The sequence below is a fragment of the Hetaerina americana genome, unplaced genomic scaffold (genome assembly GCF_022747635.1).
Source record: "Hetaerina americana unplaced genomic scaffold, ioHetAmer1.1.p SCAF_282, whole genome shotgun sequence".
Taxonomy (NCBI): Eukaryota; Metazoa; Arthropoda; class Insecta; order Odonata; family Calopterygidae; genus Hetaerina; species Hetaerina americana.
Window position 1 is genome coordinate 26622 of NW_027286855.1, and position 72089 is coordinate 98710.

The following is a 72089-nucleotide window of genomic DNA, read 5'->3' on the forward strand; positions in this document are numbered from 1 at the left end:
AAAACTTCATTGAATAAATGTTATTTTTACAGAAAAAATGATTTCTCATCTAATTCGCTATGATTAATGAATGCAGTGACGGTATGAGCTAGTTGTTTTGGACCGCCGAACGTGCAATAATCATTTCTTCTCTTGGTATCAGCACTAAAGTGAAATTCACTCTTCAGCAAACTAATCCTTTTATGCACCGTACCCCATTACTACTTTTTCATAATCCATAGACTACAGATGTTCTGGGGATTGGTATCTTCTCACAAGAAATGACCGCAATCAGTCAAATCACTGGAACACCCATATCCAAGGCTGATATTGAATCATTTCCTTGAGCAATGATTATTTTGCTATCTCTCAGGGGCTCCTCAGGGTCTCCAGGAAATCTTGTATTTTTGTAAGCATGGGATCGTATCATATCATTGTAGAAAACGTTCAAAGAAACGCAGCAAGATATATACTCGGAAGGTACGAAAGAACAGAAAGTGTCACGGAAATGTTGGAGATACTGAAATGGGAGAGTTTGGAAAATAGAAGAAAAAGGGGTAGGTAGGTAACGATGCATAGAAACGTTAAAAATGACAAAGCGTGGGAAGATTTATGCAAAGAGATGGAAAAAAACGGCGGTTTGAGAATAAGCGTAAAGCAGCCACTGGGTGATAAACTTCATTGATCAGTGGTTGTTATGCTATCGCGATATACTATCGCGTGATTTTGAGTGGTATGTGAAATTGAAGAGTGCGTGGCTATGGAAAGTGCATCGCAATTTACGGCGCTTTGCAAGTATGGAGTGACCTAGCCTATGTGTGATGCTAAAGCTGCGGTTGGGAATCTCTAAGTGTCGTTGTATTAAAGAGCATTTTGTCTCATATCTGTTCCTCTTGTGTATGTGTGTGTATTATAAGAGTGACCGTTGGCCAGACTTGACCGTTGCCACCAGGGCAATTGCCTAATTGCTACGAGATTGATATAATAATAACATCTTACGCTGTGGAAGACTTCACTGTAATTTTGACGGAACTGGGGAGACATTTTACCAGCCCTTTAGGCCCGCACCGTTCTCTGCCTTTCACTCGGTTGATCGTTTTAAAAGCCCACATATGTGGGAGGTTAATGAAACTTGGAGCGTAACCTACTAAGGCAGGCAGGTGCTCACTCTGTGCATCATTTCCCTTGTGCTGCAAACTCCCTATTTAGTAAATGGGCACTAATTACTGTACGAACTCATTCACTGCTATTTAAGTTAGTAGATCAGTTTTAGCTTTCATAAAGAATAAGAAAAAAAATAAGTTGCGTAGATGGGTTAATTGGGATCAAACATTACCAGGATCCTTAAATGAAAGTTAAGAATTAGTCCCTCAGATCAAATAATTTCTTTTCGGATCATAAATTAGTGGGGGTCTGTATTTATATAGTTGATTTTTGAAAACTCGAAAACTGTTCACTATGAATTGATAATATTTTTAAGCCGCCGTCAATATTCTGTTTGGCTATTATGTTAATACTGTGCTGTAATAACTTTGTCTTCTGAAGCGACAGTTTTGAAGCAATTCCAACACATGAACATTGACGTACAACAGTCGCTACACTACACCAGGCGCATAGCTAGGGTTAAGACCGGTCAATCCAGTTGTAAACTTTTCGGTTCATCTGCTACTCCAATTACGATAACATTCCTGCTGAATCTATTTCCATAATTTTGGTCGTTGCTATAAGGAAACGCTACATTTTATAACCGGTTGTTACATAAATAACCAGGGAAAACCTTTTGAGGATGGGTCAGTTCAGAAGAACTGATGATTTGATTGCATTGAAAATCGTTTAGAAATAATTTTTAATAATTTATTACTGCCCGTGGTTACATTAATTTAATCTTGAATATGGATCTAGTATTTAGGGAAGAAGCGTAGAAAGATGTAATCTCTTAATTGAGCCAAATACAAAGGAAAGCCGCGCGATCCGCTAAAAAGTGGTTAGAACGAAGGAACATTCACACGATTATTCGTGAGCTTATGCTGAAACATGGAAAAAACATGGAAGACTTAACTTGATGGAAATGAAATTATCCGAATGTAACTTTCACAACAAGGGGATGTGTAACCAATTATTATACTCCATAGGCAAGATCACGATGAACAGCGTGAAATGTTCTGACGAACTAACTAACATCCAAAATAATTTTTACCCTGCATGATTGGCTGTATTAACAGTGCAAAAATAGCATGGAAAATCGGTAAAACTTCTGTGAATTCAGCTTTTACCTAATATTTCTCACAATGTTGTAATTCATACCATTCAAGAAAATGACAGCTTCACCTAAAAAGGTATTAACTATTACGTAACTAACGTATATAAAACGTATAAATACGTTTTGCCATACCCTTTCAGTTACGGTCAATATTGTTTAACGGCTAGATATTAACCAATTTTAAGCTATGTGTATCCTTAGGATTGTTTACTAGCTAGCTGATGATTGGCTAGTAGTTAGGTATAGAATTTTCTGTGATTTATCCATGGTTGTCAAGCACACGTAATAGAGTCACAGCGTTCCATATTACATACAACGGGGATTCAAAAAATAAATCCAAATTGTTAAGAGTGTGTGAGAACTTTTGTTTTACATGTCATCTCCCAGAGATCAAGTCACAAAAGTGTTATATATGTATATATATATAATATATATATATATATATATATAAATATACAAATATATACATATATATATATATATATATATATATATATATATATATATATGTATATATATATATACATATATATATGTATATATATATCCCTCCCCGGACTACAACCTTGACGTGGTGGAAGGGCTTGTGCGTTCCGATGACGCCTAGAGCTGTGCTGGCGGGAGTGATTGTAATTTCTCCTGGTAGGGTCACACATGCCAGATAGGTCGAAGGTTAGGAGCCAGACGAAAGGTAGACCACGCAGCGTCTGTTCCTCAGTGAGGCGGCTGCAATGGTGTCTGACCCCAGTGGGGCGGGCAGTAAGTGATGGTGTCACGTTAACAACACTATTGAGTAAGGCAACGGGAAACCACCTCAATTATCATTCCCAAGATTAACATGATGGACTATACAGAGATTTTGAGTCCTGGCAACTACGGGGCTCGGCCCGATCGGACGTGTGTCGTGCCCGGCAGCGGGGGAGGCAAGGGTTCCGCGGTCGTCATCCCACGAAACCCTTGCAGGGAAAAACCAGCAGCAGCAGGACAGAAGACGGAGGAGAAGAAGACTAAATTAGTTAAAATAGGAACGTGGAATGTTAGGACAATGATGAGGATAGGGAAATTGCAGAATTTAAAGCGAGAGATGGAAAGGTGAAATATAGATATTTTAGGTCTACGGGAGGTGAGATGGAAGGATAGCGGGGATTACTGGAGTGATAATTATAGAATAATATACAGCGGCTGGGACGAGAGCCAACGAGGGGTTGCCATAGCATTAAATGAAGAGGTTGGAAGAAGCGTAGTCAACATATATCAGGTGACGGATAGGATACTACCAGTAGAGATAAAAGCAGAACCGACGAACTTGGTTATTATTCAGGTATACATGCCACCGAGCAACCAAAAGGAAGAAGAGGTCGATAGGATATACGGCCAATTAGAGGACATAACCTGGTGTTCCTTCATGGAAACATTTGATAGCGATGGGATATTGGAATGCGACGGTAGGCGAAGGAAGAGATGGTGATGAGGTCGGGGACTACGGTTTAGGCACGAGGAATGACCGCAGGGAGAAAGCAGTTGAGTTCTGCAGGAGACAGGGGTTAGTCCACACGCCCCCCCGCCACACGCCCTTGCGGCGGCTTGCGGGGTATTATGTAGATGTATTATGCAGATGTAGTCATCACCAACACTTGGTGTAGACACCACAAAAGACGCAGGTAAACATGGAAAATGCCAGGTGACTCAGAAAGGTATCAGCTAGGTTATATCCTGGTTAGACACAGGTTTAGGAACAGTGTGATAAATTCGCACAGCTAAGGAAACGATAGCTCAAGTGGTTAAGAGCATCCGCCCGGCAAGTGGAAAGATCCGAGGTTCGAGTCCCGGTCAAGGAAATATTTTTACTCTTGTGATCCGTTCGATTCCGCCTTCCCCACCTTTATTGTGTTCGTCCTTTATATGTGTTCCTATCCCTTTTCCTTATATCTGTTTCTGTATATATGAGTATTTGTTCGCCGTTTGGCGGGATTTTGTGTTTGAATGTGTGTGTATATATATATATATATATATATATATATATATATATATATATATATATATATATATATATATAATATTATTAATATTTGCCTTAGTGGAAAACCGCATACCCTTCGTTTTGTTTAGATTTGTTCACATCCCATATCTATTGTATATATATATATATATCCTTGAGCTTCAAAATCTTATTTCCAATTCTGTTAATTTATCCGTTTAAACAATAAAACTCATAGTCGCGCATGCGTGTGCGTTTGAATGTTATTTTTTTAAAGAGAAAAAGAATGTGAAGGTCACGGAAGGTGAACGCTTTGGTGTTTGGAGGCGGTGCGTTTGTCAGTAGAAGAGGAATGACTGAAAACGTACAGCAAACCTTCATACGACTGGAAAATTAGCAATATGCATTTCACAGCTTCCACAAAATGAGGTTGGAAACCATAAAGTTTATTATTTTTTCACATATTACTGTTCACTTAATCAAATAGTTGCCTTTAGCAATGTCTGTGTTTTACTTCAAATCGCTAAGGGTACGTAGCCGACGTCCTGTTGACATTTTCATCATCCGTCCTCTAATCTAATTCATTCATTTCTTTTATTTATTTGGTGAATTTATTTGCCATACTTCTGTTTTTGATCTTCAATATCCTTATTTGACTTTGTGTTTTTTGAAAAACGACTCGGTTGGTTTTTAACCCTATTTGGAATAAACAACTAAGAGAAAGAGCGTTTGATTATATAAACTCAAAGTGAAGAATGACAGGGGTAAGAATTTACAAAGAAAAGTCAACTGACGAGATAATTCAAAAGTAATCCATTTAGTATTAGAGTTTATTTATGGGGTGAGGTATTAGATTATATTAGATTTAAGTGAGGTATTAGAATTTATGCATGGGCGGAATGTGGGGCCAGTTTCGTTGACGATTCAGACCTACAAAAAATCGCATATGAGGCCCGAATAACGGAGTCGCATTAAAAAAAGGAATCTAGTTTCAAAATCAATGACGCTGGTTGTGTATATCAATTTTGCATACCACAATAGGTTGTGAAGTGAGCATCCTTCTGGAGAACACGAAAACAGCGAAGTTTTTACAGGGTTCGTCCGGAAAATAAGTGTACTGATTTTTTTCCCGCCGCTACAGGCGCGCCCAGCACCGCTCTGACGGGCTGCGATTGGAGGGGGGTATGTTGGCAAGCGACGCTGAAAAAGGCAGTCGGCTCTGAGCTGTGGTGTAGTGAGGAGCTCTGTTACCGCGAACCTCCACGCTCGACCCACGTCACGGAACGCGATGCCGAAGTTTTTGGAGCAGCGTTATTCCATCAAATTTGCGGTAAAGCTTGGGAAATCGTCTACCGAAACTGTCAGTATGATTAACCAGGCTTACGGGGAGTCAGCCATGTCCAGAAACATGATCTTTCGGTGGCACAAGATGTTCGTGGAGGGCAGAGAAGAGGTCGACGACGAACCACGGCCTGGACGCCCATCAACGACACTCACCGACGAAAATGTGCGAAAAGTTCGCGATGTACTGAACTCTGATCGTCGTCTTAGTGTTCGGATGATAGCAGAGCAGTTTAATGTGCCAAAAACAATAGTGCACGAGATTATTAGGGAGCAATTACAGATGCGAAAAATTTGTGCAAAGTTGGTGCCGAAAAGGCTCAGTGATGATCAAAGACTCAATCGTTTGGAAATCGCGACACAACTTGCGGATCACTGCAAAAATGATCCACATTTTTTAGAGAACTGTTCTGTTCCCGAAGATAAAGAGGAGTTTGAAAGGAACGCGATACGGGACTTTGGACGCCGTCAAAGAGGCCGTGACGACGTGTCTTCGAGAGGTTCCCGATGATGCCTTCGCGGGAGCGTTCCAGGAATGGGAACGCCGCTGGAACAAGTGTATCGACTCACAAGGGTCGTATTTTGAGGAATATTAGCTTAAGATATGTAAAAGTGCAATAAATATTTTTTCCTGAGCTCAGTACACTTATTTTCCGGACGAACCCTGTATGAACTTCTGACCGACCCATCGGTTTTCTGTTGGAGATTCAGAAAATATATGCATGGATTTATAGTTTCTCACACAGCTCTGACATGAATAAATTCTAATATTCGTGACGCAATATGAACTTTACCTCAAAGAAATTCAATAAATGGTAATCATTATTTTAATTAAATCATTTAATGCTGAGAGATTAAATAATAATTTGAAACTTGCTGCATCCATAGGGATGTTCCGATGACGGGAAATATTCATTAACTTCCATGTCCTTTATGAACAGATTTCTGCAAATAGTACTCATTGTACGAATTCTGTCAGTTTTTGATTCAAATTGCTCTCCATTACTTATGATATTAACAATATAAAGAATAAGAAGAGAGTAAAGTTTCAGGCTTAACTTTGTGGAATTTCTTCATGATGAGGGTAAAAATAACAGAAACTTTACTATTCCACACCCTTTAATGACCTACGATCATGGCTTTGATGCTGCGCATCATCATCAGGTACAGTGTAACGATTTTTCAACTTATAGACTGTACATGTTGAAAAATTTCGTTATGTTGTACCTGATGATGATGGCAGCACCGGAACCATGGTCGAGGGGCATTAAAAGTGTGTGGAAGTGTAAAGTTTCTATTATTTTTTACCCTCATCATAAGAAGAGAGGTTTTGAGGGAGCATTCCCCGTTGGCTTTGGCTAAGGCTCAGGATTTGACATGTGCTAACACTGAGCCAGAGCACGGAGCAAGCCATGACCAGTGGATCGAACATAGGTATGATTTCTACATTCAGTGGTCTCTGAAAATTTGGCTTTATTTGTGCTCGCTTTTCTTTCGTAATGGCTAATTTACACAAAGTTGGATTCCATTCCGAAGAACTGCCTATATTTTTTCTGCTTTCGGAATTTGCGACAAATGTCGGAAAACAACTCGGGTTGATCGGAAATGTCCGGGTAGACAGCGCGCTATCGCATACGAATTTGTTTTGCCGAATAAATTTTTTGTGATTGATGCATTAATTAATTGTTAATGAAAATGTATAATGTAGTTAAGGAATTTTTTTAAGAAACTGCCAAAATGCATCACCAGCTGTATTCAATCAGAATGATTTATCCTCTGACATTTGATGCCTCTATCAATGGCTAGCAATTAAGAAGTAATACCTTCAGCAACCTATATTTTGGTACATATTTTCTCAATTATATTAAGTTCATTTTATGCTCGTGATTGGCCAATGTAAACTATAAAATGTGATGTGAATCAAGATAAATTCGCTCGTGGTGATTGTGTACTCGTTTCCATCGCCAAATCGTGCGTTGTTGGGCGGCACAACTTCAATCGGTTTTGAAGTACCTAGTCCTCAACAACTCAGCTTGTGCTCAAGATGCTCATTAAGTGACTTTTGGTTGACTTTTTAATTAAAAATCGATTGGACACTAAGCGCTTTGCTCAGAACTCCTTCGTATACACTAGGCAAAACAGCTCAAGCCGTATTTTGAATAGTGAACCAAAAGAAAGATGTGGGCGACATGACTCGGTCGTAACCATGAATGTGACGTAACGGCAGGCGGCGTCGACCAAACGTCATCGCCGAGTGCAGCCGAATCGGGAAGCGCGGTGGCCATTTATCCGCCTCCCATTACTCGATTCCGGTCACTGCGTTGAGCACTCAACCTACTTATGCATAAAGTAACGATTGTGTCAGACAATAAAATGATGCAATTATCAGTTCGCGTCCAATTGGCTTACTCATTCAAATTTCGCGAGATTTATTAATACTATTACTAAAAGATACAACGACCGAGATTCGTCGAAACACAAAGATGGATGGATGTACATGCGTGGCATTCGGCTGATTTGGCGAGCATCCGAGTATCTCACCACCTCTCTCTCTCTCATCCATCCCCTTTTCTATTCTCCCAGCAGAATGGGGGGCCTCTTGGTTTCCTTCCATTTGGTTCGTTGACTTGAAGACCCAATTGCCTCGTCCTCATGTGTTTTGAAAATTTTATCCCATTGACCATAAGGAAAGCTCATGTTCCAATATTATATCCGGTAGGTGTGCTCATGCACATTTATGATCGCCTTAATATAAGTTGGTGTCTTATCATCTCTGAATGTGTGTGCATTAAAATTGGTTTTCAAAGTATTTCCTACTTTCTCATTCTTTTCATGAGGAACCCGGTTAACGTAATTGATATTTATCCGAACGTGAAAATTTTAGCATGAAAATATTTATCCAAGCATAAGGCGTAATTTCCAAGCATAAGCGTGATGAATAATACTAAAGTATAAATAGGTTCTCACGGAGCGCATTCCTGCACTACGGATTAAATTCTACAGAATGAGGAGACTCATGTGAGAGGAGAACGGTATCTCTTGAAATATTTTAACCGCAGGTGCTCAGGGGTTTATAAATGGGACACATTTATTGGCATTTTAGATTTAGGGCATAGACTATATATAGCATAAGTATTTCTGTAAAATACTATTAGATTTATTTATTAAAAACCCATTCTAAATGACCACGTGGACATTATTTCATTGAAGTATACTTCTCTGTAAACAATAATGTGAAAACTTGTGTTTTATAAAATTCTCTATATTCTAATGCTTAATGATTTGATAAAGTTGTTAGTCAATTGCGCAGAATATATTCTTGTTAAATCAAAATTTATTAAATAATTAGTAGGGCATTGCGATATTTTTCCATGTCTAAGTATGCTGTGGAGTATGACATGCATGTTGGAACTAATCATTCGGGGTAAAAATCATTTTACCAAAAAAAGAGTTTTTTTAAACACTTTTTCAACTCTAAAATGCACATTCTAACTTGGCGGATATAATTACTACTCATTGCTTGTCAAATGCGCAATCTTTCTTGAAAAAAACTGCAAAAAAACAAGCAAGGATGGAAGTGAACAATATTACGTGTAAGTTCATGATCATCGTGGTCTCTTTCAACGAAATCCCAAATCCTTCTTTCTAGTATATATATATATATATATATATATATATATATATATATATATATATATATATATATATGTACAATACACAGTAACACATAATATAGAAACACAAAAAAAGAGAACACACACGTATTTTCTTGATATTTCGACGGAAACAATCCGTCTTCCTCTGAAGATATAGAAGTAATCGTTACTTCTATATCTTCAGAGGAAGACGGATTGTTTCCGTCGAAATATCAAGAAAATACGTGTGAGTGTTCTCTTTTTTTGTGTTTCTATATTATGTGTTACTGTGTATTGTACTATTCGGCACTTCCGTGTTACGTCTATGAAAGCATATATATATATATATATATATATATATATATATATATATATATATATATATATATATATATATGTATATATATATTTATATATATGTGTATATATGTATATATATACATATATATGTATATATATATATATATATATATATATATATATATATATGCAAAACTGATATATTGCAGAAAATAGGAATAGATTGGAGGGAAAGGAGGCTAATCCACAACCTGTACATGTCTAAGACTGCACAGGTGCGGGGTTGGGAATGGGGGAGTCCGGATGGGCAGTGTTAGGAAGAGGTGTAAGGCAGGGTTGCCCATTATCACCGTTGCTGTTCAGCCTGTATGCAGAGGAAATGATTAAAGAGGCATGGGAAGAACTGGAGGTAGAAATGAAAGTGGGCGGGGAATTCGTAAAATCAGTTAGGTTTGCTGATGACCAAGCTTTAGTTTGTCAGTCAGCCAAGGGGCTGCAAGCACTGCTGACTGAATTGGAAATTTAGTGCGACAAGTATGGGATGAAAATCAATATTAATAAAACAAAGGTTATGCGATTTTCTAGAAAGAAAAAGGCTAAGCTAAACATTAAAATAGGAGGGCAAAAACTAGAGCAGGTAGAACAGTTTACGTATCTCGGAAGTGTTTTGGACCAACACGGTCAAAGTAGTTGGGACGTAAGGAGAAGAGTTGCGCTAGGCAAAGAGGCTTTCACAAGGAGGAGGGAGTTGATGACGGGGACGTTGAGTAAGGATGTTAAGAAAAGACTCGTAAAAACTTTGATATGGAGCGTAGCTATGTACGGCGCGGAAACGTGGTCATTGAAGCAGGAGGATAGACGTAGACTGGAGGCTTTTGAAATGTGGGTGGGGAGAAGAATGGAGAAGGTGAAATGGACAGAGAAGAAAACAAATTAGGAAATACTAGGCATGATGGGGGCGAAGACAGGGGTTTGTTGGGAGAAGTCCTATGGAGGCAGGAAAAGTGAATGAAGGGGGTATTGATCGGCGTTGAGATGTTGAAGATGGTAATGAAGGGGAGAATTTAGGCAAACGAGGAAAGGGAAGGAACAAGATAGGGCTGTTGGACAGGATGAAGGGAGGAAGAAAGTACTCAGAGATGAAGGGATACCTGATGTAGAGTAGTGTGTTTTGTTAGGAGTCACAAAGTATTTATTTAGTAGCTGTGTCCATCCAAAAACCTACCTTAACCAGTAGATTACCTAATAATAATAATAATATATATATATATATATATCTATATTGGGACGGCACAATATTATACTGCTCTTGTGAGTTTTTCCGTATAATCGATATAGATATATATATATATATATATATATATATATATATATATATATATATATATATATATATATATATATATATATACACACACACACACGAGGGTTCACTTCCTCGGCTATCTCGCTAACAGTTGAACGGCGATTTGCCCGCACCAAATCGTTCCCCAATTAGACACGGTTGTGGTCTGTCGATGAGGAAGGCCGCCCCGTTCAGGAATCTTTATCTGTCGAGATTCTGCCCGATTGAAAACGACTGTACCACTCAAAACACTGGCTTCATTAACAAAGGCATGCTGAATCAATCCAAATGTCTCCGAAGTACTCTTGCCAAGTTTGAAAAATAATTTCACGCCCCCCCTCTTATCCTCTAGCTCCTTCATTGCTACCGTTGCACGCGGCGACGAACGGGTTAAGATACGTACCGCTGCTGCTGCGTAACGACACCACGTAAACAAACGCAACACATCTTGTTTTAGTAGTCAGATGTGTTCCACTGTCTCTCGTTTCGATCCGTTGAACGGTTTGCTTAGAATAAAATCAGTCCGGTATTTTTTTGACCACACCTTGAGTTCTTTCCTCTAAGTTTTCATATGGGTTAATTTCCTGATTATATGTTTATTTCTTGTAATTAAGGTTATGCAGCTGAATGTCATAACCCCCTTTCTTTTCTCCGAGGTGTTGTTTTCTCAATTTCGTCTTTTGCGTACATTTTTCAATGCATATACACATTAAGTGCCGAATACAAAAAGGCGATATTTACTCCGTAGTTTGTGATCATGACGTACATTCTTAATTTTTTTCTTCATTTCCTTTGTTATCTCACATCAATTTCAACTAATTGATGGTCATCAATTATCACTTAAATAAATCACATTTCCTGCGCTATAAGGGCACTAACGAGACTATTCATAAAGTCATATTGAAAAACTCAAGCATCATCATTTTACAAATTAAGTAGCTTCAGGCGTCATGTGGTGGGAGTCAAACATAATGAATAACTATATGTAATGAATGAATAAAATGATGTACGAGGGTCATCCGGAAAGTAGTACCCGTTCGTGAAATAAAGACACAAAAGTAAATATTAACAAACATAAAAAATTTTATTTGAAAGAGGATACTTTAAACTACTTCTCAACATAATCTCCAAGCAAATTAAGGCATTTGTCATAACGTGTGACAAGTTTCTGTATTCCTGCTGCATAGTCCTTCGCCGCCAGCTCATTGAGATACGCGAGGGACCCATCTTACACAAATTTTTGCATTCTTTAAGAATCGGGGCGCTTGGCGACATATTAGACCCACGGATCTCAGGGTAAATTGACTATCCTCGATAGCTCAAGTGGTTAAGAGCATCCGCCCGGCAAGTGGAAAGATCCGGTGTTCGAGTCCCGGTTGAGGAAATATTTTTACTCTTGTGATCCGTTCGATTCCGCCTTCCCCACCTCTATTGTGTTCGTCCTTTATATGTGTTCCTATCCCTTTTCCTTATATCTGTTTCTGTATATATGAGTATTTATTCGCCGTTTGGCGGGATTTCGTGTTTGAATGTATATATATATATATATATATATATTTATACATATATATATATATCTCGTGGAATGCAGGAAGATTTTATAGTGATTACAGTTTTTATAGTGACAGACAGACGTAAAGGGGCGTATAATCAAGGATCAAATCCATCCATATCAAAACTTACCATTCTACATGAGATAATTTCAAATACCTAATTGTGTTAAACCATTACTCATTAGCAAAATTCGATAGCTACGCGATTGAACGAAAAACGAAACTTAGTAAAGTTGTTAGACACTTCGTCTTTGTTAACCAACAGGTCACTAATTTTACCCCTTCTATCTGATAATTTTTGTTGATGGCGACTGACTAAAGAGCTAGATGTTATCATCTGAATCTTGAGAGAAGAAGAAAGATCCAGCACGAGGCAGAAACGGTGCAATTGAAATTCAGAGAATCAATGCGTTAGAGATGGAGTAGAAGAGGACAAGTCGAAATGGTACCATACTGCGAATGGCTCTTCATCGTAATTCTAGGTACCGTCGAGGGGCCGCTCTATCTAAAACTTAGGGCTCAGCTTTTACGAAAGGAATGACGGATGCTGTGCACACGAGGGTCTGTTCCGCAACCCGCTTGGGTCGCCTTAAATGGAATATCAGCGGGAGGAGAAGAATGGTAAGGAGGTAGGGGGTGTAGGGGAGCCATTGGGATGCCTCCCTATTAGTTAAGACTCCCGCATCCACGAGACTCAGCCACCGTACACCCAGAAGACAAATGTTGTCGACGGCAGCTGGAGTAACGGGTGATGCCTCATCCCTTGCGGACTTCCACCTCCTGCTCGCCCCTCTCGATCCTACGCCGACCTCCCCACATCTCCCTCGTCCATCCTTCTCTCCCTCCTCCACGACCAGTTCACCGCACCAGACCCCCTTCCTGTACCCCCGCCCCGACGAGCTTGTTCTCGGCATTATTCGGCCCCACTCCTTTCCCAAAAGGATCCCCTCCTCTCCAAAGCCTTAAAACTCGCCTCACGCTCTTCTCTTCCAATGTCCCATCCCCGCTTGTTTTTTCTTAATGGTTGATTATGACAATTCAACTCGATCGTGATCTTTTGCTACCGCTTTTCTTCCCTACCATTCTTATCCATAACTCATTGCAATTCCGTTCAGGACAATTTAAATCACCCAGAAATTGCGGCATTTTTGGTCAGTTAGGCCCTTCTTAAATATTTTTGGGGCGGGTCATCTTTTCGAATTTTATTACAAATTTGACCTACTGCGATGAATAATCGACTGATTCATCGCAGGCAGAAAGTGCTGGAGGTAGGAATGAAAGAGGGCTGGGAATCCGTAAAATCAGTTAGGTTGGCTGATGACCAAGCTTTAGTTTGTCAGTCAGCCAAGGGGTTGCAAGCTTTGCTGAGTGAATTGGAAATTCAGTCCGAAAGGTATGGGATGAGAATCAATATTAATAAAACAAAGGTTATGCGATTTTCCAGGAAGAAAAAGGCTAAGCTAAACATTAAAATAGGAAGGCAAAAACTAGCGCAGGCAGAACAATTTACTTATCTCGGTAGTGTTTTGGACCAACACTGTCAAAGTAGTAGGGACGTAAGGAGAAGAATTGCGCTAGGCAAAGAGGCTTTCACAAGGAGGAGGGAGTTGATTGACAGGGACGTTGAGTAAGGATGTTAAGAAAAGACTCGTAAAATGTTTGATTTGAAGCGTAGCTATGTACGGCGCGGAAACGTGGTCATTGAAGCAGGAGGATAGACGTGGGCTGGAGGCTTTTGAAATGTGGGTTTGGAGAAGGTGAAATGGACTGAGAGGAAAACAAATGAGGAAGTTCTTTGTATGGTGCGTGAAGACAGGGGTTTGTTGGGAGGAATCCTATGGAGGCAGAAGAAGCGGCTGAAGGGGGTATTGACCGGCAATGGGATGTTAATGACCGGCAATGGGATGTTAATACTGTAATAGAGGGGTGAATTCTAGACAAACGAGGAAAGGGAAGGAACAGGCTAGGGATGTTGGACGGGATGAAGGGTGGAAGAAAGAACTCAGAGATGAAGCGGGACCTGATGTAGAGTGTGTTTTGTTAGGAGTCACAAAATGTTTATTTAATAGCTGTGTCCATCAAAAACCTGCCTGAACCAGTAGATTACCTAATAATAATAATATATATGCACTTTTGTGAAAGTTTCACGGACGTGAATAATAATTTTTATGAAGTTAGCACTGGTGGACAAAGACAAAAACACAGAAACACAAAAAAAGAAACTCAATGCGTTTCAGTTCTGCCCTTCTCTTCCTTGGGAAAGGAAGAACATATATGTATATATATATATATATATACATATATATATATATATATGTATATATATATATATACATATGTATATATATATATATATATATATATATATATATATATATACACACTCACACATATGTGTATATACTTACGCATTCAAAATCTTACGAATCAAGTTCTGATCAAGGAAATATTTTTGCGCTAGTGATCTGCTCGATCCTGCCTTTCCCCACCTCTCCTGTGTTTGTCTTTTATGTGTGTTCCTTTGCCTTTTCCGTGTATATGTGTGTGTATATATATATATATAATATATGTATAATTTTTATTCTTTCCTTCCCTTTGACCTGCTATCGTGATTAGTTCCCATATCGCATTATATATATATATATATATATATATATATATATATATATATATATATATATATATATATATATATATATATAAGGGGCTGACACAATATAACACAAATAGAATAGAAAAGCAACATTTAAAAAGACACTCACACGGTAAATTGTTCGATCTTTCGGCCCTCTTCAAGTGAGACTGAAAATATGCTGTTGCTGTGGAGAGGGGAAAGAGGTATGGGCGGGGAGGGGAGGTGTGGAGGGAATGCTGGGAGGGAAATTAAAGATGGCGGTTAAGGGTGGGAATTTTGAAAGAACGGAAAGCTAATATGTAGGCGGATTCACGAGTTCTCACCTCTGTATTGGTGGCTGAATCAGATCGGGATTCTAGGATGCTGAGAGCAAAACACTGGTCGAATGAAAGGTTGTGGGAATTGGCGTGTGAAGGGATAGGAAGAGAAGAGAGTGAGGCAGAATTGCCGGAGTACCGGTGATTATTCATTCGGATGGATAAGGGGGTAATGCATTCGCCTATGTAAAAGGAAGTGCAATGTTTGCATGACAAAAGATAAATAATGTTTTTTGAGAGGCAATTAGCGTGGGAACGAGGTGAGGGGGCTATGAGTGGATGTGGGGAGAGGGGAGTAGGCATAATAAGAAGACAGGTTTTACATCGGGGGCGGTTGCAAGTAGGGGAAATATTAGGAAATTTGTCACGGGGGGGGGGCGCCAAAGGGTTGGTGGATCTCAGAAGGTTTTTGAGATTGGCGGGTCGTCTGTATGCGAGAGATGGGCATTGGGGTAGTCAGGATGAGGTCACGTCATTGTCATGTAAATTAGGAAACAGTTCTTTAAGGAGGGTTTTCAGTCTGTGTGATCCGGGGAAATAGGTGGTGCAAAGGTTGAGTCCTGCGTCAGATGCATCACCTTTCTTGACACAGACATCTCACTTCAAAACAACAAATTCACTACTTCAGTACAGATCAAAGCCACTAACCATCAGCAATACCTACACCACACTAGCTGTCATCCTCAACACACCAAACGCTCGATTCCTAACTCTCTCTCTATCCGCGGACACCGAATTTGCAACACCACAGCCACTCTCAACAAATACCTTGACAATCTACATCTTGCACTCCTCAAACGCGGTTACCCAGAAAAGTTCCTACAAAATAAAATCCACCGCTCCACCCGACCACACACACCACACAAAAACAAGCCCACATCTGACGCAGGACTCAACCTTTGCACCACCTATTGTGTTGCTATGTTGCTATTCTATTCTATTTGTGTTATATTCTGTCAGCCCATTATTGTGCCGCTCGTATGAGTTTTTCCCTATAATCGTTATATATATATATATATATATATATATATATATATATATATATATATATATATATATATATATATATATATATATATATATATATATATATATATATATAAGTGTGTGTGTGTGCATCACCGTCTAGGGAAAGTAGGCACTGTTCGCTGGGTGTATCTCGCTTCCTCGTTTAAATTATTATTCACTTCCTTGAGAATTTCCTACAAGACATGCACAACACTCAAACACACACCAAACATCGTGGGCATAGTTTTAAAAACAGTAACTGTAGGAATATTGATTGAAAAATAAACTGTACTTTGCCCGGAGACTTGATTAGTTGAATTCAACCATAATAAGCAACCTACCATAGTAAGCAACCCGACTGTTGGTTTGATAGCTGAGTCAAACTAAAGCTCATCGAGTGCGAAATTCTCTCATGCGGCTTATGGCGCCAGTTCCTTCCTTTATGCTGCCTGTGCTTGCACACGAAGACCTGATGCCCAGAAGATCACACGGCTTGTTTTAAGATGAGGGTGCCCAGAAGCGTCACCCAGAATCTAACCCTACGGTCAGTAGCCCAACAGATCTGACACATTTCCCCGGTATTGGATGACACAAAATATAAATTCGTGAATTAAATGGCATTTTACATTAAATAGTTATCAGATGCAATACGTATATTTTCCCAATATTCCATTGGGAAAAATGTTGGTATGTTGGTTAAGTATCGATGGCCAACTGTCGATTAATGAAATGATGATTTTGCACGAAACCGTCATTAAATTATATTCTATTCAAACACCTTCAAATAATCAGAGCTTTACTATTGCCAGTTGTTTCCAAAATGACTGGGGAATCGGTCAAGTCGTAGGAATTTTCACCGCATTCCTGTTACATTTATTTTTTACGTATTTAAAGGACCTCCTTTACCCATTACCCTCTTTGCCGTCAGCCATGAATTTCTGATCCTTGGATATGCTTTCTCGCAAGAACAATGAACCTCGTTTTTTACTCTTGAATCATCCGTGATAGCACTGCCTTCGTGAATTAAAGGCAGCATACATACGAAATGTTCCTTCGAAAATTCTGTTCAAGAAATTACACAATTCGAAGCTCTTAAGAATTCGAGCAAAAGCCATGCGTGAAATTCGGGGGAAAGTGACATTTGCTAATAAATAATTCATATCATGGTACTTTCCTGTCGGTTCAATTGAAATGGGCAGTGAAGTCTGGGGTTCTAAACATAGTTAGTTATATCTGATGAACGACTCTTGCTCTTTTTCGATGTAAACATTTCACTTACTGGCTAAAATAAATGGCATTTTATTTTCCCCATGGGATATCTGCGTTGGACACCTATTCCAATTTTCTCCTTGTCATTTTATGAAATGTCCTCTTCGTTGAATTTCAGTTTAATATAATACGTCTGTACGAAAACTTTTCTTAAAAATCTAAATTACAGCACATTTAATAATTACGCTTCGACATTCAACAATGTCAATTTTGTCAAAAATGTCATTATGACATTTTTTTGGCCGACAGAAATCGTGTTCTAATATTGCAAAGGTTCAATTATTTTATTTATAGCCGAACACGTAACACGAAGTTAACATTTTACTAATACTTAATCAGAATTTTAAACAATCTAGAATAATAGTCCTTATGCGGTCGATTGAAGTAACTATGCTATTTTTTTGAAAATAAATTAAACTATGGTAAAATTATAAGCATGAAATTTAGTATAGTTTTCCCATTATCAAGATTTATAAACATTAAAATGACTCAAATTAGAAGAGAAAGAAATTTAATTCCCCAGGAACTGCTGGTAAATTATTTCAAAGCACTTTTTTTCCAAATGATGAATACCAGCTCCTTTGTAAAAGCTTTTTCATAATGGTTCTATTTTAATTCGCTTAGCTCTTTATCCCAAATAATTATCTTCTCAACTTACAATAAACTATTTTCAAAAGACAATGCTTGTAGGATAGAGTGATTCCCTTCAGTGTGTGCATGGAGAGCTGTTAGAACAGTTGCATTTGTTTGAACTCTTGGTATGCCTCATCTCTCAGATAATGGGCAGAAAACATTGTACTGGGCGTAACTATGATATATTTAATTTTAGGCACAATTTCGTATTTAAATGCTACATTTCATTAAAATTTGACTATTTCTGACCCAAACTAATGCCATTTTTATTACTGGTTATTACTGGAATGGCGTATCGCGGAATATGCGAATTAGCAGGGGAGACATCATGGCTAAAGTTCGGAATATTAAAATATTATTTCATGATTTATCTATATACTCGAGTTTAATATCAGTAGATACTCAGTAGTTATATTTTTACGAAACTAGTAATAAAAGAATGTCTAGGTAAATAACCACTTACGGATTCTGGTATTATAGGGAAAATGCAATTTCGACTGAATTTTGTAACAAGTACAACCGTGAAAATTTACCAATCAAGGGATAAAATTAGCTTTCTTAATCGGTAATGAAAATCGAAGCATTGTTATTTTAAGGTTTGATATTAATAATTTATGTTCCAGCTAAGAATCAACATCGCAAAAACCCGTTGCACAAGTGCCCTCTTGGATTATTTAAATGAAGTTTCCAGCCCAAATTATTGTAATTTCCGAATTATTTTTCAAAAAGTTATTGCTGTGGAAGCATTATTAATACATTATCATGAATCATTAATCCTACTTGTACGCCTTTAAATTAGTCAGCGTTAAAGTGTTCATTCTTAATTCGAATTTTTATTGTTTTTACTGCAATAATGCGATCTACTTTCCTCTTTAAAACTAATAGATTTGAAATATGTAGCGGGAGGAAATTGATGTATTTTATCTGGAATGCACTCCTTATATATTTCTCTAATTTAAGGCTGATAACACTCAAGGCAAACTTCTGAAGCTAATAAAAGCCAAATTTTAGCCGAGCCTCTTACGAAATGAACAATTGTATTTTGTGTAACAGAAGTAATAGCAGCCATTTTTTGCCTATTTAATCATTCGTACGTTATAAGGTAATCATTTGAAATAGATATACTGGTGAATTATGGGTGAAAAATATTGAATTTGACAACAGCATGAAAAATGCCATCTAAACTTGTCAATTTGTCCCAATGATGATTTCCAATTATCCTTATTCAACCCAATACCTCCAGCATGAAACAAATCCCAGTAATAATATTGCAGTGAAATATAAGAAAATAATCAATTCAAACTGCACTAGTGAATTCAGTAATTTCGAAACTTTTGTCTAGCTTTAAGTTTGAACAACGTCATTTTGATCTATTTTTTGTCATTCATAATTTTAATACCATTGCGTTTATTTAATTTCTTCCAAGATTATTGATGTAAATGCTGTGATCAGAATGGGAAAATAATCGACCATGGGTCACATGAATACGGGTTCTGTATTTTTATTAACACAGTAAGTAACATTCAAATTATATCGAAGTCATAGACATCATTTAGGCCATAGCGATGCTCGAAGCTTAGGGACAATGTTAGAAACGTTTAACTCTTTTATTGAAATATTGGCAGGTTGTAGGTATGTGATATCATAACTGATATTAAATTATGAATTGCCGTGCCTATGTCAAATATTGGAGTTAAACATTTTTACGTATTCTGGAAGCTTGAGAGAAGTATCAAAACTAATTATATGACGAATACAAATTTTCATCAAAAGTATCGGTGTTTTTTTTTAGAAACATGGAGTGTACTAACAGACAAATCTTGGATACGCATGATATTTATTTTGTTCCGGGTGACTCTCAACTGGAATACCATTATTTATAACGAGGGTTATAAATAAATTCATGCAAACGTAAGCATGAGCAAAAGTTATTCTTGTGCTGGAGAAATTATATCTCAGTTTAGAATGCGTTTAGGAATGCTTCTAAGTGACGACTCGTTACTCTCTTTAAATGGTTATTTTTTAACCATTTGTTGTTTTGTGGAAAGGGGGTGTACGATATCATTAAGATGTTTGAATTAAGGATGGCCTAGCGCAGTGTTCAACTAATAATATTTACTAATATTTTATCGTTCCTTGTTTGTTCAGGTGGAGCTATGTGCATTTGCTATTGATTGTTGTCAGTAGTAATATTATTATATAACATTATAAAAAAATTTAAAAGTAAGATTTAAAAAGGGTCGGAAATATTTTGGCAGATAATATTCCATGTCCATTTTCATTCGCTTTTATTTCAATAGCCTCGTCTTTTATAAAAATAATATGCATGTTTTGAATATTTAGCAATCTTCGGTCTCGAGTATCTCATTTTATTACCCGGACTCATAGTTCCAGTCGTCCTTAAAACATTTATATGAATACACAATATATTGAAGCCGAGTAATTATTCTATAATATTTCGGTAAAATGCTCCCCCAATCTCGGTGTGTATCCATTCCATTTGAAAGGGAAGAAGTTGGTTAGTTGATTTTGGGGCGATGTTCCCCTTTCACGCATGACTTTTCATTGTACTCACCGGGTTCGGCGAATGTTATGATTTCGGATGTTCTGCCATAAAAGTCGTCTTCGGGCTCCGGAGGCCTAGTGGGGTCCATGAAGCCTCGAGTTTCCTCCGCTCGGTAGAGTGTCTCCAAGACGACAGAGCGTGGAATGGGGGAGGTCACGTTGGGTTTGCTCTTGAGGCCCAATTTGCTCAGGATTTGATGCTTGATGGCCTCTAATCGGATGTTGTCGGCGTCGACCGCACCGCCTCCCGTGCCATCGCCGCCCGCCTCTTCCCCCGCCGGCTCACTTCTCTTCTGCGGCTGCGCCGGGTGGGTCTGCTGCTGGGGCTGTTGGTGTGAGCCCATGCAGTTGGGACAGGGAGGGTGGGGCGGCGGCTGCTGGTGCTGCTGTTGCTGCTGTTGTTGTGGTTGTTGTTGATGCTCCTGCTGCTGCTGCTGATGGGGTGAAGGGTGCTGTCCGTGGTGGTGGTGGTGGTGATGGTGGTGGTGCTGGTGGTGTTGGGCGGGAGGCAGATCGAGGGCCGGGAGTAGGAAGAGAGGCCACGCTGACACTGCGAGCACGGTGCCCAGTAGCCATGCGGATGGCCGGGCCATCGCGTCAGTGGATGGCTAGGCGCCGGCGAGGGCACGCTCTCTCGCCGGTCCCTCGTCTCCGCCCGGCCGGCGTACCGACTGATCGTGGCCACTCCTCGTTTAGACCTGGCACCACCCACGCCTCCTCCTCCTTTCTCCCGGGATGACCACAGAGACCTGGGCTCGGAAACAATTAAAGATCGCTATCCTTTGACTTTTCGGCTCCGGAGGAACCTTTGAATTATCCTCCTCGAAGGATTGACCGAGGGTCAAGGGTGAGATCTCGGGGGGAGGGCAATCAGCTGGGACCAAATCCGGGGAAGTAGATCTTCGGCTCTTCTTTTTTAATCGGAAATGTGTCGGGCGACCTCCGAGCCAAGAGTATGGTATATGACGACGGCTTCCTCTAAACTACGGTACTGAGGAAAGAGAGCGACTCATGCGTGGGGACGGGAGTGGTGCGTGCGGCGCCGGCCGGGGGATAAACTCAGCACCCTCTGCTACCTGTAATTACGTTCCGTGGCGGCGTCGACGCATATGACGTCGTTCGCGATCGTGGCTCCGGCCTCAACGTCCATCTCTCTCCTCTTCTTCTAGAGCGAAAGAAGGGGTGGACCACCGATGCTGCGACCTCTTTCCCGGAGGGGTTGCCTCCTCCCCTCCGCCCTCAGCCCCATCACTCCCCGCGCAAACTCCCTGCTCGTCCTCTCTCTATGTCTCTCTCTCTCTACCTCTTATCCTTTACCCCTCACCGTCTCTCTCGCACCCTCCCCTCTACGCCTCCACACCGTCTGGAATCCGAGACCTGCCTCCTCCCCGAGTGTCCTGTCACCTACTCAGGCTATCTTGATGGTCGGAGAGGCGCGAATTCAATCGCCTCGCTGGATCGAGCACCCTTGGCTCCCTCGCGCTCTTTCGACAGTCCTTCGCTCTGTGAAAGGATGACGTGGTTGACTCCGCGCCCAAGTCGGCGGGGAAGCCCGCTCGGGAATCCACAGTGGGGCGGCAGACGACGCTGAAATCCCCTCCTCCTTCAAGTGTTGTGACGGTCACTATTGACAATCAGCAGCGGGAGAACTCTTTGCCTCCAACCGATTACCCTCGCGCTTCGGCCGGCATCGACGAGAGTTCGTCTCCTCCCACCTCTATCGCTCGAAAAAAAACCAGTCCCTAACGGCATCCCACGACGTACCAAAAAAAACACCCGGACGACGGCCGTTGTAGTTACGAATTACAAAAATAAATGCATCCCTCTCTTCCGCCTCCTCGGAGATTCGAAACTGTGGGTCGGCGTCGGCAGCACGGGCATCGTCTTCATCTCCCGCAACTTCTTTCACGTCCCTCTCTCTGACGGGTGCGAACTTTACGAGCACGCGGCGGGGAACGAAAGCGCGGCGGCGCCTCGCACGTGACCTCGTGTGTGTAAATCCCTCTCTTCCACGCTCGTGACACTTTTCCTCACTGCCGTCGCTTCCATTCGTGAACGAGGACGGTTCCCTCCGGCGCGTGCGGGCCACCCTCTCTCTCCTGCGGGCCGTTAAACTTCCCGCACTCCCTCCCCCGTCGCGCTCTCAAGAGGACCACCAGCCAGCAGCGAATCCTCCGCACTCGGCCGTCCGCTTCGCCGCCCTGGAAGCACTTCACGCCGCACACGTGTCTTCCCTTTCCTCGTTTCTCCCCCACAGCCACTCCTCCTCTCTACCTCTGCGTGTGTGCGGTGGCTCTCTCTCTCTCTCTCCTATTACTCCAGTCTCCTCCAGCGGATTCCCTCTCTCTCCCCCCCCTTTCACTGCGGGGATTCCCGAAGGGCCCGAATCTTTGTCGCTCGCTTGGCGCGGGGGGTCACAAAACTCCTTGCCCGCCGACCTGTTCCTTCACTCGGGCGGATTTATTTTTCCGGGGCGAGAGCGGAATGGAGGTGGCGCGTGCGTGCGGGGGAGCGGGAGGAGAAGAGCCGACGGCGTGCGATCTCTCCAGATTCCTTCCTCTGTTTGCGAGGAGCGAGCGCGCGCCGTCTCTTTCCCACTATCAAGCTCCCCTCTCCTCTCGCTACCGTTCTTTTCTCTCCCTTTCCCTCTCTCTCTCTCTCTTTCTCACTCTCTCTCTCACTGGCCGTCGTGGCAGGGTGTTGTCTCGCTCAGCCAGAGCGGCCGACTACTGGCCAGGACGGGGAAAGGGCGCACGGATATGTAGGGCGCCTCTCTTCTTTCCGCCCCCTCCCTTCTTCTCTCCCTCCCCGCCTCCGCCACCGCCACCTCTTCCCACCGTGCCTTCCGCTCGACACCCGCCACAGCAAATCCCCTACCACCCTCCCGTTTTCAACCCTCTGCCTCTCCCTCCCTCTCCTCTCTCTCTCTCTCTCTCCAACTTAACCCTTCTCCCTCCTCACCCCCCCCCCTTCCCGCACAACCTCTAGCCCAATGACACCCACCACCTTCTCTCAAACACCACCGCCACGCTGCTGACGTTTACCTCTGTCCACTCGACCCACTGATGGGCGTTTCATTTCGAGAGGGCGAACTTGGCTTCGCGAGGGCCCACCTTGAGTTTCGGGGCCCGTTCCACCCTCGAGCCCATCGCCGCTGCAATTTTTCTGCCGAAAATCAACTCTACCAGCGACGATGTTTTCTCCCTGTTTTCTAAAAAAAATATCCGAGTTTCGGAAAGTTGGCGTGGAGGAAAAATAAAATACCTCGTTGCTTTCATCGATTTATGAAAATAGTGTTCGAAGATTCGTGAAACTGGCGTTTCCTTGGTTCCCATTTTTCGCATTAAGAGGAGTTAGTACTTCGTAGCATTTTCTGATGGGCAACTCGTCTTGATAATCGTATCGGTTAGTGTGTGCGAGTCCGGTCATGTTGTAATCTAGTCTTTGGTTTATTTTCCAACCACATGGTCGTATCATCTACCAGGGCCTCACTCTAATTTCAGGTATATCGACATGAAATCCGAACCCCCGACCAACGTCAACCCCAGCTTACTCTCGCCAGACCAGGGATCATTATTGCCAGCACGCAGCCCGATGGTTACCGCACGAGACTGTGACCCCCGTCTCGTCATGGCTCACCAACCTTCCCCAATTGGGAGCGTTCTTATGAAATTACATGCAACAGACTCACGACAAGGTAGGAGATCAAAATATTTAACCATCTCACCTTTCGTTGCATATGAATGGCTGTCAAGCAGGGCAATTAATCTCAATGTACATTTAATATCATCTCTAGTAGGTAATATTGGCAAGCTGTCGCTTTAGTGCTTGGTTCTTCGTACTTCAATGCCCTCGAATGCGGGCCATTTGAGCGTAGTGTGTATTTACGAGTTCGTAATCACGTGCTATGATTGAAATTCACCATTTCTGTATTTGAACAATAGGTGAAACGATTAGTTGATCCGACCGAGTGTAAAGGAATAGCATAGCTATCTGATTGTTCGGCGAAATATTAGGTCGAAGGCAAATAGCATAAATGACATAAATAAATAACATAAATGGGAAATTCTCTTCATTTATTGGGGTCTTAATTCTACAAAAAAGTAAATTCTATCACGTCCATTTGTGCGAAAATAACATTTAACGCACAGATAGAAAAAGTCGGAGAGAACTGCACACGGATTAGTCGAAAAATATTTCACTTCTGAAAAGGCATTGTTAATTATAAAAATAGGATTATTTGTTAATTTTTTATGGTATTTGTGCTTTAATATGATGTTTGGTTTTTAAACCAGATTCACAAAGTAGGAATTAAAATTTCCTTGGTTTTGATATTATAATACGCATCAAATGCTTTGCGTTGTTTTGATTAATTGCCGAATTAGGGTAGCTACAACAATTTAAGTTATTACAAAAAAGGTAATTTAGGTAGGTAGCAATTTCATCCAAATGAGACACATTCTATCACAACTAAAGCGATTGAAGACATTCGCATTTTAATTATGCTTTTGAAAAATATTCATATAAAATAGTTTGAGTATCCTTGAAAGTATTGTAATAAAAAATTCTTAACTATTCTAGTTGTCATTATTTCATTCAATCTGAAGAATGGTTTACTGTAGACCTCAATTTATCCGAATCCAGTAAAAATTTGTTTTCTCCCTCATTGTTGTCATGCCTCTCTGCCCGGTCTAAATACTCAATCCTTTCTGTTTAATCTGCGATTTTCCCCTTCCATTCTCCCCAGTGTTCCCTCCATTTTAATTTTAACTGATCATGAAATATCCAGCGTCATGATCCTTTTCTGGAAGGGTGTTCTTTTCCAACGGTCCTTGTCTTTAACGGCGGTTGCCGCGATACTCGTTAATTTTGTGATGCACATTTAACCTTGTTTGTAACCGAATCTCCTTAAATAGCTTGAGGATTTTAAAAATGATTATCAGATAACTAAATGATAATGAAAGTCAAAATCTGTCGCTAACATTCGTGAGCAAAAACTTTTAATGACCATTAGGTTGATCACATTAGCTTAGCAAAATCAATAAAAACAATCTCGAGATGCACAAAAATGAATGTAGAATTAAATCTTGGAAAGATGCGGAAATACTAACATGAAAAGACAAGTAAGGTTCTGCGAGATTAGCAAGGGACAAATTAGAATCTAAATTGCCGCGGGTGGCTCAAAGCCGAGAAAACGCCATTACTTCGTTAGTATTCGAAGACTAGTATCAGGGCTTAATAGGTTCATTCAAAGGTATTTTAAGTTACACTACTAACTTTAAAATTGCCATATACAATCCTATGTGATGTAAAGTTATGTGTACATATTCTATGTGATGTAAAGTTATGTGGTTATATATATTTAAAAATCCCCTTGCCGTGAAGGGAAGTTTCAAGATCCTCCTTTGATGCAGTCGAATGTTTTAGCATTATTTTTCAGTAGAGTAATACATTATAATGTAAAGAATTTGTATTTTTATTCGCTAAAATTTAACTCAAAATAAACTTGAGCGCTTATTTTGGACTATTTAGGTGTTGATAACCCATTTTGGCATGGCAATCAACTTTATACGATGCCGAAATATTCAATATGTAGATTAGAGTGGAACTGGAGATCCTAATATTTTCGCGCCCTTACCTATACATCCCTTCAGTATGTGTTAATTTATGTTATATATTTCGTAAATATATGCTATAGTAATTAGTATTTCAACTTGGCATCAAGAACTGTGTTCAATATATTTCACTATTGTCCGGCGATACAAAAATATTGAAGTCATTTGTCAATTAAAGTAATTAAGGTTTCACGTATTACACGTATCTCTTTTGGACGCACTGACGAAAGATGCGCTTTGCCTTTAATGAATTATTGCACAGGAATGAGAGTGCCATCCAATTAAATGCCTTAGGAGGTTTTCATGATGGGATCACTCTTGGTCAAGTGATTATGTCTTTGGTAAAGAATGTTAGTTTTTTCTTGGTGCGTCACTTACAGGTTTTGCTCTGCCTTTGTTTTTCTCTCCTTTAATCACGCCAATTAAGTTAATCATATTAGTTACTTAAAATTATCTACCTCCCTAATATAGCACCAAAAGTGGGAATAAACTTAAAACCATTGAAAATATGTATGAATAAACAATAGGGCTGTTCACTTTTCTCCGCGCAATGCACATAATAAGTTATATGGTTCACTTTCCCAAGAAAATTCCAAGTTCAAGTGAGTGTCATGCATTATATTATCAAAAACACACTCTTGCCCAGACACACAGGCTTTCCGAGGGACTTTCCGAGCTAGAAATGTTGAGAAGACAAAGACGACGTTGCCTAAATACTTATTCGACTATGATGACAGCCGAGCATGGGTCGTGGCTACCCCGTCATGGCGAGGGAATCAGATGGTAGGTGAATGGGAGGGGAAAAGGAAAGGGAAGAGGGGGATTAATCCTCATTCGGTAAAAATGAGACTCTCATTCCAAACCAAAAGATAGAGAATAATGGAGATCATAATGGGCGAAGATCGGGGAGAAAAAGAAATAGAATTTGCGGAGGCAAACGCTGTGCATAGAATATGAACCATATTTCAAAGTGAAACGACGGACGTGTGGATTATTGCGGCCGTCTCCTTAGTTTCTTACTTGAAAAATACATCAAACTAATAAAGTATACCAGTCGAGGGTTTAAAGGAACATAAAAAGTCAAGTACCATATATGGAAATGAGTTATCAAATAATATTGTTGTAGATAATCTCTAATTAGTTAGATGAAATTAATGTTAATTAATTAATTAAAAATAGCAATTTTCCACAAAAATAAAGTTCAATGCGACCGGTTTCAATGTTACTACAGTTGATGATGTAGTAACATTGAAACCGGTCGCATTGAACTTTATTTTTGTGGAAAATTGCTATTTTTAATTAATCATGATGTTCCACCATATCACGCCTGAAACGTCTCTTTTTATGAAATAAATGTGTTCAAAATGCGGGCATCAATTATCGTAGAATGATATTATAGTATACATTTTCATGTCCGGAACCGTTTAAAAATTATTCAGCAAAAAATTTAGCTTAATCTCTCACTACAAAATTACTTCATTATATTTTCCCGTGCTTAAGATTCTTCTTGGCATAATGGAAAAGTAACCTTAAAACTTTGGGAACATTTCGTTCGAGTTTGCCGATTTATTTGCAACCCGGCTGGCAAATATCCTCTCGGAAGACTCTCTCAGTATGGGGAATGAGCTACGAGAACCTTCTCCTTAGTTTTCGATCTCCCTCCTCCGTTTGAGAGAGCCTTAAATTCTCACGCGGGTGCCAACTAGCCGACACGCGCATGATCAAAGGCGCCTTCGTTTGATTTTTTCTCTTCGCCCTGCGCCCCGGCTACATTTTCCCACTTGATGCCATATTCGTCTTTTCCACCACCGGCAACTACCTCAACACAATGACCTTTTTAACACTACGTCAAGTGGTCGTGTCACGCCGATAGAGCACGCACAATGCGACTGCTTTGACAAACGCGTCCGAAGAAAGTGAAGCAGTGTGCTGTCGGCGTCGCCTCGACAGGGAAGCGATGCGAGAGTGGATTGTATGTACATGCATACTTGAGGGAATGGCGTGTGCAGGTCGCGGGGGTGGCCGGAGAAGAGGGGGGGGAGAGAGAGAGTAAGAGTGAGGTGGGGAGGAGGGAGGAGTTTACTACGTGTAGGAAAGATATCGGCTTGCGTGCGCGCATGCTTTTAAAGCGTCGAAGGGTCGGGAAGAGCTGGGTGGGGAGAAGGTTTGGGGGCGCACTGTAGGTATAGTGGGGGACGAAGAGGAGAATAATTGCTGTCGAGGGGGGAGAGAGATGTAGAGGGGAATAGATGGGGGGAGATGTGTGTGGGGGAGGGATAGGGAGGGGTCGGGAGAGGGAAATGAAGCTGTGAAGGATTGACTGCGGTCGAGATAGGCAATTGCAGTGAGTGGCGCGGTGGACGGGGAGAGAGGGGCGAGCGGGTTTGGGAGGGGAGGGGTGGAAAGATGGCGTGGGGAGTGACTGAGTCGTATCCCAGCGTGGAGCTCGTTTTAGAGGAAGGAGCGGTGTGTGTGTGGGGGGGGGGACGGAGTGAGAGATGGGTGGGATAAGGGTTTGTCGGCGTCGAAGGAGGAGGAGAAATAGAGGGAGGGAGAGGATGTGGGCAGGGCGAAGCGGAGGAGCAGGAAGCGAGGGAAATCTGTTGAGATTGAGTGACGTATGGACTCGTGGGTGTTTCTAGTTAAGCGGCTGCAATTTTACACCATGGCAAATCCCAATTCCCTTGCTCACATTTCTGTGATCTCAAGTCTGCTTGTTGTGGCTCCGGATTTGTGATACCTTTTGCATCCGGAATTCCTGTTAACATTCTCAGAGCATTTATTACACTCTAAGGTTGGTTTCAATACTGAATTCGACAAAAATCAAAGCTCCGAAAATAAGTTCATTATATATAATACCTATCTATACCTATGAAATAATGTCAGGCTCAACCTTGTAAAATTGCATTCTGAGGAATTTGAAAAACCTGAAAATTTCACCTAACCTTTTTGCAACACGATCGGTTTCACGTACGTGTGACATATTCAGGCACCTAAATATGCAGAGGATGTGGCGAAACCGATCCTACCCAAACACTGTTCGGTGAAACGTACAAAGTTATTCAAATAACTCGTACTTTTGTGTATATAATCGGTTGGAGGTTTTATTTTAGGCTCAGAAAAAACAAATTCACATTCACACAGAAGCATTAATGCGTAAATTACTTTGAAAAAGGCAAATCGTAGAGAATTCGTCATGAGCTTCTAGCTAAGACTCAATAAAATTGTTTCTGCATTTCTTTGATGCACATATTTGAATTATTGTGGTTCCACAAATCCTCACCTAAAATGAACGCGTGAGCACGTGGCTCTTTCTTGATTGAATTACGCAATTAATAAGTTAGAGTTGAGTTAATGAGTTCAAATAAAGAGTTTCATAAATTTGTAGGAATTTACTCTGGAGACATATCGTACTTGTTTCCATATTTATTTGATATATGCACATAAACTTATGTTCGTGAATTCTCATAATATCTTGTATGCAGGGTGAGAATTACGTCGAAAAAAGAATTAGTGAAACAGCTGATTTACCAGTGATAGTGTTTCAAAATTCTAATTGTCCACGCAACTTAATGTATGCAATTATCTTATGATGGAACTTGGTTAGTTAAATCACATCTTAAAATCGTCTCAAGCACTTGTTTGGAATCTTAGAAGTAAATGTTTCAGCGACGATTAAATTCTATGCATATGAAATACCGTCAACGAGTCTACCAGTATCTTCACACGATTTTCCCTCGCACAAGTTCTTCGTGGTAAATAATATCAAAGAGTCTTTGATTAAGCGGTTCAGTGTCTTTTCTGGTGGATGAATCGGTGAAATGTTTTAATCAACGTGCCTCTCGTTAATTGATACAGAGCGTAAACCTGCGCTTTGGCATCAAAACTTTCTTACGCATTTAGGAATTTCGATATATTCGATGAGGTTTTGTGAGCTGAGAAGAGAACTACAGTGATCTACCATGGTACGGTAAAAACCAACTTGGAACAACATCTTGAGGGTGTCTACTCGGTCGAGCAATCGGGCATAAGTCTTAAATCTCTCAATTTCTTTGAAGATTCGGGAAGAAATGGGGTAAAATACGAATTTTGTGTGAAAACTCGGGAATTTTATATTTATGTTTATCGTGGCTGTGAGATCAGTTCGTGTCAGCAATCACACGTGTGGGGCTCTGGAAAAAACCTTGACTACAAACAGGACTAAATTCTGTAGTACCAGTGGAATGCGCAGCGCGGAGGGATAATCCACGTAAAAAATAAATCACTTCTTTGGCTCCAGACTTTCCGGAAAAATCGGGAGAAAGAACAGGATGTTAGTCGTTAAATTGAGAAACTTTCAATAATGCGAATTAAGATCATGATCCGCTGCATTTCTTTTTTAATTCTACAGATTGTAATTTAGTACTTTCTGTATGTTCCCTTCCACATTTGAACACCTCAGTATTTTCCTTTAAGCAAGTCATCGTATGAAGGCACCTTTCAGAGGCTACGAGGGAAACTATCTAAGTTCCATGCAATGCGATAGTTAAATTTATAATCAGCGATTGAAATTAAAGTGCATGTCACTGGTATTGAGAAAAAACAGGCTTATGTAATGTTCCTTTTTATTTTGAAAAATTCATCAAATTCTGTTGAGTTGTCAGGAATACATATTTTATAGCATGAACATTTAACAGTTTTTATAATAAAATAAATAATCTTAGCCCACGCAGCGACAATGGTGATGCTTTGGCTTAATCCAGGTGCAACTTGTATGACGACTCCACTTCTCAGAGATCGTATATGGACTCAATAGTTTATCCAATTTATTACCGGAGACCGTTCAAGAAATATACATCATTGTCACGACACAATTGATTCATATACTTTCCGGAAACTTTTTATCTATAGCACTCCCGCGTGCTAGAAATAAATTTTTCGAAATAAAATCAATGTTATTAGCGAGGCCATTTATTGTTGGTAAATTTGACGGGTGGCTCTTATATCCGCTATTAAGGAAGGTAAAGTTTTGTTGAACTAAATGTTGAGCTAATATTAGTTTGTTATTTTAAATGAACTAAATTTCAACAATTTTTTAATAAACTTTACCTGATGATGTTATACCATAACGAAACCTAGGTCGTAATAAAAGTGGTTTATGTGGAAAGGCGAAGTATTTTAAATTTAATTTCAATTTGTTATTTTATGTTCATACTTTATCATGACTAGAAAATTGAAGAAACGACAGAAAATTTTAACTGTGTTAGTCATTTTATTAAACAATAAATTAATTTTCCTTTTATATTAAAATTATTTTAATACATTTATCGGTCGATTTCTGGAAAACAATTTAACAAATTGATGAAAAAGTAAAAATCTATTTTCTTACTACAATATTTTTGATAGCAACGCTGACGTTCCATTCATTCTGAAATTGGAAGGAATAGTACTACCAAGCAACATTATTTTATTTGCGATTATTCAAGGATACAAATTATAGACCAAACGTCATAATTGTAGCAAAAATTTACATTGTCTTTGCCTGATACTTTAGGCATGTGACTTTGCAAGATCAGAAGCAAAGTAAGCATGCATTATGGCTTCCATTGATAATGGAAGTCGTAATTAAATATTAGAAAGGAATTAAGTCTGATTATTAAATCAGATAATTCAAATATGAGGCCGGGAAAGAAATAAAATTAGAGGAATATTGAAATGCATTTTAATATCATAAAATCAACGCATGGGAACCAGCTACCACTTAGTAGTATGCTGTTTAATCGAAAACTGCATCATGAAAATTGTGATTTAGAGAGCTCTTACTTGGCTATTCCTTTAGACAGGCCTCTTCGTCGCTTCCCAATGAAATTGTTTTCATAGCATTCAAATGTTATATATTTTGTATTTTCATTACTGCAAGCAAATGTGCCCCACGTCAGTGGGCCCACTATACGGCAAACGTTGTTCATATTGCGCCATTGTCATCGATCAGGCATGCCGTGCAAGAGAAATTAGGTCATGGAATATTTTCATCACTTCATATAAATTTTCAGATAGTATTGCATCAAACATTATTGTACGAGGTCTGTTCAAAAAGTATCGCGAAGTTTGTGTTTTTTCCAGTTTCCAGTTTCCAAAAAATAATAAACTTTATGGTTTCCAACTTCATTTCGTGGAAGCTGTAAAATGTATATTGCTAATTTTCCAGTCGTATGAAGGTTTGCTGTTCGTTTTCAGTCATTCCTCTTCTACTGACAAACGCACAGCCTCCAAACACCGAAGCGTTCACCTTCCGTGACCTTCACATTCTTTTTCTCTTTAAAAAAATAACATTCATACGCACAGGCATGCTCGGCTATGAGTTTTATTGTTTAAACGGATAAATTAACAGAATTGGAAATAAGATTTTGTAGCTCAAGGATATATATATATATATATATATATATATAGATATAGATGTATATTATATATATATATATTATATATACACATACACACACACACACACACACACACATATATATATATATATATATATATATATATATATATATATATATATATATATATATATATATATATATATATATATATACATACATACACACACACATATATACGGGGTCTGTTCAAAAAGTATCGCGACGTTTGTGCTTTTTCAAAGACTATTTATTTATTCATGAATATCTATTTTGTCCCCTTCAAAGTGATCCGCATTAGGTGTTGTACACTTGTGCCAATATTTGGAATACTCGAAGCACATCAAAAAATCATCGTTTGTGATCTTGTTCAGCTCCTCCTTCGATGCAGTCTTTATATTAAATCGTAGCGTAGCGTCGTCTTTTCATGGGCCGCTTCAGTTTCGGGAACAAGGAAAAGTCACTGGGGAATACGGTGGCTGTGGCATTATTGGTGTGTTATTATTGGCCAAAAATTCGCGCACAAGCAACGATGTGTGAGTACGGGCGTTGTCATGGTGCAAAAACCAATTTTTGTTCTTCCACAAATCCGGGCGTTTGTGGCGGATTACTTCGCGCGAATTGCGCATAACTTGCAGGTAATATTCCTTATTTACCGTTATACCCTGTGGCAAGAACTCATGATGCACCCTGCAATCAAAGAAAACTGAAAGCAAAACTTTCACTCTCGACCGAACTTGGCGCAGTTTTTACGGTCTTGGCTCGTGCTGCAGCTTCCATTGGGATGATTGAGCTATAGTTTCCACGTCATAACCATTAACCCATGATTTGTCGCCAGTTGTGATCCTTTGGAGAAAATTTGGGTCGTCGCGAAGAGTCCAACACATTACCAATATTATTGCGTCGCTGTTTTTGGACGAAATTGAGCAATTTTGGTACGAATTTCGCGGCGACTCGTGTCATTGGTAAAAATCGATTGGTACGAGCCAATCGATATGTTCAGGTCCTCAGAAACTTCTCTAATGGTGACTAGACGGTTGGCCAATGCCTTCTCCCCATCAATGCTTTCGTTTGTTGTTGACGTGCTCGGGCGTCCGGCACGCTGTTCGTCGTTCGGCCCTCTGAGAACATTTTTTACCACCGATAAAAGTTGCTTCGGTCCAAGGTAGCCTCTCCACATGCCACAGTCAACTTTGGAATGCGTCCGTGCACTTTATTTCGTTTTTCATACAAAATTTGATACAGATTCTTTGATCCACGTTTTGGAACAGGCAAAAATCGCAGACAAGCCGAAACACGTCCAAGCAAAACAGCTGTCAACAATTGACTGAAACCTAAAAATGGCCGAACCTTCTTGGCATGAGTGAGGACCATCACTACTAACATAACGCCACCAAAAAATCGAAAATGAAATATACGTAACCCGCGAAAATTTAAAAATCGTGATACTTTTTGAACAGAGCTCGTATCTGTCCAGTTCTAAAAAATTACGAGATGTTATCAGAGATACTATGTTACGAGGCCACTCACGACAGATTGTATGGATGTGTCATTTGAACCGGTGATCAGATGCGATCCTGATGAAATTTTTGTCTCGCGTCGGATTTCAGGAGATTGACCTAATTTATCGTAGATTTCTTAGGATTCATTTAAGCATCTCAACGTCTTTGCCGTAGAGCTACTGAGGACAAACATTAGTGGCGTTTGATTTTTCAATACATCTGCCGGCTGAGGTCATTTGTCACCATAATTTCTACGCATACGCGGCCTTTTCATGGCAGTCAACATCGACGCCAGAGCCGAGATTCGAACTTGCTTCTATCGTGTTATCTAGTGAACGTGTTCACACGCAGCTATTCAGGTTGACTGGACGTATTATTCATGAAGATATACCGCTATTCAATCAGTTGTTGATGCTCGAGTTTGCCACATATGGATTAACTCGTGAGTGCTAATCAGCAATTCAATGCACCTAGGCTAATCCTTAGTTTTAGTATTGCTGTGGGTATTTTCATGTGTTGCAAACGAGCAACCAGTGCATCAAGGGTGTATACACACTGGGCCCGGGGGAGACTCTGTGCTTTTTATTGACGGGAAATATAGCGTATAGGATGGCAACAATTAATACTACGACAGAACAATCTTAAAAATAAAAAATATTATTTTCTCACCCAGTTCACCTTCCACCTGCAATAGGTTTTATCGTACGTGTAATTCAATCTTTAGTTTTCTCTAAATTTCTGTGTGTATATATATATATATATATATATATATATATATATATATATATATTGTATATATAATATATAATATATGTAATATATTATATATTATATTGTATATGTAATATATAATATATATATATATTGTTTGCCATTATTTTACTTGCTTATGGCCAATAACTGAAATATCAATTATATTTCTAAACATATCTTAGAAAGTTCGTAAATTTAGGCATTTTAAATATTCATGTCATAAGAAATAACTCATTTAGCAGTATTTACACCTTTTTCCAAGTGTTGTCGCTTTTCAGTCTTGTCTATCTTGGAAATAATTATTACATTCCGTGAGCAATAGGTGCACTTCGGATAATTTTCACTGACTGAATTTTGCTTTGCATGCAAAATACCCTTTTTCCAGCATCAAAAACAGTGCTTTCCCTGCAGAAAATAGGCAATTTGCAGGGCGTTTTGAAGGGCATTGCATTTGGTGTGACGCTCCGTGAAATGACGTTTCCCCCATTTAAGCTTTCACTTAATTACAATGAACCTGGAATGTCATTCACTGGCCGGCCGGGATGACCTGGTTGGCAGGCACACGCTTTTGTTGAGGCCACGACTTCGACTCACACAGAAAAATTGGGTGTTATGCGAAATAATTCGGTAAATTAAACTATAGATTTCCTATCAAATATTAATGTGATTAATAATATTAAGTTACTGTTATGGCATCCATCATAGGAATTTTATTTTTCTCGTTCATTATTTACCGCTATTAAAATGTTATTCGCCAAATCATTATCTTAATGTAATTATCCACAAATATTCTTTGATAATTTTTTTCTACCTCTTCCCATAATATAGTTTGGAAAAATATGTGATACAAATAGAATAACTCATTTGAAGACACTGACTAATTTTTGAAACATTTCCACAGTAAATTGACCTGAATTCATTTTTAGAACAACAAAACCTCCAATTGAATTCTGGTTTAGGAACGGCTTATTGAGTCTGCGTAGCTACTATACATTTTACGCATTCAATAAGGTATAAGTATTCTGACCGGCCCTTTAAGAATGGCATCACACCTTCAACAAATAACTTCTCCGAAAGAAACGTAGCCTTGGCAACTGCTAATCATTTTCTCTGAGGCGCAGCGTTTTGACAGTGCGACTACGAATTTGGCTTTCAAAACGATTCGATTGAGCATCTCAGGGACAAAGGAGCCGAATTTGCATTGATCTTTCACGCCCCTTCCCCTCTCCCTAGAGAGGTTGAATCTTAATAAGCCCTTGACACAGGACATCCGTTAAACCGGTCCATTCCCCATCACAAGATCGATCTTGACTAATAGGGTCACGGATCACAGACTTTTGTGTTTCTTTTTGCTAGTACATATCAAATTCGTCGCTTCAGAAGCTTGCATCATTAAAACGCAGGACAGTTTTCCTGCAAAGGTATTGCTTACATTTGAACATACTTACTTCCTACGTACGGATCATGTATTATAAACAGACCTTCATCTGGCTCTAACTGGAGTTTTCCATGTGAGTCTTCTCCATAGTTCGCACTGATTGGCATTTCGCTGGGTTTCAAATTTCAATGTAGTCATTCCGTCAGGGAAATGTCTTTTCTCACGCATATTAATTATACTCCTCAGTGAATTATGACATTTTTTGAATGACATTTAGATACCGGGGTCTGAGTGTTTGAGGAAATTGTGTTGTAGTGGAAATTCGAAAGTAATTATTTCTAGGCACATGCTAAAAGAATATAAAAAAAGTCTCAGATAAAAGTTCTTTTTCAGAGGTACCAGAGACCGGGAACGACTTGCCTACCAGGGGGCAGCAATATTACCGGTAGGTTATGCGGAACTGTAACTGAGGGATAGGGTCTATAATAGGGCTTAAATCAATTTGAGAAGTTTATTACTTTAAATTAGGCTCCATGGTGAAATTTTCAATATTTTTCCGAAATTTGCTGAGTAAAGACCGGCACAGCTATAGCGGGTGGGAAAAATTGCAGAATTCGTTTGCGTATCTTAATTACGGTAATCTAAGTGTGAATGGATGCACTAATTTTCCGTAGGCGTAATCAGTGATAAAATGTGAAAATTAATGAATGTTTATTTTTAAGGAGGACATAATTTGTCGGGTACTCTTCCAATGTGCGTTTATTTTTCACGCACCTATCTCTTACCACCACTCTTGGTTACAGTGACAAGAAAAAGCGTAAGACTCCATGGCAGTTGGTTTTCTATCGCTTGATAAATTACTGAGGAAATTTATTCAAATTTGCCTTGATTAACTGATTTGGCTTTTTTAAATTTCTTAAAGAGATTATTCATTGGAATGGAAAGGAGTGACAGCGGAGAAATTGTGTTTCACAGAATAGGAGGAGCATACGTTTCCGAATCGAATTCCCCTGGGAATCCTCTTTGTATAAGGTACACCTCCAAAGGAGATGTCGGTAATGAGCACTAACTGCGCCGGAGGTAATCATTGGGTATTGTCACTTCCTTGTTTCAAAGGGTAAAGAAATGAAAAAAGGAGGTTGCCTGGCGCCGTCTCTCGGTCACGACGGCGCTGTATACGCAGGAGGGCACCCCCTATTACGCAGCTCTACCCTCGTTAGTCTCTTTCCCTCCTGAAGGTCAAACCGTAGACCAACGGCATGAGTCACGCATGCAGCTGGTGGTGCAACCCGCTCGAAGACGGCGCATGCTTGACGTGGAAGCATACTAGCTCGGAAGCATACTGGTAGTGAAACATGTCAGTGGTTACTCATCCCAGGGAAGTAGAACAATATCATTGGGTTAAATATGATCATTACTAAAAATAGTTATGAGTGCCTGTGCATGAACAAGGAGCTAATTCAACTTCTATCTTCAGTTGGGTAAACTTTGATTTCCCGTCCATGTATTCGGTCCATAGTCAAATGAAAACAAAATCAAATGAGAAAAATGGTGGGATACACCAGGGTCAGTCAACATTACTTTTGGCGAGTGTGTGATTATTTCAGGTAAAGATTTACATTATTTTTATCCATGTCACTTAGTTTGAGCATGCATTTCAGCACAGCTCTTTAACGGGGGTTAGGTGAAGTGAATGTGTCCATAGAAATGATTTCCGAGGGTTCGACAAATTTACTCTTATTCTCACAATTATGAACTTTATAATCACATTGATGAGTATAGTTTGTGAGCGAGGGTGTAAGTGTACTTATTTTTTCTTTTTTTTGTATTAATATGCATGTACACGCACAAGTATACATTCTTTTGACGTTATTAATTGTTTAATTACGTCAAAAAGAGTTCAAGAATGGAATTTGAATGGCAATGTTTTAACGACAGCAGTAAATATATTCTTTGCATCATAAAAGAAAAATTTACTGCTGAAAAGAAATATGATAGGTTTTTGATTGAAATTTCAATTCCAAGGACGAATTTTCACGTTGACCAATTCGTGTTGCAGTCGAGCGAAAATGAGATAAAGCATAGGATAGCGGATGAAATCGATTCAATCGTGTATATGTAAAATTCGTATTTGGAGTGAAGTTATAAAGTTATGTGGTATTTACATACTCTCCTCAGTGTTAAGGTCGGGGTCCTGTTTGGATGGCCACCAATGGACAATTTTTTTAATATAGTGTTCAAAAAGGGAAACTGGTCGGTGACCGAGGGAGAGGAACTTTCCCATTTACATCGATGACCATGAATTTCACTCGTTTTAGGGCTTATTACGGGGAGTTGAAATCTATACTCATCTGTTCTAGGTGGGTTGATAACTCTAATCATGATTGTGTTAAAGTTACAGAAGTTATAAAGTTGGATGCAAACATGAAGAGTTTTTGAAAATATTAATATAAGTCAGATTTATATTTTCCATTCACCATATTTTGCGCAGGTCTCTTCCTCGCTGTGTTTGTATTACATGCGCCGCGGGGATCGAGATGGTGCGGGGGCTAACGTACTGGCTTCCCACCATGAGGGCGCGGGTTCAAATCCCGGCGGTGTTGAATATTTTTCAGAGGTATCTCGATCCCTACTTGAGGTGCTTTGTGGAGGGCACTTTGAGTGAGTACGCCGCCCGTCGGATGGGACGTTAAACTGCGGACCCCTTGGCGCCTTTCGTAAAGAGTAGGCTAATGCCGACGCCGGGTTTCTCTCCACCCTTCATCCTTTCCTATCCATCCCCTATGGCGCAAATGACCTTAGCTGTCGGTCGCCTCCCCTCAAAACTACTACTACTACATGCGCCGCTCAGCTTATTGTGATACTTGACCTCCTGTTGATTCGAATTTTTTGTTGGTTTATGATTTGAATTTTAAAATATTCAGGTACCTATCACGTGTATTTCTCCATAATCAATCCAATAGATTGGAACATAAACGGAACTTTAATTTTTCCTATTTCTTAAATATTTACAACGTTGATCAATCTCTTTAGAGCAATAGAAACTTTGAAATACAAATTAATTCTTTTGGTTTTGTCAATTCTTTTCACATTTCATTCTCATCCCAATTTTATTGGTTGTTTTTATTTTCTAAATTTGATAATCTTGAAGTAAATGATAAATATTTAACAGCGAAAAATAATAACTTGAGGTAAGTGTTTAAAGTGCCATACTAAAAAATTCCACCGTCTGAATCTTCGAGATAGAGTGTTCTGTCGGCATTGGAATTCCTTAACCATGAACTTGAACCACAATATCAAAATGATTCTTACGCTAAGCAATCCAAGATTGCAGTACTTTACCAAAGTTTCTGCAAATTAACATTTAGCGTTAAAAGTGATTTTTAAAGATGCAAGAGTAACTGGTCCGCGGAGCATTGGCAGTTTATAGTGCAGGCAGTCCACAATAGTTGTTCTTTAAAATTGAGCACATTGTCCATGCATGTGCATGTGTTCATGTACACTTTACGTGTCCAAATTTTGTTTACATTGCGAGTTGGAATGTATCACTTTATCAGGTTTTCAAGGTAATATTTCCATGTCATTCATACTGTCTCTGATTGTTTTCATTATTTCGTCGCAGATAACGTTTTATATGCCTCGTGCGAAATAAAAATTATTAGATCCTAATTTGGAAAGTGCTCGGGCGAAATATATTTCTTGAGCTCCGGCAACACAATAATACCTTTGAATGAAGGGCAGCGATGAACTCCGGACACTCCGGTAATCATTACGTCCACTCCACCGCAATCACAATATCTCTTGTATCTTGGGACAGCAGATAGAGAAAAAGCACCTCGCCCCCACCCTCCCAACCTCATCCCGTGGGTTCGTTGACCTTTTAGGGTGGGATCAGGTTCGAATGCAGGTCGACATGGGGTAAGGCTGGCAGTGGCGGCGAGGCGGGCTCGTTCGGGAGGGGTTGACTCGTGTGAGGGTAGAGAAGACGGCGGTGGGGGCGGGAGGGATACGTAGGGTGGTCTCTCGGGTGTGGTTGCCCCGTCGAGGTGGCGCGAGTACTCTCTCGGGGGAGGACAAAGGGGGGGGAGGGAAGAGGTGGAGGGTGGTTTGCGGGGAGGAGATCAGACACGAGGTATCCGAAGGAGGCGGGCCGGACCTCCCGCGGTGTCGAAAATTTTATGGAATTCTATAGTGCATGCATACACACACACACACACGTTTCCCGCCAGCGGAGAGAGAGGTAAAGCGGAATTTATTTCCTCGTCGTCGTCTGCCCCATCCCTCCATCCATCCCGTCGCCTTCTCACCTCCCCGCCCGTCCCACCTTGTCATGCCCCTTGCGCTCGTCCCACGCCCAAGTCTCCGTCCTTGCCTCTACCCACCCCGCCCTCCCGCCCGCCTCCCATCGCCCTCGTCTCCCCGGGCCCTCCATCCACTTCCCTCTCTCTCCGGAGCAGTTGCTTACCTCCCCGCCCTCCTCTCCCTCGCTCACATCTATCTCCTTCCATCCGCCAACACATCTATGTGCTATTTATGAACTTGGTGCAACTACGTTATTACGTCTTTAGAGAGGCGTTTCGAGCGGGGCAAAAGTCATCACGCAAATGCTGTAACTTAAGCTCTTTTTTCGTCGTCCCTTTTTATTAATTCCGTATGTAAACAGCCAAGTAGCCCTCTAATGTTAACTTTAGACTATTTTTATTCAATGAGACGGTTCTCTTTCTATTCGTGGTAAGCGTGTGTTTTTTTGATGATCATGCTAAAGCAATATATAATATAAACTAAATATTGTTTGAATCTGGTGATCTTTAAAAATTTGGTAAGTGGTGAATATATTATGGGTTGGTATTAGTATTTAGTCTCTGAATACCTTTTTCAAACGTATAACAGGCAAAAGAGCTTAGCAATAATCGTGGACGAGTGTATTCAAGGGGAATGGAATGAAATTGAAAATATTTGAAAGCTCTCATCCTCATTATTATCATTCTAATGATGATATTAATGAATATAATGAATGAAGGATGGGCACAAGCGATTGAATTTGTGATGAATATGTGAAAGAGTCCATTTCTTTTCATTATAGTTGCCGGTTCGATTCTCGCTGGGGGTATTGCAGCCCCGTATTGAGGCTCTTCCGCGATAATAATGTTGAGCCTCCCTCCCTGGGGTCTTTTTTGCAAGCAAATGAACACTCCCAAATAGGGTATAGCTACTTTACCCTTCCTTATCTTTCTAATTTATCCCTCTATGTAATAGTCCGCTCACATCTGAATTGATAACACTGAAAACCTAAGCTTAGGCATTCCACAGCATTTTACATGTATTTAGGTACGTTCCGGGTTTCGACGTTCAACTTCATCTTACGGTTATCTGACGATGACGTTGGACATCGAAACACAGGTCTCGTGTAAATGAAATTCTGTGTGTCTACAAATTTAAAGGTTTTCATTATAAAATGAATAGGTTCCAAGAAGTAGCTCCTTTAACAGCCAATTACTAAAACTGCAATGAAATTGCTATACTAAAGAGGCAAAAGTTTCCCAAAATAATCCGTGTAACACTCACATTGATTTTTTAATAACTTGCCCCAGGGAACTAATACCCATAAATACATCGAATTATTGTTAAAATTATGGTCATATGCAAAGTCAACCATATGAAAATTAGTTAGTTACAGATTTTTAACCCGTTCATATTATAAATAACCTTATTTCCTAACCACCAGTCCTCAAACGAATCTTTGTCTTCCCAGATAATTATTCTATCCATTGTTTCCATTGGTGTTTTTTCTACATATCCAATTTTGCCCGTATTTTGAGTGAAAATAAAATCGAAGGGAGTAATAGTAAAGAAACTTAATAGCACATAGCAGGGGCGAAGCCGACCGACAAAACTGGCCGCTGCTCTTCCAAGCAACCCGACCAAACGCACCGTGCCTGTCTCATGGCATTTATCTTAGTGCCATTTAGAACTCCATTTTTAGCGATAAAACAAGAAGAACAACACTAACAAGAGAAAATGTTGTACTGTTAAGCGAAGCAATGCGTACGTAATATACAAATTTTCGTAACTTTCCTTTGCCAAAGACTTTTGAAAATAGCATCTCGCATTGCCTAAACCACAGAGAAAATTCTTCTTGAGTGAATTGGTTTGATGGTAAAATTGACAAGGTTATCTGATGGGCAGTGGAGATGAATAGATTCATAACCCCGCTCAATTCAAAAGATTTTATCAATGCGTATTCCTTTGCGTATTAATCTATTCCTACTCAGTCCCTCTGATGTGATCAAGACATTATTTTCCATTACTGCCAATCAATTTCCATTGCTCCACCTGTGCAGATTCATTATGAGCTCTGAGCATTTGAAACGGCTGTCTCAGGATCAATAGTTGATAAACAATCTCAGCAAAAATGTAGAAAACTACTGTGCGACTGCCGTTAAAAATATCAAATGGGAGTTAAACTCAGAGATGTATGGAAGGAATTATATTTGTGATGCTTGTTTTGACGAGATAACGGATCCAAAATTTCTAATTCTCATTTTATCATTAGTTTTCTCACTGCATTAACTTTCGGGATTGTAACTTCCTACATCTAAATTGGCACAACATCCCGTAAGGTGGTGCAAGGCGGCGTGGCGGGGGTATTACAAGTCACTTACGAGTAGGTTCCCACAAAACTCTAACCTGTTCTATTATTTATCCGTTCTCACGTCAAACGAGAAATAGAGGCATGTGCATGCGAACTTTTTGGTTGAAAACAGGGGTTTGAATTTCGACGCGGCCCTTCTCAACAAATGCTCCCAGTAGGCACTTGACGAGAAGCGCTGCGATTCATCGGACTACGATCGACATGGATCCCGTTGTTGAATTAATGCCAACTTTCACTTGGAATTATAGTGATTCTAACTCGTGGTCTCAATTTCGCCCGAATAAAGACGTTTATCTATCTTTCTAACTCATATCATTGCCTATTGGTTCTCATATTACTCTTAGGCACAGAATCCGTCCACATCAGGTCTAAATAAGGAAGAATTCACAGGAATCGCAAATATATTAGCGTATTGGCAAATTTATTTTCAGTCTTATCGAAGGTAGCGAAAGAGACCTCTTCGTTTCAGGGTTCATATTAGCGTGGAGGTAATGTGGGCGAAATTTTCAGTTGATTACTTGAGTAAAGAAGTGAAATTTCACTTTCGGTGCAGTATGCCATTCTGTAACTTACGTAAATTGCGGTGAATGGCCGAGAGAAGTATGAATCAGCCAACAACTAGGTCTAGTATGTTAAGGTCGCAGCTTAGTCTCAGCCGACTCTTCTATGCAATCAGCACTATGACCCAAAAAACTATTCATCCTCTTTCGGCAATTCTACCTTCTTCGAACATTAGTCTACTTCATTCTCGCGCTTGTATCTTCAAATACATTGTAAACGTAAAACGAACGTGCCTGTGGCCGTGATGCTATGGAAAAACGAAATAACCAAGGCCGTAAACTTGATCGGCACTGGGTTCATTTTAAGGGCGGTGGGTAAATTATTTTGGTGAGTTATTTCGCTAAGTGGGTCATTTAGTTTTTCTATTTTAATACATCAAAGAATTTTTTATAATCTTCTAACGAATTTTGAGATTTCCAGCCGATTTTTTCAGATTTTGCATTATTTCTTAATCCATTCCTAATCTAATTCCTCACTTATAGATTAATACCCATGGCCGAATGTTTCTTATCAAATAATTAAGCAGAGCTTAAAGGTTTACTGTATTGATAAAAAATATTACATTTGTAACAGTATCGTCAGGTACTGACGATATAAGACGATATATATATCTCCATTCCACGATTTAACCGAGAGAGCTCTTCTTCATTACACTTCATCATTAAACATCACAAGATCACTAGTTATAAGTTAATAAAATATTAAAAAGTTCGTGAGTATCTTTCAGCGCATGCGCAAACACATTCTCTAACTCTTGTTGAAGAGTGCTGCCGTCTTCATGACGAGGTCATAAATTTTCTGACAACCATCTTACTTTTGAAATGCGTATGGCGATGGTAAAAGCGATAAGTTTACATCACATTTTCGCATTCATAGAAAGTTATACACGAATAAACAATAAGATACCAAATTTTGAATATTTGGGCCATTCAACAGCAATGTTGAGGACAATTAATTTATATTGGTTTTTTAAAAATCATTCTCGGAAATTTGGATATTTTGGACCATCTTAAACGCAGTCATAAATGCTTCTAATGCATTATGTAGATTTTCATCAAGGGTAGACACTTTTCTAAGCATGTCCTCACCTTTATTACGGACAGGAAGTGTTGGTATAAAAATCTGCACTATGGTGCATGATAAGTACACTTTGCAATTGCAGTATTGTCTCAAATGGGCCGTGATGTCACTGCTCCATATTTTGCGTCCCCACTTATGAATAATGACATCCCTAAGGTATAGCCATGGGAATTTCAATGTGCATGAAGTAGCTATTGCTATGGGGACAATTCATAAGACCAGGATAATGTTTATTAATAATATTCTCAATTATTTCATTTTGGACAGTTTATTCAGAAGAAATCACAAAGAGAAACTACTATTTTCATTTTAAAGATGCCAAAGAACAGGATTGTATTCAATTTCTGACTTCCATTGGAATTCAGAAATTTAAGGCTTGATTGCAAGCGGGCCTCTGCAGTATTTGAAACATAGTGAGCCTGAAAATACAAAATTGGGAGTTAAAAAAAATAGTATTCCACGTTTACTACGTATGATCTTATTCTCATTTATCAATATATGGCTTCCATGTGGATGATTGGGAAAGTAGTTTACCTCATCACGAGAAATTTCCCTGTTCAATTATAACACAATGTGATCCCTCCGTGCACAGAGTTCCCTACCACAAGCTAGTCCGTCCTACTTAGCATATTTCTAAAATTCATACCGTTAGTCTTTTAATTTATTCGTCGATGCATCATTCAGAAGGACTTATAAACATCAAATCAAGAAAGCAAAGTGTATCAATGAGTCGATAATCGACGGCATCAACATTTCTCCGCAAAATTTGCTCTTTGGAACTTCTTTCACGAAAACTGTGCACAGGTAATTCACCGATTGGAAGTTTACTTGCTGGCAATCTGAAAGGTCACCGATTTGGATGCCGTCCAAGCTCACCCTCGTTACATAGTTTCTTGGAGTCGACATTTATGTCTCATGCTTGCATCTTGAATGATATTCTAAGTAATGAAGCATATGCAATCAATTTTCTACTTTTGTGTAATCTACCCATAATAGGCAATTATCACTGCTATCAGTGGAAAGATCAAAATGCTTCGGCAAGTGTATCCCTTTGACGGAAATATTGAAATTTATTAAACGATGTGATTTCGGCTGTAATGAGTAAGAGATTGATGCCAGCGATATCGTCTTCCATAAAAAGGATTGGGAAGTTAAATCCATCTCTGAAGGTCATGCTAAATACCACGAGGAAATAAATTTCATATAAATCCTCGGCAATCGCGAGTCTAGCTTAAACGAATTCAACAAAACAAAATCTTTTCTTTTGCGAAATCACATTAAAATGTAACATTCATTGAAAATTCCAAATGCCAAATACTTAGCTACTTCAACTATTGATCTTTAAGTAATATAAATTAGGTAACTGGAATGGATTAATTTGGAATAACTGACGTATTATTGGGAAGTCGTGCATCTGAAAATGGGAGCAACGAAAACACTAAAAATGATATTTTATAAAACTGGGATGAACAACATTCATAAAATGACTCCGACTGGGGATGGTCAAGAAAACTAGTATGCGTCTACTATTCCTATTGTCTGTCTGTTCTGTATCTGTATTGTTCTGTAGTCCTTACATGATGCAGACTTTACCTTTTTGGATATAGGAACCAATACTGATCTCAGAAAGTCTACCGGCCAGATTCCTTCCTCTTAGGTATTACGAATCAGTCGACATAGACTTTTCCTCCCACATTTTCCTAAACCTGTCAGCAGCTCCGCTTGAATGTCGTCTACCCCCACGGCCATATTTGATTTCATCTCCCTTAATGGCCTTTCTATCTTATTGTAGAGTATGCCTGGACCTGAGATACCATCTTTTATTTCATTTTTAGTACCCTGCTAGCTACAGATACGGTGTGTGGCAGGGGGTGAATGCACACCAGACTAATGTTTTCCCGCATCTGGCCCTACAGCAGTCGGAAAATGTTATTCTGATCCCATATCGTTCGTGGAAAAAATTATTCTTTAATCTATATGTTCTACAATAAATCTCTCCAATTTTATTGACATCATCTTAACTTCCGTATTACTATGGGGTAATAATAAATTTTCAGCATCACTGCTATAGTGACAACCTTCCAATTTAGGCAAGAGATTTAATCTGTAGTTTAACCTCCGCTCCGTGAGTGACTGCCGACCTAGCTACTCTAATATTTTGAATACGCATAAAGTTTCCTAGCATACAAATCATAACAGCGCTCTACAAATGGAGCTCTTCTACGCTACTCGCGATCCAATTTGGCAATTAATCCAACTTCGTGAGGATCCCATGTACTTGCAGCATATTCTAAATGGGGCCTAAACAACGGCAGAAAACGTTTCTCTTTGACATTTTAAACATATTTACCAAGTACTCTTCCAATAAATCCCAATTTTGTGTGCGCTGGTCCACATATTCCCCGTATGTGTTACACCCAGGAGAGGTCGTGAGTGAGGGTAACGCCTGGGTATTTAATTGTGTCTACGTATTCAATTTCGGTGTTCCCAATGCAGTAGGCGTTTGGGTGGGAATAGCTCTTTTTTCAAAAAAGTATGACCATGCCCTTTTTAAAGTTTATTTCTAATTGGCAGGTGTCGCACCAGCGTTGTATAGTATTAAGACCATCTGACAAAGCTGCTGTGTCCTCAGGATCACGGATATCACGGTTAACCACTGCATCGTCGACAAATAAACGTATCTTACTAGTGACTACGGAGTCAGTTTCGTTAACGAAATCTAGAAATAAAAGAGACTCGATGACACCTCCCTAGGGAACACCTGAAATATCTTCTACTGCATTTGAGCTAACTCCATCTATCACTACTCTTTGAACCCGACCATTTAAAAAGTTGCAGGCCCATCGCCGGGAAGATTCAGATTTGAACAGCTTACTTCTAAAAACGATTTTTTTGATTTTCTGACGAATTTGTTCATCACTGAACTATTTCGTTGATATTTACACTTTGAAAACATCTTTACGTTGTGAACTAAACCATTTAATTTTCAGATGCTGCTTCACCGTTCTACGCATTATCAATGCCATAGTATAAAACGAAAATACGGCGCAGTTCTCACCTGCTTTATTTCTCATGATAAAAGCATAATTGGCCGCGACATTTATTGATATTACGTGTATTACTTAACGGGGAAAGGATAAAAGTAGATTTTTCATCATTACGGATGAAAAGCCTGAATTTGCCTCCGACCTGCGTATCTATGTGTAGCCTATCTATGTGGCCTCGGGTAATAGTTGCTTGGGCGGGTCACAGCGATCACATGTGGAAAAACGTCTTGTGGCTGAGCAGTGAGGAAAGAAAGTAAGGTGGGGGGAAGGACGGGGGAGAGGCAGAAGTGAAGGAAAGGTGATTGAGTGAATGCGTGAGTTAGTTCGCTCCGGAGCCTCCGCCCTAGAGTTGGCGCCACACGACTCATCTCCTTTTCAAGACTACGCCGTTCTTCTACCGTCTCCTTTACCATCATCTTCTCCCCCCCCCCTTTTCCACTTCCTCGCGGTCCCCCCCGAGCCGTCATTTCCTCCTGCACTTCCTTCCCCCTGGTTCGACATCTCAGACCCTTTACCCGAATGTGCCGACGCTAAGCTCAGGATGAGCAAGGTGGGAATGAAGGAGAGAGGCGAATCGGGGGCAGACTCGGCGCTTAGGTGAACGCCCAAAAGAGAGCCCAATTTCGAATCGACGACACCCCTTCCATTCTCCGTCCCCTCCTCCCTCCTCTTACTCGCCTCTCCCCCCCTTTCTCTCTTCCCCCACTCACCACCCTTCCTTCTTCGCCCCCCGCATTTCCAACTCACTCACTCCCTTTTCCCTTGCCCCTTCCGCACGGACTCCCTCCTCTCGCCTTCTCTCTCTCTCCTTCGCTCCCCCCCCCCGCCATCCCGTTCCTCCTCCCCAACAGCCTCCTAAGATGGTCACAGTTGTTTATTTTTGAATCCCCCTCACCGATTACCTTTTTATAATACCTCGTAATCAATTACATTGGCGTATTAGAGTTTTGAAATGCCCATCGTCTCTTTTTTATTCCTTAGCTGTTCCTAAAATCTACGATACTTCCAGAAATAACTGCATGGGACTTAACAACCTGGGGTTATATCTGAAAAGTATTTCGGAAGCATTTTTCCGTACATTTTATCTTTGATCGCTCCTTTTCTTCCTCCACACACACACTCTCTCTCTCTCTCTCTTCTTTTGCGCTTTACCGTACGTTTTTATATCTCCTTAAACCGTCTTCATCATATTCTCAACTCCCGTTTTTCTTCTCGGCTTCATCCCTCTTCTCTTCTGCGCAAAAGTATCCCATGCCCTAATTAGTTTTTTCAATGCGAGCTGTGTTCCACTTTTTTTATCTTTACCTACTTTTATTCCAGTAATTGAATTTGAAAAATTTATTTAACTTATGCTTTCAATATTATTTATTTATTAAAACATTATTGACTTATACATTTCTTCTCCTACGACGTAGGTTATTAGTGCTAACCCAGACTGGAATTTTAGGTTTTCTGCTGCTATTTTTTGGGAACGCACCTTCATGCCGTATTTTCACCCAACTATTTTCAGCTTTCTCTCAAGCTACGCCTCAAGGAAACGCCCTGGTGGCGCACTGTACTGCGTCCTAGTTCATGCTTTTACACATCATTAAAGTGTTTGGTGTTTTTCATTGGAACGAAACCAAAAAAAGATTTTTCGCAGTCCAAAACTCTCCTGATTCATATCCACAGCAATCCCCAATCCCCTCCCTGTCGAAGAATTAGGCGACAGACCACTTTCTTTGCTAAATTAAGTTCTCGCTGTCCCGAAGTGATGATGTCAATATAGAGCCTACTGACTAATCAGCGATGCTATGACCAGTGCCAAATTTATTTCGCAGGGAATAATGCGACAATATCAACCAAGGAGGTCCAGTTACTCTAATAGGTTGAATTCCCCTTTAGGACCAAATTTTATTGTGGTAGAGAAGGTTTAAACATTCTTTTTATTCAACCCAATTACTCTCGTTGTTTTATGATGATCCAGCATGTACTTTTAAAAAATTAACCCAACTTCACCGTGCTGTAATTAATGTTGGTTTTTAATGAAAGAGAGCTTAATGAAACCTTCTTAATGAAAAGATGAATTCTAAGACAATTTTCTTCAAATCAAATGTCAATTAGGTATATAAATGAAATATGTTTATCGCGCTCTTCGTTTGATATTTTCATCTGCATAATTAAGCACTTGACTGAGAGGCCAATAATTACCCTGAAATTGACCGCTTTCAAAGCTCCATTATGATTTTGGTGGAAGATTACAAATTGTCAATCAGTCGCAGCGTGATTTCAAGCATATAGCTGGAATAGCATTGATTTATCCATTAGGTTTAATCGAATTCCGTTTCATACTTCATTTAGGGAGGGCCTTGTCCCATGACGGTGTTTATAAGGGCGGGTGGATTCAAATTTGTTTTCGACGTACATCCCAATGGAGAGAGGTCCGAAAGACGAGAGGAGTATTGGATAAAGGAGACTACGATGAGGTGCGAGGGAATGGAGAGAGGGAGAAGGAAAGCTGGGCAAGAAGAGGGAAAGAGAAGTAAATGGCTGGTGGGCTGGAAGGTGGCTAGCAAGCGGGGGGAAGTGTGCAAGGGAGCGGGGGATGAGAAAGGGAAGAGAGATAGCATGGCTATATGTATAGTGTGTTACGAGGGCTGGAATAAGAGAGAGAGAAAAAAAAACCTGGAGGTGGATGGTAGGGAGGTGGTGAAATACGCTTGGAATGCCTGGCTCGCAGAGTGCCTTTGGCTGTATGGTGATGTAGTGTTTGATCGTGAGAGGGGATTATGGGGAGAGGTGAGTGAGGTGGGGAGCGTGGTAGGCGATGGAAAGGACGTTTGCCACCTTATATGTTAGTTGGCTGCTCACCTTTCCCCCTCCCCCGTGGCTCTCTCTCTCTCTCTCTTGACCGCCAGCCCCTCTCCACAAATCTACTTCGGGATCCCAATCTCCCTCCAATACTCTATCACCTTCAGAATTCTCCCATTCTGGACTACTCTCGTCTGCAGTACCTGCTTCGTTCGAATGTTTTTCCCGTGCCGTTAATCAGGGTGATCGTATCGCTGTGCTTTAATTAGAACTATGTACAAGAAGCGTCGCTCACATTGTGATGGTGAATAGATTTTTAGGCATGAGATTTCAGCGCCGGATTACCATTTAAAAGTTAGGTGCGGAATCAATATATTTTTATGGTTAGACAGGTCAGGTAGTGGAAAAGAAATTTTTTTTTTTTTTGCATTCTCAAAATTGAAGTGCATGTATACGTTACGTCAAAAAGATCATGCTGAATGTGGCCACAAAAGTTGTTAAAAAATGATACTGCATTACTAAGCCCGTGTCATCTGTATCTCTATGTCTGTTCTTATTTATTTTGTAGCTGATTATAATCTCTTTCCATTGTATTAGCATGTCTTACTTTGGATGTATTTTGGTTTCTTAGTGTTTACCATTTTATATTGTCCACAGTCTTTCACAAAAAGAATTCTCAATGTAAATCTCCCTCATTTTTCTTTAAATTTAATTTGTTTAATATTTTACTTTCTGTGAAAAATCTGCTATACATTTAAAGAATTATGCTCATATGAATCTAAACCATATCATCTTGTGAACATGGTCATTGTCTTTATGAGACCGTAAAGTGTAGCTACTGCAAGAAATACATATATCCTCAATTTTTTGGCCTTTTGAGTATATAAGGAAGGCTAAGGATTTCATACTGAATATGGGGGTTAATATTCAATCTTAGCTCGGAATATGGGCATGCCAACAGTTTTCAATTCTTTCTAAACAAATTGTACGTGGCATACATTTTAAACTCCATATTTCCATAAAGGTAAAAGAAGATAAATAATGTTTTCGTACCGTAGCAGGACATTCTTTCATCCTAATCTCAAATGTGATTACTCAAGTCCCACTATAATAACCTTTCATAAAATTGTTTGCCAATTAATCAGGACCAAAAGTGATTGTTTTTAGATTAAGGTAATATTTAAATTGACTTCTTATTGACTAAAAGTTAGTATACAGTTCTAATTTATCGCGTCGAGAAGGCCTAACCTACATAAGCTACGACAATTCTACCCAAATTGCCAAAACTTAATTTTCCATACAGGTTTTTGATTGATTATCAGAAAATTTAATTTGAGCATATTTTAAAATATAGAGACTGAAATTGATGAAATATTATGCGTTATTACTCTTCGGTGATTCGTTAATCCCGCTAGATTTCTCAATTAATTCATTACGTTAGAGGCTGATCAGAAGGAATGGAGCATATGCGTGAATTGTAAAAGAGAGGAATAATGGTGAGGATGGAAAAATCTCCATGAATACAATCTTGGTTGTCATGCGTTGAAAAGTGATCGTTCCCACACTTTCTCTCGTCGGTTTTCCCTCCTCACCGGCCCCTCTCCCTCGTCATTTCTCCCCGTCCTTCTGTATTCCTGCCCTCGCCCCAGTCCGTCCTCCCGGCCCTCCCCTAGCATCGCTACGCGACTCCTCCCCTCCCTATAGCTCCTCCGTTGCTCTCTTCCGAGATAACCACGCCCACCAAGCCTTCCTCCTATCCGTCCCATTGGAGTACAGAAATATCTCTCTCAGTCTCACGCATTCTTTTGCCCTTTCACTCCCCCGCAAAAACATAACATCCATTCTAAACCCTACTCCTCCCACTTGGACGGAGACCTAAAATAAAGCGTCCTTCATCTGTGCTTCATCTGTGGCATAGACACGCATGTATCGATACTGCTGAGATGACATTGTTCGAGTTGAATAGTTGGCGATAATTCCCCGTGTGCTCACATCGTATTAGCCCTCCGAGTAACATGCTCTTTGGAATAATTATAACCATATCTAGAAAATAATGTTTTATACTCTCGGCTTGAATCTAAACTTACGGTTGTATCGTTAATTGAAAATGGATTAGTGAATTGCACAACACCTACTCACACAATTTCGTAATATTTATGAAAGAGATGGTACCTATGGATGCCTTGACAATGACATCATTGCATTCAATGAATAAATTGTTGTCATTAAAATGTATTCAGAACCCTGAGATGTTTATACATGTCGGTTGACGGCACAAGCAAAAAGGCAATTAGAAGGCGGCAGAAAGTGTATAATATGGTAGCACCCGATATTATAATTTCCTTCATCATTGCACCCTTATCTCTTCTTTTTCCTTCGTTACCGTGAAAACTATCCCGTGAGATTGATATGCATACTCTCTGGGAGTCAATCTTATCACTCGACAAATGAACTAAAAATGATGATCATCAACTAAAATTGCAAACATTTGCCTAAATACATTTTTCGGCGTTATAATACAGTGTTTTGCATAATTTTGCATATCCTTCTAAGCGATTTACCCTTGCTGCTACCGCAAACAATACCCATATGAACCCCCAAAAAGACCTCCTTTTACGATAGAAGCCAATTGCTCTGATTGAATATGCATCCATATTCATCTGCATACTACCCTGCAAGCCAAAAGAGGGTGTGGTGGACTGTTAACGGTAATGTTAGCGCGAAAAGAAAGCGATAAAAAAGGGCCCAAATGAGGGATGATTGCCATGCATTATGCTAAGCATACGAGAGTATTCGGATAAATATATGCTATTTCTATGAAAGTGAAATTTAGCTCAGTTTTGTATTTGTTTTATTTGACTGCATCCATAGCACCCAATGACTTTTAGATACCTTCTGATTTATTCGTCAAATGTATAAAAGTGTTTCTAAGCTATAATTATTAAATAACTTTGGTTTACGTTTCTTCATTTTATACTATTCCGTATTCTGTGGAATAATAGTTATCAAATAAAAAAAATGTGTCTTAGGTTTTCTATTATGATGTAACAAATGTCGTTGTAGCTTTTTTCGTTCTGGCTTGATTGGAATTTGATTCTGGAGTTTAAAAATTTCAAACTGGATAACGCTGTGCCAATGGAATGGTATTTAAGTGTATCTTAAGTTATGACAATAGCATGCCAAAAATCCTGCTCATTCCCGTGATTTACTCTGATGGTTTATGTAATCAAACAGAGCATTTCACTTGTAATCATATTAACACAGCCTTAACCTATCATGGACTTACGGATTAACGTAGTTTTTCTCAATAATATTATGTTTCCACTGAATGACCTTAAAAAACTGAACAATGTTCCGAGTGAAAGACGTTGCGAAGTATCAAGTGATCTATGTCGTACGCAGAAGGTGCGCTTTTCGGTGGAAAGTGGAAGCATTTTAAGGAAACTGATGTTTCCTTTCGGAGAACCGAAGATATTTCAGGATTTAAAGCAGGAAGCAAGTTGCCACCAGCTTCTTTGGCGTTATTCAGTCTATGTTCATCTAGTATAGGATTAAAAAAATGGCAGGTTTTGCAGATTACACGTTTTCGTGTGGCACTTTATCTGGAGTTGCCCTGCAATATCGCTCGATTAAGAATAAATATTGAGGTTCTAATAGTATAATTAAAGATGTTGACAATACCCTAGAGGCATTGAAACTCCGAAGCATCGAAATATCAAGTCCTCATATCAACCATTTCCGGCGTGATGTGATGGGACTTCGTGTTGTGAATTAAGAACATATTTTTGGTATTCTAGGATTTAAAATTATTTACAACGACGCTTGTGCGTCATCATCAGGTAAACCTCAAGTAATATCTCCCTTTACTAGTAGATACACGTATTCGGGCATTGAGCTGGAGCTCAGTTGGAAATGACTCCAAAGCATTAAAACGTGTGTGGTATATCATATTCGATAAATGGGCAGTATAGCGCTTTATTCAACTATAGCTTGGCTTAAAGCTTACCTTCATCCAATACTATGACTCCCATTTTATCCTTTTGTTTTGTCTCAATTTTTGTTCCGTTAGAACGTGGTTCGTCACTCACACTATTATAAGGCAGTCAGTAACTTCGCTGGGTTCACTGGAATGCCATTTGTTGCCCACACGCATTAAGTTACTGCTGACGAAGGTAATTTCAACGGTGGAGTTTGTAATTTCGATCTTTACATGAAGCCTTGGTGGTTGGAGAGCTTCTAAGAGAGCGTATCCCTTCCTATTAATCTTCACACGGCTCCAATTCACTTCTCAGGCGTTGAAGTCCCCAATGATGAAGATAGGTCTGCGCCCTGTACCTTCATTAGCCAATGACTCAATAACATTCTCAATCACATTAAATTTTGCATTCTTTGGGGCATACGTATCATCAATGTCACGATTTATTTGGTTCTAAGTGAAGGAAATGGATTCCTAGAATTATTTTGAAAATATAGTAATTAGGCTATGAAATATACTTTTCCGTGTGCAATGAACTCGGTAGCTACATCAGTGGTATATCGATGTTCATTTGGCCATGTGGTACGAAACTTTGATCATGGTTAAACGTGCTCATTAATTAGAATACATGCTAATGAATACTGTGTGAGATTGATAAATAGATATTCAGAAATTCACTCGAATTCTAATATCTTTTCATATTTTAACGTGCAACTAGAACTTCATAATTTGTAGTCTCAAGAGATAAACATCAGACGAAATTTTGATTTTCCCAGTTTGTGGTTTTGTTTGAATAGGTATATAGGGTGATTGAGCTCCAGTTAAGAAATAACCAAAGGTTTGAGATTTTAGTTAAAAATGATAATTTCATTCAGATGAATTGAATAAATACCTTGATTGATTAGTTATATCGATGAATTTTGGTGAAAAATGAGACAGAATGTTTTTAGTGTTCAAACTGTTTGATCGGCAAACAGATGGATATACGTGTATTTTACTAAATGTGTGGCTTAATCTTCATCTGCATTACTTTGTTGGAATGCGGGATTGTACCAGATTGCGCTTTATTAATCACTATAATGGTGTAAAACAAAAAAAATATTTTCAAAAAATAAATTTAAAACTACCTGATAGAAAGAGTGAAATATATCCCGCGATTCCACTTCAATAATTATTTTATTCATTCAATCGCTACAAAAATATTTTTCAGCTGCGGGGGAATTACAGGGTCTAATCTTCAAAGTAAGGGTGGTCCCGAGCCCACATTACAGCAATTAGAAATTAGAGATGTACAGTCTCGTACAATACGCTAAAATCTGCTCTCCCCACTGATTCTCACCAAGTAGCTAGTTTGAGCTATGCTACCGATAAATGCAAATGATGATAGGCAATATCTTATTGCTTGACACCAACGTCATATTTAAAGTTTTCGGATTACAACTGTTATAGCCCACCCATACGTCCATGTACACAGACAGATGATCTACTTAGACAAAGTAATAACATTCTTTGAGAAATTAAGGATAAGGCTGATTAACGGTGGCAGTTACCGTTTAGGAATGATAAACTTCTATCAAGTTTAGCGAACAAAGGAAAGAAGTTTTGGCAGTACAATAGTGATGCAATGGGGTCCGAGGAAATATAGAGGAACTTCATCCTGGAAAAATGAGTTTGTAGAATCATAATTATCCCCAAAAATATACCTCACAGGACGGTGGACGCTCTTTAACTAGATTTTAACAAATATCTGCTTAAACACAGTGCGTGGAGAATGAATTATTTCTCTAAAATCGTAGTGCTGATGATGTTGCTATGCGTAAGCCACGAGTTAATCCATTTATTTACATTAACATCTCTTTACTTACTCAACAACATCATTAAGATTACATTATTTAATTACTTTGACATTGTATCAAGACAATGAGGTTCATCTTAAAGTTTAAGCATTTGTAAAACCGTAAGAATATAGCTCTTGGGACTCTGCTTGTTTGGATTCATTTAAATCTTGAATTTTAGAATGGCCATTTGTCTTGGGTCAATATGTACTTGGCACCCTTGAAAAAAAAAGCTAAAATATTTGTGGAGGGGCTCTTTGGTGTTACCATCAGGGTCATGTAATTCCTGATAAAATAATGCTTCATTTCCTCCTCCTTCGAAAAAAAATTGGCGATATTAAAGCGCCTGCAAAGATAGCTACCACATTTTATGGCATCCTTGATTGTAACCCTTAGTGGTAATCTTCATTTATTTACTGCCCAAACACAACTGTCACTTAGTATGTGATCATATTTTCTTTTAGCAGGTAACCACGTACTTTGTAGACGAATGCTTAGCACTACTTTGGTAATATTAGGCGCGCATCCTCTATGGTTAAAACACATTATTGCTCTAGAAATATTAATCACAACACTGCATGCAATTAAGCAGCATAAAATATGAAGTCCAAGAAAAATATACCCATCATTGCATCAAATATCGTTCTCGATGCATTTTTTGAATACCAATTGTGATTATCATAATATACTCTTGGAATTGATTCCGTTTTTTCTTGGTTGTATACTTGATAGATAATGCGTGACGAATAGGAATGGACTCTTGTAGGAATACCAATGAGGCTGAGTCTTTATGAGTATTATAACCACCTCTCGCATCCCATTTTCTCCTCATAATTTGAAGCCCCATTTCTGCCGTCCAAAAATGGTTAGTCTTCATCTCTCCTCATTCCCTTCAATCTCGCTTGCTCACTTTTATCATTCATTTCAATAACCAATCATAATATATAAAAAATACTTAGTAATTTATTTAAAGTATTCTGGGCTGCGACCTTGGCATGCTGCAAGTGCAGGAGGATATTTAGCGAGGTATTATTGGAGTTCTAGGACTGTACTTGCAGGAGCGATGATTACTGATCCTTGTAGGGTCGCTCGTGGCATCTAGATCGTGGGGTACGAAACGACTGAAAGATCTACGCAGCATCTGTACCCAGGTGGCGCACAAAAAAAAGCCAGTATAACGGTCAGTCATTTAGTTGATTATATCTCTTTAAAAGATGTTTTGAGGAAGGCAGCGGTATATTATCTCAATGGTAAATATGGCTGGGGTGAATCTTGGAAAACAAAGACAGCTATGTTATCAGATCGGGAAATAAGGGCTAACAAGGCAATCAGATTTTATTTAATGCCGAATAAATTACCCTAGGATTATGCAAACCTGAAAGGGAGGGTTTGTTTGAGCCTTGCGAGGGCAGTTATGAATTAGCTCTATTTTCTAATTTTGCTGTTGTTAGTGTAACTCGTTACTTTAGATTAGTATATAGTCTATGCCCAAGAAGAGAAAAGCAGCGGCGTGCGAAGACTATAGAACGCGCTTTTAATTTCGGACGAATCACTATTAATGGTAAGACTAATCGACGGACGATCTGATAAACCACTCCTCCTTACCGGCTTCGTGGAGAATCGAAATGGATGGTGATAGGCATTGTGGGAAGACGCCAGGGACCATTATCGCCCGCACCTTTCAACACGCATGACAACGAAAAATGGGAGACTTGGAAAAGATGCGAATAAAAAAAAGAAGGAGAAGGGTGTGGCAGGAGTCGAGACATACTAGCCAACCCTTTCTTGTTTAATCCAGTGGCAATATACATAGCAATAAAACACTGCTATATGTTGATTGAAGGGATACCTGCTCACGGTCAAATTCCCCTTTTTGTCTTAAAATCACCTAAGTTATCCGATATGAGCTTGTTAAATAGTTATTTACACAAGCCCTCAAGTATCAAGAGATACATAATAATACATTTGAAATTACACACTTAATCATTTACAAAATTGACGGAATATTAGAATTTAGGTACTTAAAGTACAATTAGCACATATTTTCACAGTATTCAGGACAAGAACAGAAACATGCAACACGTAATACATACAGATACAAATAGTTTGTATCGTGCACGTATGATATATTTTGGTTTTGCACCTCGTTGCACGTTAAATAGGAGAATGCACACTGTGAATAAATTGTGCTAGATGTGTCTGCTTACATTACTTAATTACCACTTATAACGCGAATAACAGTGAAAACTGGAAAATCAGTTTGCAGATTATTGTGCTACAGTAAGCCAATCAAGCAAGGATTGCAGTTCCTCTTAGGCTCATTTCTGAGCCAAATGGGAAGGATGGAGGCACATTATTGGAAGACAAGAGCAATGGGAAGATGACTAGCTTAAATGTTCTATTAGGGAGACATGGTAGAGAAATTGCAGTAATTCACGCTTTTGCATGGTATTTATTTGAACGGAAATGGGCACGGTGGTGATGGCAAGGAATGCATTGGCAACTGAGGTCTTTAAAATGCGAGGAGAAGTGATAAGGGTCATAAATGTCAGGAAAATTGATAAGCGGAAAGTAGAGTCTGTGGCAATTGAGAAGGATGGCGGACATTTGGTCGATGAAGTTGAAGATAAATTAACAAAACTTGTTTTTTTTTTAGGGTTTGGCATAATAAGAGATGCTAGAAAGTTGTGAGAAGCTCGGAAAAAAAGAATAAAATTAACGCAGGCGATTTTGGGAGAATACTGAAAGCTTTGGAAGGAGGAAGATTATTAGATCAGTATTTTAACGTTTGTGTTGTTTCTTCTCCTTGAAGAGTTCAATAGAATTAAGATAAGGTAAATATTAGGTTATTTAAAGGAAACATTTTAACCTTTAAAACGTTCTTAAGAATGCAGAAACTACAGATATTCTGTAGTGTAGGCGCAATAATAATTTTTTACGAGATTTAAGAAACTGAGTACGGCGGTGTTTAGAAATTCGAATTCGAAGTCTTCCATTGGAGCCCACATTTTTCTCCACGACCCATTTTTTCATCGCAGGGCCGAACACCTGTTATCACGGCCCTGCACCTCGGCGGCTCTTCGCAGAGAGAGAGAGAGCTCCCTGGGCACGAGAGCAATTTCGCGTGGGCCCGAGGACGGAGATGGGAACGAATGGGAAGTGGCTGAGGTGCGGATGTACTTATATATTTCATGAAGCCATTTACCTATTCAGATTTGACGTCCATGAGGCAGTTTATGAGGCAGCCAATCGCGTTTGGGGCATGCGCCCGCATCCCACCCCTTCGCCCTTCCTTCTTGTTACCTTCTCCTTCGTCTTCCCACCCTTTCCCCTCCCCTCCTCCATGGCTACTTGTCACCCCCCTCCAACACCCTAGGGCCATCCCTTTCCAGGACGCCGCTCATAATTACGGCGGTTCTTGCCGCTCTCGTACGTGTGCGTGCGTGTGAGCACACGGCGCCCTGTCTGAATACCCATTTCCCTCGTCATGAGTTATGGCTAAGGTCTTCGACGCGCCACGCATTATGCCACCCTCTCCTTCCCCCCGCTTCACCTCCCGTTACATCTTTTTTCCCTCTTTTTTTAAATATTTTACTTTTTTTCAAAATAACATTGGTGTTCCTTTACTCAACCGTTTATCTTAAAGCCCCCGCTCACTCTTCCGCTCGTGTGCGAACTGCTGCACGGCGAGACTTCAAAGGCGCCCCGTGGAAAGGCTGCCGCCAGTAATGAATCCAACAAATGGAAAGTGTGTTGCGCGTCACGTTGTTTCTCCACTGGAGGGGGGGGGGGTGAAAGTAGGATGACTGGGGTAAATGGAGTTGAGGTTGAAAAGATTGGGGGGGGAGAGAGAGAAGGGGAAGGAGCGAGCGTGGTGGGCTAGAAGGATGAGAAAGGGATGACTGGGGGTGCGGGAGAGTGGTTAATTAGCGGGGTGGTAGTCCTAAAGAGGGAGACAACAAGATGGGAATGTGAGAAGGATTCGAGGGAAGGGGACGTTGCTTGTGTGAAAGGCATGTAATAGGCTCGAGGAATAAGTCGACGAGACTTTATAGGGCGAAATAATTGCCTCCCTGTAGCGTTTAAGTGGCTTAGTTTGTGCTATAATAATTGATAAGATTAAGAATATATTCGAATGAATATTTTTATGAATAATAAAAGCATTTTCGCACATGTGACGATAATTTTACGAATTATACAAAATGTAAACATTCATGAAGTACTTTGGCGATAAATAATATGAAAATTAGGGAGCTGGTATCATCCTCCAAGGAAAATTAAGCTTGTTACGTTGTTTGAATTTTTTCCTCGCTATTATATTTTCGCAAATATTTGAACCTTTCCTCAAAAAATTGGGAATTGGATTTTTATTATTTCCTCATCCCACGCAATGCGAGATAAGTAATCAATTCGTGATCGCTTTGGTTTCACTCAATCAGAAATTAGTTTGCACTTATGCCACTGTTGGCCCTCCTGTGATCTTCATTCGTTTCGCTCCGAAGGAAATACACTTAGCGTATTTACGTTATTTGCACTGGTCGGGAATGTTGTGATTTTTGGTTCGAAGGAAAAGGTTTTAATGTTAATGCGACAGTGATTTAAGAACTGAATATCAAATATTCAACGAATTCTCAAGTATGGCCCGACTTGGCCTATCATATTTTTTCAATTCTTGGATGTGGAGCTATCTGAATAGAATCACAATGCATTAAAAATTGAAAGCAAATTGAATTAAACAAACATTATAATTCCCACAATTAAATGGCATAATACGTGTTGCATACTTTCTGTGGATAATTACAAGACCCTCTCGTCATTGCTCAGAGTAGATTCAAAATTTTTTATTATAATTAATTGTTAAGAAGATCGTTAGCATTGAATGAGGAATAATTACGTTTCTGAAAAAGTCGAGAAATTTGGATGATAGGATTAAGGAAGCTATTTGGACCAAAGATTTAAAGGGGACGCGCTCAGAAGGATCTTTGAAGATCCGCATGATTTTCTTCAGCCTAAAGGGATCAAGGGAAGTTATCCATGCCAATTTCTTTGTGTAAGGTCGCTTGGATTTTGTTTGAATGGGTACGCTCACTGTTAAATCAAAAGTGTTACTTTTTAAAGTTGCACATGTACGTGTGTTTTACTATCGCTTGAAAGAAGTTTAAATTCACCATAATAACCATTTGTAACGGACACATTGTTCGTACCATGGAAACTTTGAAAGCGGTGACCAAAAATAACCTTTTAGGAGAAATAATTAATGCTTGGGTGCCCTTTTTAAAATTGTGAATCATAACAAAATAATGCTGTATTTTTTAAAAACAATCACATTATTTGAAATCCGTAGCAGAATTCAAAGATTTCATCTCAACTATTAAAGCTCTTTAGGTAAATGTGTACGAAGAAGTTTTTGTGATTGAAACCACAGTAATCAACTGAAAGATCGCTTTGATAGGTGATGTCCCAAATTTCAATAGCCAAAAAATATTTTGTCTCTTATCTGTTTTTATACGTCCTGTACTATGCATGTATACATGTTTGTATACTTATCTGTATATGTGTCCGTATGTAATTTTCGTTGTAACAGATAACTGCGACCAAACTTGACCACCAGGAAAATCGCCTAATTGTAACGTAATTGTGTAAATAAATAAATAAATTTCAAGAGCCTCCAGTCTACGTCTATCCTCCTGCTTCAATGACCACGTTTCCGCGCCGTACATAGCTACGCTCCATATCAAAGTTTTTACGAGTCTTTTCTAAATATCCTTACTCAACGTCCCCATCATCAACTCCCCATCCTCCTTGTGAAAGCCTCTTTGCCTAGCGCAATTCTTTTCCTTACGTCCCTATCACCTTGACCGTGTTGGTCCAAAACACTTCCGGGATACGTAAACTGTTCTACCTGCTCTAGTTTTTGCCTTCCTATTTTAATGTTTAGCTTAGCCTTTTTCTTTCTAGAAAATCGCATAACCATTGTTTTATTAATATTGATTTTCATCCCATATCTGTCATATCTGTGGCATTTCTAATTAATTCAGCCATGCTTCTACATCTTCATCGATACCCTGCAAGCCACCAAAAAGGTGTGTGGCAGGGGGTGCAGCACCAGGAGGAAAGGGTAAGGGATGAGGGGGTTAGGGTTTTTGAAATGGATGGGGAAAGGTAAGGGGAACCTGCAAAAAAATATATAAATATACTAGTACAACCATGCACAGTCGCTACCTTGTAGGTTAATACTCGTACTTATTATGTCGAGCCGGCTCCTGGGGGATTTCGATTACAAGCATTCTGGTATCTTATTGTTCTTTGAAAAAATGACCATTTAAACCTGTCTGTCTTGCAATCAATCTCTCTTATCTTATATTCGTGATCCGTCCGCCCGTAATACGTTGGTATTTGTATTATGTTCTTGATGTCACCGGAAAAGGACCCATCTTTAAATGATTTTAAGAATTTTAATCTATATTGTAACCACCGGTGTGTAAGGGAATCCCAGCCTAAATGTTCTATTTAAGCAGCTATTCTGCAGCGTTGGTCATAAACTTTTTTGACAAATCCAGCCCCCCTCCGCTGAACTCGATCCAATTCCGAAATAAAATTTATCTCTTGCAAGCCCTTGGCTGACTGACAAACTAAAGCTTGGTCATCAGCAAACCGAACTGATGAGATAGAAAGGACATTAAGGGATATGAAACTAAATAAAGCCGTGGGGGTGGATAACATTCCCGCGGATTTATTGAAATGTTTAGGAAAATGTGGGAGGAAGAGGCTATATGGGCTGATCCGTAGTATCTATGAGGAAGGAATCTGGCGCATTAAGGGAGATGAAACTAAATAAGGCCGTGGGGGTGGAAAACATTCCCGCGGAACTATTGAAATGTTTGGGAAAATGTATGAGAAAGAGGCTATATGGGCTGATCCGTAGTATTTATGAGGAAGGAATCTGGCCGGAAGACTTTGTGAGATGATTGCTAGTTCCTATTCCGAAAAAGGTAAAGGCTACATCAACTTCTACATGTCTCAGACTGCTCAGGTACGGGTGCGAAACGGGGAGTCCGAATGGGCAGTGTTAGGAAAAGGTGTAAGGCAGGGTTGCCCATTATCACCGTTGCTGTACAACCTGTATGCAGAGGAAATGATTAAAGAGATATAGGAAGAGCCGGAGGTAGGAATGAAAGTGGGTGGGGAATTAGTAAAATCAGTTAGGTTTGCTGATGACCAAGCATTAATTTGTCAGTCAGGCAAGGGGTTGCAAGAATTCCTGAGTGGATTGGAAATGCAGTGCGACAGGTATAGGATAAGAATCAAAATTAATAAAACAAAGGTTATGCGTTTTTCTAGAAAGAAAAAGGCAAAGCTAAAAATTAAAATAGGAAGGCAAAAACTAGAGCAGGTAGAACAGTTTACGTATCTCGGTAGTGTTTTGGACCAACACGGTCAAAGTAGTAGGGACGTAAGGAGAAGAATTGCGATAGGCAAAGAGGCTTTTACAATGAGGAGGGGGAGTCGATGAGAGGGACGTTAAGTAAGGATGTTAAGAAAAGACTAGTTAAAAACTTTGATATGGAGCGTAGCTATGTACGGTGCGGAAACGTGGTCATTGAAACAGGAGGATAGACGTAGATTGGAGGCTTTTGAAATGTGGGTGTGGAGAAGAATGGAGAAGGTGAAATGGACAGAGAAGAAAACAAACGAGGAAGTACTTGGTATGGAGGGCGAAAAGAGGGGTTTGTTGGGAGAAATCCTATGGAGGCAGGAAAAGTGGATGAAGGGGGTGTTGACCGGCAGTGGGATGTTGAAGACTGTAATTGAGGGGAGAATGTTAGGCAAAAGAGGAAAGGGAAGGGACAGGATAGGGATATTGGACGGGATGAAGGGTGGAAGAAAGAACTCATAGCCGAAGAGGGACCTGATGTAAAGTAGGATGTTGTATTTTGCTAGGGGTCACAAATTATTTAATTAGTAATTATGTCCATTCAAAAACCTACCTTAACTGGTAGATTACCTAATTATATTTATATATATACACACACATATATATATATATATATATATATATATATATATATATATATATACATATATATATACACACACACACACACACACACATATATATATATACTCATGTAGATTTTTAGAATATAGAGACACAAAGAAAGGACACTCACAATATGTTATTTGACGTTTCGACAGCTCGGCTGTCGTCTTCAGAAGGATTCTGAAGACGACAGCCGAGCTGTCGAAACGTCAACTAACAAAGTTAACAACTAACAACAACTTGTTAGTGTCCTTTGTTTGTGTCTCTATAATCTAAAAATCCACATCTGTGTTTTTATATAATTGTTCGTCGCCGAAGAGCGTTTCATTTTGAAGATATTGATATATATATATATATATATATATATATTTCTGAAGACGACAGCCATGCTGTCGAAACGTCAAATAACAAATTGTGAGTGTCTTTTCTTTGTGTCTCTATATTCTAAAAATCTACATCTGTGTTTTTATATATTTGTGCGTCGCCGAAGAGTGTTCCATTTTGAAGATATTTTATATATATATATATATATATATATATATATATATATATATATATATATATATCACTCATTTACATGACACAACATATAAATAGAAGGGATAGGAACACGTAAAGAACGAACACAATAGCTCCATCTCTTGGCCGTCTCCATGGCGCCATCTCTTGGCTATAGAATCGGGGCACTTGGGTATATAAAGCTTTGGAGATCTGAGGGTTAATTTCGTTTCTTGGAAAGCTCAAGTGGTAGAGAGCATCCGCCCGGCAAGTGGAAAGATGTGGAGTTCAAGTCCCGGTCTAGGAAATAATTTACACTCAAGATTTACCTCATTCCATCTTCTCCACCTCTGTTGTGTTCGTCCTTTTTATGTTTTCCTATCCCTTTTCCTTACATCTATATCTACGTGAATTAGTATTTTTTCGCCGTTTGGTGGGATTTCGTGTTTAATATATATATATATATATATATATATATATATATATATATATATATATATATATATATATATACAGGGTCTGTACAATAAGGATCGGGACTGGTTCCAAAAATCAAAATTTATTACTAGCTAGACTTCCGGCTCCAGCTTCGTGCACACTTTCGTTATGGCAAGATTCTCTGTTACTATGGTGTGGACGGTTCCGACTGAAAGGACGGTTTTCTCACTGATAAGGGTGATGGTTAAATGCCTGTCAGAGTTCATAGCCCTTTTTCACTTTGGCTACCTGAGCATCGGTTCGAGCGGTCGTCGGGCGTCCGACGCGGTGCTCGTCTCAGACGAACTCCCGGCCTCCCTTAAAAATTTGTGCCACTTAAAAACTCTTGTGCGGCTTAAGGCATTATCCCCATAAGCCTGATTAATGAGTTTAAGGTTATCCGACGCGGATTACCCGAGTTTAACGCAAAACCTCACAGCGTGCCGTTGCTCGACGGTGCGTTCCATATTGGCGCAACGACACCACAAAAAATCACATGTCCTCTCCTCTCTCAACGAATGCCCGAAGGCGACTGTACTAAAGTGCGCCTGAGTGGTGGGGGACCCCTCTACCGAGCCGACGGGTTGGACCCCCATCTACCGCTCCGTTGAGGCTACAGCGAGCCAGTCACCATATTTATTGTACGGGCCCTGTTTATATGTTTGCATGAAAGTATTGGTTAAAATATTTAAACACAGAGAAAAGGCACTCAAAATGTAGTGCTGGTGTTTCGGCGACGCGGCCGTCATCATCAGAATGCCGTTCTCAGGGGAAAACGGAGAGGATATATGTGGGGTGATGAGGGGAGTTCAGGAACGAATAGAAAATGCACAAGGGGGCGGGAGAGGATATTTAGGCGACATGTTGGGTGGATTCGGTGGGCTGAGTTAAGCCCGGGAGGTTTAAATGACTGGGGTACCTAGATATGTGCCATCTCGTGGGTTCTCACCTCTATACTGGAGAGTAGTGGTGGCTATTCATGCGGAGGGAAAGTGTAGCGGCGCACTCACCCACGTAGAAGGCAGGGTAGAAGTTACAGGAGAGGCGATATATGATGTTTTGTTGAGGTGCAGGGTGGCGTCGGGTTGGGAGTTTGTAATAAGGGAGGCGGCGGGTCTTAGAAGAGGGCAACATATGCAGCGTGGGGGGTTTCATGGTGTGGACATGAGCAGGGAAGGGACTGGGCGGCCTGAAGGGGCGTCTTGTGGACTTGAAGATGTCTCGCAAGTTCAACTGGCGTTTAAAGGAAACGGAGGGACAATGTAGGAATCAAGGTGACTGCTATCAATAATTGCGAAGAGTTCACGGATTATGCGTTCAGTTTTTTGGGTTCCAGGGAAGATGATGGTGGGGCATTTTTGGCAGATTTTGTTGGGCAGAGGAGTGTATTGGGTTGACGTTTCCTGAAGGAGTCGTGTAGCTGGTGCATGTATTTCTGCTTGGAGGGGCTGTTGCTGCAGATACGGAAGCTACGGGCTGAGAGTGAGAAAGGGAAGGAGAATTTTGTTTGTGATGGGTGGCAGCTCTTGAAATGAGAGCATTGTTGGTTGTTGGTCGGTTTAATGTGAACTTAGATTGTAAAGTTTTGCACTGGAGGTGAATGTCGATATGCAGGAATGTAATATCCGAATCAGTTAGAGATGAAGTGAAAGATACCGAGGAGGAAGAGTTGAGAGAGGAAATCAAGTAAAAAGGAAGCTATAATGAACGGAATGAAAGTAGGTAGAGAATATGCAGAGTTCATGACTATCTAGTTTTATAAGGTAGAAGGGTACTATGCGTCTTCTTAGAAGAAGCTAAGAAATGGATCGGTGCTCAGTCTGTGTCCTTCCAAAACCTGCCTTTAACGATAAACCACCAATAATAAATAATTCCACCCAGAAAAATCCATTCCAATTTCTCTTCCGTTGTTATTTTTACCAAATGAAAGGCGATTGGGTAAACAAATTAAAACTGAACAATTAAGATAGATTGAACGCTCCTCGTAGGGCATATGAATCAAATTTGGTTACCACGCGATGATCCTAAATATTCTTTTTCAAACAATTTCGATCGTTTTAAGATTGGAATCAGCATCCGGATCATTTCTTGATAGCAAACGCATTGTGCGCTGTTCGGGCGAATTGATAGCCGGAAGGGAATAAGAGAAGGGAATAGAGGAAGGGAATAATCCTGTATGGCAAGAGGGGAATTTTGCCTTTTTCTTATTTTTTCCGCCATTCCCCGGTATATCGTGAGATTAACTCCTGTGAGGTTATCACCTTTTTCCCGTGAACTACTTATTCCGTAATCTTTCCCCTCGAGTGAATATTACACCCCATCCATTTTTCTTTACGCTCGCCTTCCCTCACGTTACCCGCACATATTTCCCGTCTAACCACCATTCACATTCCCTCCTTTCGCTTCGTCTGCTGCTGTCGACCGTTTGTTTCTTTTTCCCAGCGGAAGAATGGCGGTGGAATGCTCGAGGTCCTGCCTCGGTCCAGTGCGAAATGACTCGTTTCTTTTCTTGTACTTTTACTGAAAGCGTCCACTTTCTCTTATTGTTCCTCAAATATTTCCGTGTTCTTCGGAAGAGCGCTCAAACTTTTATTTTCTTTTATTCACTTTTATTGACTTTCAAATGATAATGGAACTCCTCTAGTTAATTTAGAGTAATGGAATAAATACAAGTGTTTCTGTGACGGCTGAAGACGTGCATGGTATTAACAATAACTTTTCCGATAATTGCACTCGTATGTTATATCGTCGTATATGTTCTCTCTTCTAGGACATTGCTATTTGTCTTTCTTATCGCGAGTGCCTTAAATTTAAACTTATATATTAGCGTCATTTAATAACAAACAGGGGAATGTTCTCGTAGTTACGCCTCGACATATAACTTTACCTGATGTAGTTTTCGCCGACTAAAGCTCTAACGGCTGTGTACATACGTAGGCATGCTTCATCTTGTTGGGCATGGTGACGCTACTATTAATTGTTATGGCTATTTTGAATGCTTAATTCCAAACATTTATATAAAAGATAATCTAAATATATCTAAGAAGAAATATCAAATAGAAATAAGCAAAGTGAGAATAAGAAGTAATACCGTCAGGTAATGTGAGGGATTGCCATTTTTGATAAATCCTTTAGCGGTTTATTTTCCGTCCCTTTCTCATTCCCTCGGTCACTTTTATACAGCGTTCAGTCATCTTCTTCGCCGTCTGCCCCCCTTCGAGCTTACGTCTAATGTACACACCCTGCTGAGCGACCCCGTCCCTACTTATTGCTCTCCAGTCTCAATTTCAAACCTCTTCCATCGCTGGGGTCCGTCCCGTCAAGAGGTTGTTGGGCCGGCGTTCCTGTAATTTGCGCCAGACAAATCTAGGGGCGAGCTCATTTTTTTCCATCGCATGAGACGTCGACGCAAGCCACGATGGAATTATATAAGATTTTTATGACTGCCAATTGAATAAAGTAAAAATCGTGGCACACGCCTCAGAACTATTTCCGATCCTTGTTCCCTTTACTAAGCCAATGTCAACCAAGTACCATCCGACCGCCTCCCAGGGAAAAAAGATTTGGTGAGCTGAGTACGAGCCGACGCTAGGCTGTGAACCTCCAGGCATTTCGCAGTGTTCTCTTGGTTCTTTATATGTGAGTTTAACGATTCCCGTATTCACACGTCAGCTCCTTATTCTTTAATTGCAGCCTCTTCGAGTGTGATCTTCATTTCCAACGCGATTAATACAGGCTTTCTATAATTTCTATAAAGTACTCGGAAGTTTTGTTGTTGTCGGGAAGTCAGTTCTGTTTTTTCCATTTTACGCCAGGTTCACTTACCTTTATTTATCTGATTTATTCTCCAAAGTAGCACAAAAAAATGGTCTGAAAAAATATAGTGTTGTAAACAATTGAAACTTGGTCCTACACTCATGAAATTATTTCTAAAATACTGAATCGAACACTGCGTTGGTGGAAGATTAATGAGGATATTTAATGGAAAGGTGTTCCAGAAGCGGAGGAGGAAAATATACTTATTATTTCAATATTCTTTAGATGTACCGATTAACTCGCTTTTTGTGAGATGTTACTCAAAAGGTCCTCCATTGAAAAAAACTCGATTAGCCATGCAAACGAAATTAGCTTCCACTTTTATCAAGAGAAAAGGAGCATTTTTGAGTTTTCACATGCTGTGTATTTGTTTCTGTTCTTGGTTTCAAAAACAATATGATATAATTTTTGTACATATCCACTATTGATAATTTCATCTGTCACCACGGTAATACGTTATTTGATATGTAAATGAAATCTATGTTAAATTGTAATAATTTATAGCGGTCAAGAGTTTATTGCTATTACTCACTTTATGCCTCGGTTGACCCATTTTCGGTCATTCTGTATTGCTGGCATTGGTGTATCTGGAAATAAAATAATAAGGGAAAGACCATGGGCGTCCATTAAATTATACACTAGGATTTGGCGGAAGACACCGCGGAGAAACGAATGTGTGTGTGTGTGTGATGGTGAAGCAGGCGGAACCGCTTTAGTGTAGGAGGTGATGGACTGCCATCCTTGACCGCAAGAATTTCATTTTTAGATATATATATATATATATATATATATATATATATATATATACTGCCTTAATCATGCCCTATTTTCGCAGTAAAATCCCATATTAAAACTCTCATTGAAATGCACTCGCAGACACCACTTGGCTACGGTTTGCTCTGCGATCTATTTTGGACGAAAGAAAAAAGCCCGTTCATCCGGTTTGTAACAATTGTTTCGAAAAATATTCTAGCATTATTTCATAGATTATTCTTATATTTGGGGGGACATTTTTTCCGAAATAGGTTTTTGAAATATATTCACAGGGTAATTATATATCAGGAAATTTAAATCATAGCTCACACGTGCATAATCTTGAAGTTCAATTAAAAAAATAGATATACATTTTTACCAGGAAAAATTAAAGCTTTCCGCTTATTAATTTTTTACATGATTGTATAAAATAGGTGCGTGTACATATGCATTGTAAACGTACACCAACATGCACGCGTATCCACCAATGCATGCGCGCGGCTGCAGACGCGCACAGGGTCTAAAGGGGGCTATATGCTGGTCCTGTATACGCAATTAGCAATGTATTGTGGCTTTTTCGGCACAATATCTTTTTAGATTGTTTAATAAATGCATCATTACATCCATAAAAACATTTCAGTACATTTAAAGACGCAAAAAAATATACTGTTGAAAAGAAATCCCGGAGTAATCCATTTACAAAATATATAGAGTAATAAGAATATAGACATTCTTGTAGACATTCTCACAAATCATCAGTGCACTTTGCATCATAAATAGCCTTGATTTGTCATCGAATCTAATCCGTTGCTAAACGAAATTACCACTTACTAGCAAGCGTATTCCTTTACTAGCAAGCTCAATCCAGCTCTGGCTTAAAACTCACTCATCCATCTACGAGATATACATATTCTTCGGTTCTTTTAAATGCCTCAGGAGCTTAAAATCTAGTATTTAGCTGGGTATTTTCGTACAAAAAGAAATATGCACACAATTCAGCATAATGACGCGTATTTGAAACCAGAAAATATTTTCGGAGTGCCAAGGCCACGTGAACCGACTACGAACAGTTAAAATACTTGGATTGCACACACCGAATTTCCTAAGGCTCCCACTAAAGAAGATTATCTGTTTGCTTTTATGCTTTGAAAACAAATTTTCTATCTGAAAATTTTGGCAAATTTCTTATCTAGTTTACCGTCAAATTCCGTCGTCTGGTTATATTGCGTATTGTTATGGATGCGCGGGAATAACTTATGAAACTCAAAGAATGACATTTATTATTGGACGTGGTAAAAGTTCGTGAATAATTTATTAATATTGGTTTATTATTTTTCCGTGGAAAGTAATCTACCAAGCTAAAAGACCGAGGTAATAAATGAAGACGTATGCATCTTGAGACCTGGCAGTATTTGGCTCTAATGCTGTTTTCGCTAATTTGTCACTAAAGTCCAAAACGATTCCAGCCCTTTCAATTACAGCTGCACAGTATAATATGTGCATTATCACATATATAGCATAATATTTATAACAGTATGAAGCTGTTTCCTACTTAAATCTTACCTTTGGGACAAGTAATTGAAAACAAATGGCTGCAGAGACGCTGTTAGCTTTGGGGTAATAATGTGGGTAGCTAACATTTTTCATCAATATATTTATTCTTTCCATGATATAGTTTCTCACATTCATGTCACTAAGTTAAATATTCTATTGTTAAAGTTCTTAGAATTATTTCCCGGGGAGCATGCGCGCTTCGGGGTTACTGTAAAGAAAGAAATAATTCTATGAATGAAACACGAACAGTCCACCGACAAAAAATAGTATAAATTCATGCAAGAACACTAACATCCACACACATGCAAACACACAAACTAACATACACACGCACCTACAAATGTACCTGATATCTTTGCAATGCTTAATTTTGTTCCGACTTGTAAATCAAATATTTTCAATATTTCTGAAGTGACTTTCGTCTTTTAATATTATGTTTTCTGATTGTCCTGGGAAAGAATGAGTATTTAGTTCTATCAGTACTGGAATCTATCTCCCTTATTTTTTCTTTATAGTCTGATCCACCTGAGTGGTGTGGGGCCGTT

General features: G+C 39.6%; 1 protein-coding gene across 1 annotated transcript; it reads right to left on the reverse strand.

The window, feature by feature from the left end:
• Positions 1–20828: 20828 nt before the first annotated feature.
• On the reverse strand, positions 20829–23518 carry LOC139689872 (lateral signaling target protein 2 homolog; the record flags this gene model as incomplete). Its single annotated transcript, XM_071586974.1, has 1 exon — positions 20829–23518. A coding segment is annotated over exon 1 (583 nt), but the record flags the coding sequence as incomplete, so codon positions are not given.
• Positions 23519–72089: the final 48571 nt, after the last annotated feature.